General features: G+C 43.4%; 3 protein-coding genes across 5 annotated transcripts; all 3 read right to left on the bottom strand.

Moving 5' to 3' along the window:
• Nucleotides 1–3,704: 3,704 nt before the first annotated feature.
• On the bottom strand, nt 3,705–4,332 carry LOC124091502 (thymosin beta-4-like). The gene has a single exon (XM_058578716.1). It carries the CDS (start codon nt 4,330–4,332, stop codon nt 4,114–4,116), a length of 219 nt encoding a protein of 72 aa, XP_058434699.1. The 3' UTR covers nt 3,705–4,113.
• A 25,420-nt stretch (nt 4,333–29,752) lies between these two features.
• On the bottom strand, nt 29,753–44,035 carry Suv39h1 (SUV39H1 histone lysine methyltransferase). 2 transcript variants are annotated; one of them, XM_046442489.2, is made up of 6 exons: nt 43,826–44,032; nt 41,548–41,693; nt 39,401–40,063; nt 32,199–32,345; nt 31,984–32,113; nt 29,753–31,277 (listed from the first exon to the last, which is right to left on the bottom strand). In XM_046442489.2, the coding sequence occupies exons 1-6, from the start codon at nt 43,842–43,844 to the stop codon at nt 31,144–31,146; spliced, it is 1,239 nt and encodes a 412-aa protein (XP_046298445.1). In that variant the 5' UTR covers nt 43,845–44,032; the 3' UTR covers nt 29,753–31,143. The 2 variants fall into 2 exon arrangements, with proteins under 2 accessions (XP_046298445.1, XP_046298446.1); XM_046442490.2 differs by lacking the exon at nt 29,753–31,277 and adding an exon at nt 31,294–31,676 and having other exon boundaries at nt 43,826–44,035.
• Nucleotides 44,036–49,695: 5,660 nt separating this feature from the next.
• On the bottom strand, nt 49,696–56,966 carry Was (WASP actin nucleation promoting factor). 2 transcript variants are annotated; one of them, XM_046442486.2, is made up of 14 exons: nt 56,879–56,966; nt 56,591–56,727; nt 56,183–56,351; nt 55,702–55,842; nt 54,859–54,945; nt 54,657–54,759; nt 54,504–54,551; nt 54,358–54,411; nt 53,710–53,884; nt 52,843–52,885; nt 52,483–52,636; nt 51,863–52,272; nt 51,498–51,612; nt 49,696–49,978 (listed from the first exon to the last, which is right to left on the bottom strand). In XM_046442486.2, the coding sequence occupies exons 3-14, from the start codon at nt 56,312–56,314 to the stop codon at nt 49,923–49,925; spliced, it is 1,518 nt and encodes a 505-aa protein (XP_046298442.1). In that variant the 5' UTR covers nt 56,315–56,351; nt 56,591–56,727; nt 56,879–56,966; the 3' UTR covers nt 49,696–49,922. The 2 variants fall into 2 exon arrangements, with proteins under 2 accessions (XP_046298442.1, XP_046298443.1); XM_046442487.2 differs by lacking the exon at nt 56,591–56,727 and having other exon boundaries at nt 56,879–56,962.
• Nucleotides 56,967–70,979: the final 14,013 nt, after the last annotated feature.

Here is a 70,979-nt window from a genome sequence, read left to right as displayed (position 1 = left end):
AACTTAGAAATTCACATATCCCTTTCTTGGCATTGCTGACATTCCACTGGGGGGGTGTCAGTTTTTTTTATTTTGATAAATGCTGCCACACAAATGCACACTTTCATCAGTGGTCTCAGGGGCTCTGAGGCTAGGGGTTGGGATTCTGTTTTTTTTTTTTTTTTTCTTAAGGACAACATGGTCTGGGACTGGGACAGTCCATGGGGGATTATGGGAGGCAGGAATTAAACGTGGGTGGGGGCCGGCACACTGGCGGCTCAGGAAGCTAAGGCAGGAGGATGGCGGCTTCAAAGCCAGCTTCAGCAATGGTGGGGTGCTAAGTAACTCAGTGAGATCCTGTCTCTACAATAAAATACAGCATAGGGCTGGGGATATGGCTCAGGGGTGTAGTGCCCCTGAGTTCAATCCCCAGTAGAAACAGACAAACAAATAAATAAATAAACGTGGGCGGGGATGAGGAAGGCGTCAAAGAGTCTATTTAGTTGTGTTGAGATGAACTGAAAACTGAATGATTCATGCTGCACTGACATAACCGCCATCTCTAGGTCGGATACACAAGGAAGCGTGGGTGGGGGTAATCTTTTTAAAAATATATATATATATGATTATTTAATCATTCTTAGCTACTTTTATTATTAGTTAAGAACCTGGAATTTATCAGGCACTCAATAATTGCTGGTGCTGTTCCTTTAGGGAATAGAAGTGTTAAAAACGAGCCAGTGCAGCTCAGGAACACACTACGGTGAGACACGGAAATGGAACAGTCCACTCTGGGAGGTACCACAGGAGAGGGGTCGCGTATTTTGGAAGATACCATTGTATGTGTGGAGACATGAAAGGGCTCCACATTCCCCCAATGAAACGACCCAAGACGAGGAGAAAATGGCGCTTCGTAGACCCGTTCTGGTCCCGAACAAACCTCACCTTCGACCTAAAGCTTCAACCTGACTGACAGCTACTACCGCCACGGTTTTACAACCACCCCTCCCACCCTCTGCCCCCGGTTGGCTCTACAGAGATTTGAATCAAAATTGCGGTTGGGGGGAACCGGAAGGGTGCACAGAGGTGATTGGCTCCAGGAGGAGTAAGGCGGGATCAGAGCCCTCCTGAGCTTCAATTGGTATCCGCGAGATTCCTACACAAAGCTCTCCCAGGGTCCCGAGGTTTACCGGAATCACTTAGGGGAAGCTCCCCCACCCCACCCCCTGCTCAGTTGCTTCCTTTCAGCGCAGGCGCTCTGGCGCCTGTTGGTATTCAAATTGCCAAGGCAGGGGTTTGGTTATTGGAGACATAGGTTCGAATCCCGACTAAGAACTTCAGATTGCAAACCTATAAAAGAAGCTGGCATTATTGGCTTGTACTCAAGGCCTGGTACAGTGTGTTTCGGGCAATACTTTTTATTCTCTTATTTTTTTATGTTTTATGTTTAGTTTTTATTTATTGATTTTTTTTTTTTTTTGCAGTCCTGGGGATTGAACCCAGGAGCACTCTACCACTGATTCACACCCCTATCCCTTTTTATTTTTTATTTTGAGACAGGGTCTCACTAAGTTGTCCAAGCTAGCCTCGAACTTGAGATCCTTCTACCTCAGCCTCCCCAGTAGCTGGGATTACAGTTCTTTTTTTAAAACAACACTTAACTGCATCTTCTTATAGTGATTTTAGGACCCACTCACTTTTTTAAAAAAATGTAATTTCCATTGTGGGACAACTTTATTGGCAAGTCTTTTTTTTTTTTCCTTTACTTTTTTTAGTTGTAGTTGGATACAATATCTTTATTTATTTTTATGTGGTGCTGAGGATCAAACCCAGTGCCTCACACATGCAAGGCAGGCACTCCACCACTGAGCTACAGCCCCAGCCCCAGAACCTACTCAATTTTCACAGCAGCATTAAGAAGTACTCTTCTTCAGCCCCTGGCATCTGCTTTTAGGCTACTTATAGGTCTGAGTCCAGCAAATAAGGTTCAAGGTGACTTCATGCTCCTCCTCTGGGCCAGCCCCTCTCCCCTAGGAGAGGAGGATGTGTAGGTTTCTTGATCCCCTCTGAACCAGGCCAGACTAGGGTGTGTGGAGTTTTGTGTGGAGGAAGGAGGAGTATGGTGATTGGGTGGGTCATAAATTGTTGAAAGCCACAGCCAAGTCAGGATGGTGCCTGGCATTTTGCCAGAAGGAGTGGTTGAGAAGTAACGTCAGCGAGCCATTAAGATGATGATAATTAAGTTAAGCTGTGTATAATTATTAAGATAATGACTGATAGCTGTAACTGGATGATGCTAAATTGAAACAAGCTGTGTATTCAGTTGTGTATGTGGACCTCTGCTGTCTGGCAGTGGGGCGGTTCCTGCTGCCTCGGGTGCCCACTACTTTTGAGTTCTCGCGGAGTTCCCGTTGGTTCTCGCAGAGTTTCCGTGGAGTTCTAGAGAGTTCCCGCGGGGTTCTGGCAATAAAGTAGTTCCTGTTTGAACCTACAAGTGGCTTGTGACCTCCCGGTTATTTTGTGCCCAGCCAGACTGTGGCAATAAATGACTTTTTTTTTTCTTTGTGGTACTGGGGATTGAACCCAGAGGCACTTTACCACTGAGCTATATCCCCAGCCCTTTCTATTTTTTTCTTTTGAGATAAGGTCACACTAATTTGTCTAGGGACTTACTTAGTTGCCTAGGCTGGCCTCAAACTTGTGATCTTCCTGTGACAGCCTTTCGAGTTGCTGGGATTATGTGCATGCACCACAGCACCTGGCTGGAGCTTGCTTATTTATTTATTTAGTTAGTTATTTTGAGACAGAATCTTGCTAAATTTTCAAGGCTGGCCTTGAACTTGAAATCCTCCTGCTTCAGTTTCCTGAGCAGCTGGAATTACAGGCCTGCACTACTGGGCCTGGCTATAACTGCACCGCTTATTCCCCAAGATGCTAAGGGTCAAACCCAGGGCCTTGTGCATGTCAGGCAAGCATTCTATCACTGACCTACATCACCAGCCCAACTTCACTGAGCTATATCTGCAGCATTTTTTATATATTTTTTAAAAGGCTTTTTCTGACATTCTTGGTGGTCAGGGTGTTTCCAGGCAGCAAGGTCCCTGAGTTGTATCAATGTCTCTTCTCCGAGTTGTGAGATATCCATGTTTTTTTTTCCTGGTAATGGGGACTGAACCCAGGGGTGCAAAGACACTGAGCCACATCCCCAGCCTTTTTTTTTTTTAAATTTTGAGACATGGTCTCACTGAGTTGTTCAGGGCCTCACTAAATTGCTGAGGCTGACTTTGAATTTGTGATCCTTCTGCCTTATCCTCAAAAGCTGCTGAGATTATAGGCATGCACCACTAACACCACCAGCCCAACTTTTTAATGAAGGGATTGTGGGCATCAGGCAGGGGAGGTGTTTGGCTGAGTGTAGGTAAGTAAGAGGAAAGTGACGCTCAAGTCAGCTCAATATAAGGTAGTTGTATGGCTGTGTGTAATTTGGTGGAGTGTTTCTAGGATGTGAATTCTCAGATTTGTTTTAGAATCTCACTTCAGAATATAACATCTGTAAACAGACTGTGAAGTCTGTTAGCTGTTTAGAGATCCTATGTCTCAGGATTTTAGGTGTTTGAGAAGTTTGTGGGCCTCTGCCCTGGGATGTGAAATTTCTAAGCCATTTGGAAGCTATTTGCCCCAAGATGTGCAAACATTTTTTTCTTAAAATTAATTTTCTTTTTTTTTTTTCAAGTTTTAAAACTTTTATTTGCATATTTAAAAAATTGTGCATTCCAATAAATAAAATCATTTGAACAAAAAAATGACACTCTGATTAAATTGCATTTTACAGCCTGCAGGACACCTTGAAACAGCTTGGATCTTACTCTAGATTTCACCATCCTCCCACCCAATATCTTCCTTCACCAACATGCAAGTTCTTTTCTTTCTCTGCCAGCCAGACAGGTAGATGGGAAAGGCAGGCCTGGCCTTCCTTGTCAGTAGTTCTCGATTTTTTGATGTTAAAAGGGGCAGCACAGTCATTTCAACTTGATCCAACCTCTTTGCATCTTTCAAAGTTAAACAGCTAAAAGAAATAAAATGAGGAGGCAATGCTTGTGGAATGTACAGTGCATATTGGCGGTGCACGCCTCATTAAGATTCGCCTGCTTGCTTCTCCTGTTCAATCGTTTCTTTTGAAGGCAGAGGATTTTTCTCTTGGGTTTCTGTCTTCTTCAATTTCGACTTATTGAATTTCTCGATCTCAGCCATATCGGGTTTGTCAGACAGGGTTTCTGAGGAAGCGGAGCAAGACGCGTGAACGAGAGAAGTCTGGTCTGCGAAGTGACTGCCACCGAGTGTCTTAAAATTCATTTTCATTTTTGTTTTATTGGCATGTTTATGACTGCTAGAGATGTTTTTTTAAAAATATTTTTTAGTTATCCATGGGCACGATATCTTTATTTTATTTTTTTGTGGTGCTGAGGATTAAACCCAGTGCCTGACATATTCGAGGCAAGCACTCTGTCACTGAGCCACAACCCCAGCCCTGCTAGAGATATTTAGCATCTGTGCTGGCAGGCAAAATTTATTTAAGTTTCATAAATTCTCTTTTCTGTCCTCTGATTATTTTTCCATTTTCAGTTGTTTTTTTTTTTTAATTTTGGGTTGGGGATATAGCTCACCTGCTCATGTGCTTGCTTAGCATGCACAAGGCCCTGAGTTCAATCCCCAGTACCCCGAAAAAAAATCAATTTAAAAAAAATTTAAAATTATTCTAGACGTAAAGAAAGATTACAAAAACAGAGTACAAAGAATTGTTGTATAGCCTTGACCCAGTAACTGTAACAAAATACAGTTGGAGTTGGGGGGTACTTAAACAATAGAAATGTATAGTCTCATAGTTCTGGAGCTGGAAGTCCAAAATCAGGGTGTTGGCAGGGCTGGTTCCTTAGACAGGCTAAAAAGGAGGATCTGTTCCAGGCCTTTCTCTCATCTTTTAGTGGTTTGCTGGAAATCCTTGGCATTCATTCCTTGCCTTCAGGTGTGTCACCCCATCTCTGCCTTCCTCTTCACGTGGTATGGTATTCTCCTGTGTGTGTTTGAACTTTCCTTTTCTATAAAGTTACCAATCACATTGGACTACTCCAGTATAGTAGTGTTTTTAAAAAATATAATTAACACATAATAATTGTACAAATTAGTGGGATTCACCGTGATATTTCCATACATGTATGCAGCATGCAATGATCGTGCATGACTTTATTCAAACATAACTGACTATCCACAAAGACCTTGTTCCAAGTAAGGGTACATTCTGAGGTAGTGGGAGTTAGGATTTACACAGGCATTTTTAGAGGACACAGTTCCATACCTAACATGTTTAGCATGAGAAAAAAAAGGGAAAGAAGGGAGCAAAGGAGCAGGCTGTGACATCCAGAAGCTGGCATGGCACCTGTAGCCTGGCCATGTCATTCTATTAGCCATAAATAATCTCATAGAGGGGCTGAGGCTGTAGCTTAGTGGTTGAGCATTTGCCTCAAATGTGTAAGGCACTGGGTTTGATCCTCAGCACCACATAAAAACAAATAAATAAAATAAAGATATTGTGTCCATGTATAACTAAAAAAATATTTAAAAAATAATTTCACAGAATACCTGCCTCAGAAGAGATTACTCTGAAGCCATTATAAAATGACACAAACAAAACCTCCTTTATTTATTTATTTATTTGTTTGTTTATTTATTTATTTATTTATTTATTTTGGTACTAGGAATTGGACCCAGGGGCACTTGGGTCTCACCAAGTTGCTATGACCTCACTAAATTGCCAAGGTTGGCCTCAAACTTACATCCTCCTGCCTCAGCCTCTCAAGTTGCTAGGATTATAGGCATGCACCACCACATTTGGCTTACAAAGCTCCTTTATAATGTCTAAGCATAGACACAAACAAGGACATTCTGTCACCCACAGGATACCAAACACTACCCCTACCTCAGTTAAAACAAGTGACTATTACTTCTTTGGCAGTTGTAGCTCTAGGCTCGATCTAGTCGTCCCCCTTCTATAGGTTTTTATTTTTAATTTATTGTAGATGGACACAATACCTTTATTTTATTTATTATTATGCAGTGCTAAGAATCAAACCCAGAACCTCACACATGCTAGGCAAGCACCCTACCCACCCAGCTACAACACCAGCCCTCCTAAAGATATTTATTAGCATGCCTGCTGTGGCTGAATATGGTGTCTCCTGGAGTCTTCATTCCCAGTGTGATCTTATTGAGGTACTGGAATTTTTAAGAGGTTAAGCTTAGTGAAAGGTAATCAGGTTATGGGGGTGCCACCCTTGGAAGAGATTAATGCAGGTCTATGGCCTGGATTAGTTCCCTCAAGAGGGCTTTTATAGGGCTGGTGGTATAGCTCAGTGGTAGAGTACTTAGTTTACACAGGGTCCTGGGTTCCATTCCCAGAACTGCGAGAGAGAGAGAGAGAGAGAGAGAGAGAGAGAGAGAGAGAGAGAGAGAGAGAAACTATTATAGGGAGCTTGGCATCTCCATTGAATCTCTTCAGTGTTCATTGCTTGCCATTCTCATATATATTCTCAGCAAATGAAGCTATTTTCCATGAGACTCACTTGAGAACACAGGAGAGACTGGCGTCAGGTTTTTGAATATCCAGAATTGTAAACTAAATAAAACTCTTTTCTTTGTTTTTATTTTATTTTATTTTATTTTTTGTGGTAGCTCAATCACTGAACGATATCCCTAGTCCAACCTTTTTTCTTTATAAAATATCCAACCTCAGGTATTTTGTTGTAGAATACAAAATAGGCTAAGATAATACCCAATCATAAATTGGCCTCATGTTATCATCCAATCTACAGAAAGGCCCTACTTTCTTAGATAACCCGCCCCCCCGCCCGCAAACTACTACACCAAAGTCCAGATCCTGTAATCAGTTCTAACACACTTGTACTGTGCCATTTCATGGTTTCCCCATGGCGTGCATCCTTCTTCGCTATAATGAGTATAATGATCATACCCAACATGTTCAACATGTTCTTGGGCGATTTTTGTCTAAAGGGGAGTGACAAGCAACATCCTTGGGTTTCTACCCACTAGATGGCGGTAGCACTGCCCCCTTACATTTGTGATATCCAAAATGCCCCAGATATTACCAAATGTTCCCTGAATGGGAAAAAAAAAAATTGCCTGTGGTCGAGAGTCACTGGTCTAGAATACCAAGGGTTACAACAGTTTAAGGGGTATTGTCTGAGGTTTGTGTTCTCTAAAAGGTATTTGAGTCTGTGTCTCAGTGTGTGGGGTCTCTAATCTGTCTCAGGGATTCTCTCCCACAGTTTGAAAGCTCTTGGGGGGGATACTGTACTAGGAGTAAGTGAAATCCAAACATGACGTACACATGGCACCCCCCCACTCATCCATGATATATGCCAGTTTAGAAAGATAGTGTGGGGATTCTGGGCTATTTCTCTATTCATGTCCAAAATGTGATGGTGACTGTTTGTTATCCTTAATTCCAGGGTGTGATGTCTCCAAGATACTTGGTGTTTTGGGGACCTGGATTTGAAGTTTCTGAGCTCTTTGGCAGTCTGTGTTCTGGATGTAAGATCACTGAGGTGTGTGGGAGTTTGTGTCTCAGGTTTTGCATCCCTGAACTCTTTGGAACACTGTGTACTGGTTTTATGTGTTCTCTTGAGTTATATAGATTTTTTAATCACAGGAAGAGACATCACCAAGGTAACTGGAATCTGCATCCAGGACAATAGGTATCAGAACAATTTGGAACACTGAGTTCCTGGATACAATGTCTCTGATACATTTTAGGATCTGTGTCCAGATATTGATATTTCTATTTGAGGACAGGAATCTGTGTCCTAAGGTATCAGCTCTCTGAATTGTTTATGAATTTATATCCCAGAATAAGTGTTTTGGGGGCTGTCCATGGGTATCCCTGACATGATTATAGTTGAATATTGCAGTACATGATGTCTTTGTTCATGGGCTGTATGTCATCCTATGGGTTAGCTAAGCTCTCTCTCTCTCTCTCTCTCTCTCTCTCTCTCTCTCTCTCTGTGTGTGTGTGTGTGTGTGTGTGTCCAAGGTTGTGAAGTCTCTGATCTGTTTGGGTCTGTATTTCTCAGGACAAAAGATACCTGACAGATACCTGACTCATTTGTGGGTATATATTCCAAACTGGGAATTCTTGGGTCTGTTAGGGGGTATACATGAGGTTTCTTCTCTGTTTGTAGGAATGTGCTCCACAATGTGAGGTCTCTGATTATCCTTCATTGTATGTCCTGGGACGTGAGGTCTTCTCATGGGTATATTTCAGGGGTATGAGGTCTCCAACGTGCTTTTATGTCCTTGGGTGTTAGATCTCTGAGCTATTTGTTGGTATATGTCCTAAGGTGACAGGCTTCTAAGCCCTTTGTGGATTATACTCCTTGGTGCTATATTTCTGAGCTTTGGGGATTGTATTTTCTAGGCATGTGAGTACTCTGATCTGTTTGGTGTGTGTGTGTGTTTCATAACATGATTGCTATTCTGTCTAAGGGTGTATGTTCCAGGGTATCAGGTGCCTTCTCTGGCTTTGAGTATATATCTCTGGTTGTAGGTTATCTGAGACATTTGTGGTTGTACTTCCCATGATATGAGTTCCCCAAGCTCTTCTTTAATATATGTCCCAGAATGTGAGGTCTCAGACTTATTCCCAGCTGTCACTATATATGTCCCAATATGTGACTTATCTTTTCATGGATGTTTATCAAAAGTATGAGGTCTCTGGTATTTTTGTGGCTACAGGTACCAGGATATGAGGTCTCTGACCTGTTTGGGGGTAGATTTTACAGAGTGAGTTCTTAAGTCTGTTTGTGGCCATATGACCTCAGATGAAGGTCTCTGATCTCTTTGGGTGCATATGTCCCATGGTATGAAGTCCTGAGCTCTTGGTTGATATGTATGTAGAATCTGTTTAGTGATATATTTCTCAGAATCTGAGGTCTAAGATCCTTTCACCGATGTATACTAATATGTGAATCTGTCTTCAATGGTTAATGTCAAGGTCAGATTGTGGGTATATTTCCTAGGGTGTGAGGTCTCTGATCTGTTTCTGAGTGTTTGTCCCAGACTGAGAAATATGATCTGTTTGTCTACATATGACTCTATATGTAAGGTCTTTGATCTGTTTTTTGATATACTGAGAGTTTGAGGTCTTCCCTCTCTTTATGGTTATAATCCTCAGGTATGCTGACTATGTTGTGTTTGTGGCTTTATGTCCCAGAATTTTAGGATTTGGGGCTGTTCCTGTAAGTTTGTCCAAGGATGTGAGATCTTTAATCTGTTGGTGAGTGTATATCCCAGGATTTGAGGATAAGATCTCTGATCTGATTTATTTTGGATATGTTTAATAGAATGGGTTCTGATATGTTTGTGGGTGTATGCCCCAGAGTGTGAGGTCACTGATCTGCTTGTGCAGGTATGTCCCAGGATTTAAGGTCTGATATGCCTGTCACTATAATTACCAGTGTGTGATATGTCTTTCATGAGTATATGCCAAGAATAGAAGTTCTCCGATATGGTTATGATAGTATGAACCTGTGTTTGAGGTCTCTTATCTGTAAGCAGGTATGTGTCTCAGTGTGTGAAGTCTATTTTGGGTACATACCCCACAGAATGTGAAGTCTTGGATCTCTTAGGGTGTATATGTCTAGAGTGTAAGGTCTGTGACTTCTTTATGATTTTATGCTTCTTGGTATAAAGTCTCTGTTCATTGCTATATGTTTCAGTATGTGATGTCTCTGTGAATTTTGTCAAGGATGTGAGATCTCTTATCTATTTTATGGAAGTCAAAAACTTTGGTGTTGACTGTCCTACCATGTGATGTTTCTGAGCTCTATGTTAATTTATTATATGTCCCGGGGAATAAGGGTTGTGATGGGTTTGGGAGTGAATATCCTAGGCTTTCAGGTCTCTGATCTGTTTTGAGGTGGATTACAGCAAGTGACATATATTAACTTTTTTTTTCTTTTTGCAGTGCTTGAATCAAACCCAGGACCTCATACATGCTAAGCAAGCACTCTATTTCTAAGCTTAATACCCAACCCTATCTGAACTATTTATGGGTATATGTACCAGACTTTGATACATGACATGATAAATGACACATGATACGTATGTCCCAGGTGTACATATGCATAACTTCATCTGTTTAGTTGTGAATGTCTAGTTCAAAGAGCTTATTGTGAGTGTATATCCTTTAGGTCAAATCTTCTGATCTCTTTGTGGTACACATCCCTAGATATTAGCTCTATGATCTCTTCGTGGTTGTATGTTACAGGATATTAGGTCTACAATCTATTTCTAGCTCTTTTTCATAGCATGTCTGGTTTCTGATGTGCTATGTTGTAGCATTTGAGATTTCTGTTCTATTAGTGTGTGTCTGTGTTTGTATGTGGTCTCTGATGTGTTTTGGAGTATATCTCATGATGTGAGCTTCCCTGTCTGTTTGTGGTATATGTCTCTGATCTCTTCGTGGATATATGTTGTTGGGTTTGAGGTCTGTGATCTCTTTGTGGCCACATGTCTAGCGTATGAGGTCCAGCTGATCTGTTTGTGAAGGTATATCCCAAGATAGGAACTCCCTGATCTTTTTTGGTGAGTATTTAGCTAGTGGTATGAAGATTCTGATGTTTTCTAGAAAGTTGACCAGTTTCAGAGGACTGTGTTTGAGGGTGTTTTCCCAGGATATGAGTGTGAGTTCTGTGCTCTGTTTCTGAATACATATACTAGGATATGAGATCTCAAAGCTGTGGGTATATCTCTCAGGTATGAGTGTTCAGAGGTTTGTGAATGCCAATCCCAGGTTGTCAGATTTGTGATGCTTTTAGCATTTTTTTGCAAGAATATGAGATTTCTGATTTGTATGCTTGCATATATAACAGGCAGTGAAGTTTGTTATTCATTAAGGTATATATATATTCAAAGTACAAGTTTTCTGAGTTCTTTGGGGTGTATATCTCAGAATCAAGGCCTCTGATCTGTTTGCAGATATATGTCTCAGGATTGGAATATTCTCATCTTCTTGTGGCTATATATCCCAAGATGTCAAATATCTTTAATTATTCTGAGTGTATTTCTCAGAACTTGAGGTCTCCAACATGTTGTGGATCCTTGCTGCAGGATATAATGTCTGCAGTTTGTACATGTAAATCATAGTTTGTAAGATTTTTTAAAAATGCCTTTTGGATCCCAGCACAGGAGTACACATCTGTAGTCACAAGACCAGTTTGAACTGTATCAAAATAAAACATAAAAAGGGCTGGGGAGGGGCTGGGACTATGGCTCAGTGGTAAAGCGCTTGCCTAGCATGTGTGAGGCAGTAGGTTCAATTCTCAGCACCACGTATAAATAAATGAATAAAATAAAGGTCCATCAACATCTAAAAAATAATTTTTTTAAAAAAAGGGCTGGGGATGTTGCTCAATGCCCCCAGGCTTCAATTCCTAGTACCAAAACTAAATAGATAAATAATAAAAAGAGGGTTGGATATGTAGTTCAGTGATAGGGCACTTGCTTAACAGGTGTGAAGTTCTGGGTTCCATCTCTAGCACTGCAAACAAAACAAAACAAAGCAAAACTCTTTTGATGACTTGTTGAGGGTGTGAGGTCTATTCTGTTTGTGGGTATATGTTCCAATTTGTGAGGTCCCAGAGCTGATTTTGAGTATATGTCTCAGAATGTAGGGGTATCTGCTCTCTTTAGATGTGTGTTTCAGGTTGGAGGTCTCTGATTAGTTTCTAGATGTATGATCCACGATGGGGTCTGTGAGTTGTTTGTGGTGTCCACAAACATGTCCAGCATTTTAGGCCTCTGAGATTTCTGGAAGTGTATGTTTTGGAAGTTCTCTAATGGTTTGTGTCTGTATTTCTGTGCTGTCCTGATTTTTGGCCACCTAAAGATGCTCATGTCCTAACTTGGAAGCTGAATATATGACTTTACTTGTTAAAATGATACTTTGTGGATACGATTAAATAAAACATCTTGAGATTGGGAGATTTTCTAGGTAGATCCAATATAATCACAAGAATCTTTTTTTGTTTTTTAAAGAATCTTTATTATTATTTTTTTTATTGGGATGCTAAGTTTCAAACCCAGGGCTTGGCACTTTCTAGGCAAGCCACACCCCCAGCCTTTTAAAAAAAATTTTTATTTTGAGAAAGTATCTCACTAAATTGTCCAGACTGGTCTTGAACTTGTGATTCTCCTGTCTCAACCCCCAGGGTAGCTGGGATTATAGGAATGCACCACAGCACCTAACCACAAGAGTCCTTAAACAGGGCGGAAAGGATGGTTATTGTCACTGAACATAATATAATGATATAAGCTGAGTTAGAGACAGTAATATGATGATAGAAAAGTTTGTGGATGTGAGTCCTTGTGCTCTTCATGAGAATATATACAAAGATGTGAAATCTCTAATACTTTGTGCACATGTCTTTGGTTGATGAAATAAAGGTTCTCCAAAGATGACCAGTGAAGGACATGTGGCCAGTAAGCTGGAGCGAGAGAAGGAGATGTGTTGACTGATTAGGTTAGAGAAGGAGATGTAATAACAGAGTTATCACATCTAGATAGAGAAACTAGTAGATCAGAGAAACTCAATGATGAAATGCTATCAGTTTTGAAGATGGAGGAAGGGGAAAGTAATGAAGGGCTGCAGGCATCTCTAGAAATTGGAAATACATTCATCACTAGAGTCTCCATAAGGAATTCACCTACATTGACACCTGATTTTAGACCCACTTTCAGGTTTCTATCCTATACAAATATGAGAAATAAATTTGTGTTTTTACAACAATGAAATTACGGCAATTTGTTATAACAGTGATAGGAAAGGAACATGGTGTCCCATGTCTCTAACTGATTGTTAGTGGACATCCCAAAATGGTAGCCACCTGACCTGTTTGTGTGTGTCCTTTGAGGGAGGCCTCTGATCTACATGTGGGTGTATGAACCAGGATGAGAGGTCTCTGATATGTTTGAGAATGTGTGTCCCTAAATTTGTGACCTTTGAGGTTTTTGTGGGTGTGCATCTCAGAGTACAAGGTCTGTGATCTCTGTGTGTGTGGTGTCCTTAGGATATAAGGAGCCCTGGCTAATTTAGGATATATGTTCTAGTATGTAAGGTCTATGAGGTATTTATATTATGTTTAGGTTATTGGGTCTCTGATATTTTGTGAATATTTGTGAAATATGAGATTTTTTATTCATTTGGGAATAAATATAACAAAATGTGTCTCTGATCTGTTTAGGTGTGTGTATTCCTAGTTTGAGGTGTGAAGCACTTTGTGCATATTTTATGTAGGGTTGAGGTCTCAGCCTACAAACTCTGATTTTTGGGGGTATACATTCTGAAGATGTCTCTAATTGTTTTTCCTAGAATTTGAGATATCTTATTTGATACGAGTATATGTTATAGAACTTGAGATCACTGACCTGTTTGTGGGTGAGTGTCTTGAGTGTGAATTTTCTGATCTGTGGATAGATTTCTCAGATGAGGTTTCCAATTTGCTTTTGGCTTTATATCACAGTGTTTGAGTTTCTAGTCTTTTTATGTGCTGTGGTTTGGATATGGTTTGTTTCCTAAAAATTCATGTGCTGGAGGCTGGTCCCCATTGTGATGATGTTGAGGTGATAGATCCTTAAGAGGTGAAGCCTAGTGGAAAGTAATTAGGTCATGGGGACACCATCCTCATGAAGGGATTAATGTTGTCTTGCAGGGATGGGTCAGGTCTTCTGTGACTGGATTAATTCTTTTGAGAGCCAGTTATTACAAAGCAAAACTACCCTATAACTAGGCCTTTTCTGCATGTGAATGGTTCACCCTCCACTTCTCTGCCATGTTGTGATGCAGCCAGGGGGTCCTTGCCAGGACACCGGTGTTATGCTGTCAGGACCCACCAGCCACCAGAATCTGAGCCAAATAAGCTTTTCTTTTTTAAAAAATTATATTAGGGGCTAGGATTGTGGCTCAGCAATAGAGCACTTGCCTAGCATGTGTGAGGCCTTGGGTTCGATCCTCAGCACCACATAAAGATAAATAAATAAAGGTATTGTGTCCAGCTACTTCTAAAAAATAAATATTTAAAAAATTATATTAACACATACTTATTAAACAAATCAATGGGTTTCATTGTGACATTTCTGAACATTCATGCATCATGTTTTGATCATATCTACCCTTCCTTCCATCCTCTCTTGTCCTCTCCCCTTCTTACCTCCCTCAGTCCCCTTCCCCTACCTAATAGTCCCTCTTGTACTTTCTTTTTAAAAAATGTTTTTGTAGTTGTAGATGGACAGAATGCCTTTATTTTGTTTGTTTATTTTTATGTGGTTGAGGATCGAACCCAGTGCCTCACACCTGCTAGGCAAGAGCTCTGCCACTGAGCCACAACCCCAGCCCCTGCCTCTTGTACTTTCAGGTTATCCTTTTTCTTTTCTTTGTTTTAGTTTCTATATGTGAGAGAAATCATGTGATACTTGTCTTTCTGTGTCTTATTTCATTTAACAGGACATCCTCCAGGTGTATTCATTTTTGTGCAAATGATAAGATTTCATTCTGTTTTATAAGTGAATATGGGGTGTGTATATGCCATATTTTCTTTATTTTTAAAAATTTGTTCTAATTAGATATAAATGATAGTAGAATGCATGTTGACACATCATACATAAATGGAGTATAACTTCTCATTCTTCTGGTCATATTTTGGCCCAGGGGATTGAACCCAGGGGCACTTAACCACTTAGCCACAAATCTAGCCCTTTTAAATATTTTATTTAGAGACAGGGTCTTGCTAAGTTGCTTAGGGCCTCACTAAGTTGCTGAGTCTGGCATCAAACTTGTGTTCCTCCTGTTTCAGCCTCCCAAGTTGCTGGGATTATAGGAGTATGCCACCGTGCCTGGCTTGTTTGTTCAATAATGGACATTCTGACTGGAATAAGATGGAATCTCGGTATACGTTTGATTTGTATTTCCCTGATGGCTAAAAATATTGAGCAATTTTTATATATTTATTGACCATTTATACTTCTTTTGAAATGGTATATTCGGACCATTTGCCCATTTTTTTTATTGAATTACATCAATTCAATCAAAATTTTGTGGTTGGTTCCATATAAATTTTAGGGTTGTTTTTTCATGTTCTTGTGTTACTTTTGAGTTTTTTTTTATATGTCCTGGATATTAATTCTCTGTCAGATAAATAGCTTGCAAAAATTTTCTCCCATTCTGTGGAGTGTCTCTTCACTCTGTTAATTATTTCCTTTGCTGTTCAGAAGCTTTTTAATTTGGTGTAATTCTATTTGTCAGTTCTTGCTTTTGTTTTCTGCGCTATTTGAATCCCATTCTGGAAATTTTTGCCTGTGCCAATACCTGGAAGTATTGCCCCTACGTTATCCTCTAGGAGTTTCAAGTTTTATATTAATGTCTTTGATCCACTTTGAGTTTATTTTTGTACAGGGTGAGATAGGAGTCTAGTTTCAGACTTCTACATGTGGATTTCCAGTTTTCCTAGCACCATTTGTTAATGAGGCTGTCTTTTCTACAATGTATGTTTTTGACACTGCTGTTGAGAATCAGATAGCTGTAGATGCGTGGGTTTATTTCTGGGTCCTCTATTCTATTCCATTGTTTTGTGTCAATTTGTTACCATGGCTCTGTAGCATATTTTGAAATAAGGTATTGTGGTGCCTCCAGCATTCTCTTTTTTGTTCAGGGTTGCTTTGGCTATTCAGGGTCTTTTGTGGTTCCATATAAATTTTAGGGTTGTTTTTTCTAGTTCTGTGAAGAATGACATCGGTATTCTGATATTCTGATGGGGACTGAATTGAATCTGTAGATCACTTTCAGTAGTATAGCCATTTTAATAATATTCATTCGCTGACTCCATGAACATAGAGTCAATTTCTTTCTTCAGTGTTTTATATTATTCATTGTAGAGGTCTTTTGCCTCCTTGGTTAGGTTTACTCCTAGTTTTTTTTTTTTTTTTTTGGTGCTTGAGGATTTGAACCCACGACCTCATGCATGCCAGGGAAGCACTTTACCACTGAGCCATATCCCCAGCTCACTCCTAGGTATTTTTTGAGACTATTGTGCATGGGATTATTATTTTCTGATTTCTTTCTCAGCAAGTTCATTAGTGGTATATAAGAAAAGCTACTGTTTAGCCAGGTACGGTGCACACGCCTGTAATCCCAGCAGATCAGGAGGCTGAGGCAAGAAGATGGTGAGTTGAAAGCTAGCCTCATCAACAAGGCACTAAGCAATTTACCAAGACCCTGTCTCTAAATTTAAAAAAAAAAAAAAAAATTAAAGGGCTGAGGATGCGCCTCAGTGGTTAAGTGCCCCTGTGTTCAATTCCCAGTACCAAAAAGACAAAAAAGAAAAGCTACTGTTTTTGAATGTTGATTTTGGATCCTACTGCTTTGCTGAATTTGTTTATCAGTTCCCAGAGTCTTTTGGTGGAGTCTTTTATTTTTATTTTTGTACTGGGAATTGAAGCCAGTGCCACTTTACCACCAAGCTACATGACTGTCCTTTTTATTTGAGACAGAGTCTTGCAAAGTTGCTGAGGCTAGCTTGGGACTTAGAATCCTTCTGCCTCAGCCTACTGATCCACTGGGATTACTGTTATGCCCCAACACATCTGACTGGTGGAATCTTTGGGACTAAGTATAGAATCCTATAATCTGCAAGCAGGGATAATTTGATTTACTCCTTTCCTATATATATCCCTTTTCTTCCTTTCTCTTTACTAATTTCTCTGGATAAAATTTCAAGTACTATATTGAATAAGAGTGGTGAAAGGGCTGGGGTTGTGGCTCAGTGGTAGAGCACTTGCCTAACATGTGTGAGGTACTGGGATCTATTCTCAGCACAATGCATAAGCAAATAAATAAATAAATAAAGGCCCATTGATAACTAATAAAAATATTTTTTATAAAACAGTGGTGATAGTGGATACACTTGTTCTTAATTTCAAGAGGAAATGATTTCAGGTTTTCACCATTCATTATGATGTTGGATATGGGCTTGTTGAGTATATCCCTTATTATGTTGAGGTATGATTCTTCTCTACCTAGTTTATTCAGGGATTTTATCATGAAACAATGCTGAATTTTGTCAAGGGCTTATTCTGCATCTATTGAGATGATCATGTGATTTTCATTTTTTATTGTATTTATTTTTTAATTTATTTTGGTTCTGGGGATTGAACCCAGAACCACCTACTTGGTACTGGGTTCAATCCTATTCCAATAGGTGAGATGTTGAGATGTTTGTGGATTGTGTTCTATGTTGTTAGGTCTGTCTTCTGTTTAGGATATTTATGTTTTGGGGATATTTTTTTCTAACAAGCTACATCTCCAACCCTTTTAGATTTTTTATTTTGAGATAGGGTCTCACTAGATTGCTAAGGCTGGACTTGAACTTGTGATTCTCCTGCCTCAGCCTTCTGAGTTACTGGGATTATAGGTCTGTTCCACCACACCCAGCTATCATTTTCTTTTATTGATATATTTTTATCAGGTCTTGGTAGCAGGGTAATACTGGCTTCATAGATTGACTTTTAAAGTGTTCCTTCCCTTTCAATTTTATAGAATAGTTTTAGGAGCATTGTTATTAGTTCTTTTTAAAAAAATCTGATAAAATTCAACATTGAATCCATCCAGTCCTGGACTTTTCTTTGCTGAGAGACTTTTTAGTATTGCTTGAATATCACTGCTTGTTTTCATAGTTTAGGTGTTTTTTTTATCCTCTGGATTCAATTTTGTTAGGCCATGTTTATACAGAATTTTTCCATTATTCTAGATTTTTCTGATTTGTTGGCATATGGTTTTATAAAATATTCCCTGTGGGCTGGGGTTGTGGCTCAGTGGTAGAGAGCTTGCCTAGCACTTGTGAGGCACTGGGTTCTAGCTTCAGCACCACATAAAAATAAATAAATAAAATAAAGGTATTGTGTCCATCTACAAGTAAAAAATGTATAATTTTTAAAAAATTCTCTATTTTCTGGATTTCAGAGGTATCTGTTGTAATATCTCCCTTTTCATCTCTAATTTTATTTATTTTAGCTTTCTGTCTCTTTCTTTTAGTTTAGCTAAGAGTTTATTGATTTTGTTTATCTTTTCCAAGAACCAACTATTTGTTTCATTGATCCTTTGTATTATTCTTTTTTAAATTTTTTTTAGTTTTCTGTGGACACAACATTTTTATTTTTATGTGGTGCTGAGGATCGAACCCAGTGCCCCACGCATGCCAGGCGAGTTCGCTACCACTTGAGCCACATCCCCAGCCCTATTCTTTTAGTCTCTATTTCATTTATTTCTGCTCTAAATTTTATTATTTCTTTCTTTCTACTGATTGGGAATTTTGTTTGTTCTTGTTTTTCTAAGACCTTGAGATGCATCATTAGGTTATTTATTTGAGATATCTCTTCTCTCTCTCTCTCCCCTCTCTCATTAGGTTCTTAATTTGAGATTTCTCTCTCTCTCTCTCTCTCTCTCTCTCTCTCTCTCTCTCTCTCTCTCCTCTATGTTTTGGGGGCATAGTGGGGATTGAACCCAGGAGTGATCTACCATTGAGCTACATCCCCAGCCCTTCTTTTCCTTTCTTTCTTTCTTTTTGAGACAGGATCTCATGAAGTTTCTAAGGATGACCTGGGACTTGTGGTCCTCCTACCTCAGACTCCCAAGATACTAGGATTATAGGTATGTGCTATCATCCCTGATTCTGTTCTTTTGATGTAGGAACTCAGCTATGAACTTCTCTCTTGGTACTGCTTTTTCTGTACCTCACAGGTTTGGGTATGTTGTATTTCTATTTTCATTTGACTCTAGGGATTTTAAAATTTGGATTTAAAAAATTTTTAAAATCCCTGATTTTTTTCTTTTCTTTTTCTTTTTTTGGCAGTGCTGGGGATTGAACCCAGGGCCTTATGCATACGTGGGAAGCACTCTACCAACAGTTATATCACCAGCCCCTCTCCCTGAATTTTTTCAAAGACACACTATTTGTTCAAAAGTGTTTTGCTCATTCTCCATGTGTTTATATAATGTCTTTTTTTTGGCAGGAGTGAATACTGGGCCCAGGGGCACTTTACCACTTAGCTATATTACTGGCCATTTTTAAAATTTTGAGACAGGGTTTCACTAAGTTGCTTAGAGCTTTGTTAATTTACTGAGATTGGCCTTGAACTTGCAATCTTTCTGCCTCAGCCTGCTGAGTCATTGGGATTACAGATGGACACCACTGCACCTGGCTTGTTTATAATATAATTTCTGTAGTTTCTCTTGCTATTGATTTCTGGTTTCATTCCATTATGATCTGATTATATGCAAAAAAATTATTTCAGTTTTTTTCATTTTTCAAGACTTGCTTTATGGCCTAATATATGACCTATTTTGGGAAAAGTTTCATGTTCTGATAAAAGAATGTATATTCTGCAGCTGTGGGATTGATTATCCAATTGCTAAGCACTGGAACCTGTGGTTATGCTAATTTACATGGTAAAAGGGGATGTTGCAGTTGTGATTAAACTTAAATAACCCAAGCGCATTGGTGCATGCCTGTAATTCCAGCAACTAGGGAGGTTAAGGCAGGAGGATCACAAGTTCGAGGTCAACCTGGGCAATTTAGCAGACCCTGTCTCAAAATAAAACATAAAAAATAAGGACTGTCAATGTAACTCAGTGGTAGAGTGCCCCTGGTTTTAATCCCCGCCTCTCTCTCTCTCTCTCTCTCTCTCTCTCTCTCTCTCTCTCTCTCACACACACACACACACACACACACACACACACACACACGGCTAAGAGAAGCACCCTGAGATGTAGGAATTATCCTAGGTTATCTGGGTGGGACCACCAATGTAATCATAAGCAATTACGAGGGAGATATATAGGTGACTCAGAGAAGGTGATTTAGTGACAGAATGAAATGATGATGGAATGGAAAGATGATATAACAACACAAGCAGAGATCACAGGGAAAGTGAGAGAGATATGCATGGGAGAGGAGGGGGGGGAGAGAGAGAGAGAGAGAGAGAGAGAGAGAGAGAGAGAGAGAGATTGAGAGAGAGAGATTTGAAGGTAAAACATTGCTGGATTTGAAGATGGAGGAACTGGGGAATGCAGTCATCCTACAAGAATTGGATTCCCCCCTAGGAGCTCCACAGGGAAGTCAGCTCAGCCATCACCTTGACTTTGACCCATAAACCGTCTCTTTGGTTTTCTGATCTATGGAAATGTAAGGTAATAAATTTGTGTTGTTTCTGACCAAAAAATGTAATTTGTTTCCATAGCAATAGAAAACTGATACAGTATCCCAGATTGTGCTGTATCTATCTCAATGTTGGTGTACACCCCAGGATGGGAACTCCATAATCTGTCTGAGTGTGTGTTTGATGGTAGATTCTCTTATCTCTGTGCAGGTGTATACACTGGGGAATTCTGTCTCTCACCTGTTGATCTGTTTGGTGGTATGTGTCCCAGAGTTTGTGCTCTCAGCTTTTTGTGGGTGTATGTCCTAGAACTGGAGGTCTCCAGTCTGATTTTGTGTATATGACCCAGTATTTGAGTTCCCTAATCTGTTGAGGTATATATACCCAGGTTGTAAGGATTCTGACTTCTCTGTAGGTGTATTTTTTCAGAATGTGAGATTCCTTGTTCCTGTGTCATGGTGTGAAATCCAGTGGAATCCCGAAGGTCCTTATAGGAGAGAGGCAGAGCAGTCAGAAGCAGAGAAACTGATGTGATGTCAGAGGCAGATGTGTGTGCATATATGTGTGTATGTGTGTGCATGTGTGTGTGTGTGTATGTGTGTGTAAGAGAGAGAGATTTGAAAGTGAAATGTTGATGACTTTGAGGGTGAAGGAAGGGATCACTTGCCAAGGAATACAAGCAGCTCTAGAAGTGGAAAGGCCAGGGAAAACATCTTCCCAAGAGCCTCCGGCAATGATGCTGCTCTGCTGATACCTTGATTTTAGCCCATTAAAACCAATTTTTGGCTTCTGACCTGCATTAAGGTAAGATAATAAATTTGTGGGGTTTTTTTAAACTTTTTTTTTAGTTGTTGATATTCCTTTATTTATTTTACGTGGTGCTGAGAATCGAACCCAGTGCCTCACATATGCCAGGCAAGTGCACTACCGCTGAGCCCCAGCCCCAGCCCATGTGTTTTATGATATTAAGATTATGACTTGTTACCGAAGCAATAGGAAAAGAAGTATATTGTCCTAGGTTGTAATGTTTCTACATGATCATTAGCACACATTCCAGGATGTGACTCCAAGATGTGTTTGTGTATGACCAAAGGTAGATAGATGCCTCTGACATCTGTGCAGGTGTCTGTACCAGAGTGAGAAGTCTCTGAATGTTTGGTGGTATGTGTCCTAGACTTTGTGGTCTCTGGACTGTGTGTGCATGTCATAGGATGTGACATCTCTGAGCTGGATTTGAGGGGGTAATATTCCAATAGGTGAGATGTTGAGATGTTTGTGGGTTGTGTTCCAGGTTGTTAGGTCTGTCATCTGTTTGGGGGATATTTCCAATGACATAAGGTTTCTGATTTGTTTGGTTATATGTATACAAGAATTAGGCGTCTGATCTTTTTAAGTTTGTATGGCTAGTGTGTGAGGTTTGTGAGCTCTTTGTGGGTGTATATCTTAGTATTGAGGTCTCTGATCTATTTGCTGGTAGATGTCCCAGGACATGACCTTTCTGATCTAGATTACATGATGTCAGGTCTAGAATCTGTTTCTGGTGTTTTCCTGGCCTGTAAGGTTTCTGACTTGGATTATGTGTACATTGTCAGATATGAGGTCTCTGATCTGTTTGTGGGTGGGTGTGTCAGGTGCACATGGTGGGTCTGCACTGATTGTGGAGTATATCTCAGGATGTGAACTATCTGGTCAGATTGTTATATATGACTCAGTTTGTACATATATACTGCAGAGTTTGAAGTCTATGGTCTCTGTGGGTTCATGTGCAGGCCTCTAATCTGTGGGTGCATATCCTAGGAATTCAGCTCTCTGAACCATTTGATACTGTATGTCACATAATGTTAGGGCTCTTGAACTTCGTGGCATTTGAGGTCCCTGATGTGTTGTGGCTACTTGTCTAGGTTGTGGTGTCAGTAGTCATTTTTGTTGGTGTATGTCCCAGGATTTAAACTCCCTGATATACTTATAGGAGTGTGTCTGATGTTGTGAATTCTCTGATTTGTTTGCAGGTGAATGAAGTAGGATATGAGGTCTGTCCCCTCCTTGAGGTTATATGTCTTAGGATATGAAGTCTCTCGTTAGTTTCTGGGTCCAGGATGTGTGGTTTCTGATCTATTTTAGTATGTATATTAAGGGTGTGGAGTTCATGGCTTAATCCCATGGATTAAAGCCTCGATGTTTTTGAGTATATGTCCAGGTTTTGATGACTCTGATCTGTCTGTTGGTGTGTGTTCTGGGATGAGAATTCTCTGATCTATTTGTGGGCAATATCCTATGTTATAAAATACTTGGTTTTCACTGGTAAATGAACCAGGTTGTGAAGTCTCTGATCTGTGTTGAGGGTATCCTCCCAGGATCTGAGGGTTCCTGGTCTATTTGTGAAAGTATGCCCTAAGACATGTTTGGTCTCTGAGCTTTTTTTCCAAGCTTTAAAATGATTTTTTTTTGATGATGCTGCTGATAATTGAACCCAAGGCCTCATGTGTGTGAGGCAATTGCTTTACCACTGAGGTACACCCTCAGCCTGGTCTCTTGAGACCTTTGTGGATGTACATCCTAGGATGCGAGTTTACTAAACTGTTGGGGGATCTATGTTCTATATTGTCAGGTCTCTGAGATTTGGAGGTATATTTCTAAGCAGATGTAACTTTTTTGCTGACATATCTGCATCTGATATGTTGAGGTGTGTATGTGTTGAGGCTGCAAAGTCATTGAAATTGTTGTGGTTTACAGCCCTTGTTTTGAAAACCTCTGACTGGTTTGGGAGTATGTCTCAGTATAAACTCTCTAAGCTCTTTATGGCTATATGTTGCAAGATCTTGGATCTGTTGTCTGTTCATGGCATTTTTTTCTCCTAGCACGAGAGAATTCTTACTTGATTGAGGGTATTTATTATAGGATTTGGAATCTCTGACTTGTGTGTGGCTGTGAGGTCTGTCTTTATTCTGGGTTTACAAATCCTGCCTGTAAAGCCTCTAACCTGTTTGTAGTTTCATGTTGTAGATTTGAGGTTTCTGATCACTTTTTGGTCATTTTTCTTACATGAGATCTCTGGTCCATTTGTGAGTATATGTCACAGTATGAGTGTCTGATCTCTTTGTGTGCATTTTTCAAAGGCATGAGTTCTATTCAGTTGTTGATACACATCCTAGTTTGTGAGGTACCTGACTTCTTATGGGTTAATGTCTAATAACACGTTTCTCTTTGCAGTGTGTGTGTGTGTGTGTGTATGAGTGTGTGTATGTGTGTGTGTCCCAGTTCTGAATGCCTGATATCTTCAAGTACATATGTCCTGGAATGTGGGGTCCCTAATCTCTTAGTGTATCCTAACATGTCAGGTCTCTTGTTCTCTTTCAGTGTATACATCCCAGATGGTAGATTCTCTTATGTGTTTGTGAGTTTAATTCCAAGTAATTGATAACTCTGAACATTTTTTGGTATATGTCCCAGAATGTGTGTCTCTCTGCTCTTTTTGGATGTCTGTTAGAGAGTGGGAGGTGTCTCATCAATTTGGAAGTGCACTACTCAAATGAGATCTGAGAGCTGTTTGTTGTGCACTTGTCTCTAGTGGTTGGGTAATAGCACTCTGAAGATGTCCACTTCTTAATCCTAGGAACCTATGATTATGCTAATTTAAATGGAAAGGGGGACTTTGCAGTTGTGATTAAACTAAGCATTTGAGAGGGGGAAATTATCCTAGATTATCTGGGTAGGCCCAATGTAATCACAAGTGTCCTTATATGAGGGAGACATGAAGGCAAGAGTCAGAGAAGGTGATGTGGTGATGGAAGCAGAGTGATAAAAGATAATATGAGAGACATACAGAGAGAGGAAGGGGGGAGAGATTTGAAGGTGAAATGCTGCTAGCTTTGAAGTTGGAGGAAGGGCAATGAGCTGGGGAATATGGGCATTATACAGGAACTGGATTCTGCTCTAATAACTTCACAGGGATGTCAGCCCTAGCAATACATTGACTTAAAAAAAATATTTGTTGTGTTTTTTTAGGGGGGTACTGGGGATTGAACTCTGGGGCACTAGACCACTGAGCCTCATCCTCAGCCCTATTTTGTATTTTATTTATAGACAGAGCCTCACTGAGTTCCTTAGCACCTCGCTTTTTGCTGAGGCTGGCTTTGAATTCGTGGTCTTCCTGCTTCCCAAACCACTGGGATTATAGGCATGCACCACTGCACATGGTTTATTGTGGTTTTTAATGTTTACATTTAGGTCATTTGTACATAAAGAAGATCATGTAACATGTTCTGCTCTCAACTCACTTTTTTTTTTTTTTATGGACAGGGTCTCGCTGTGTTGCCCAGGCTGGCCCTGGGCTCAAGTGATCTCCTGCTTCAACCTCCTGAGTAGCTGGGACTACAGCCACATGCCACTACATCTAGCCAATGCCTTGACCCTGTAAAACTCCTCATCAGTCTTCTGATCTGCAGAAATGGAAAAGAATAAATTTGTGTTGTTTTACAACAAAAAGATTGTGTTGCTTTGTTTCTGCAACAATATAAAATTAATGTGATATGGTAAGTTTGTCTGGGTGTTGGCGCACATTCCAGGATGAGAACTCTATCATCTATCTGTGTGTGTCTGATGGTGGAGGTCTCTCTTCTCTGTTGCAATGGATCAACAAGCACATGAGCTCTCTGTTCTCTTTGTGGTTCTGCATTGCAGGGTGTCAGGTCTAGGATCTGTTTCTGGTGTTTTCCTGGCCCATGAAGTCTCAGACTTGATTGTGATTATGATGTAGGATTTGAAATTTCTGATCTGCTTGTGGGTGTGTGTCCCTATGTATGAGCTCCCTGATCTATGTAAGAGTATGTGTCCCAGGGTGTGAGTTCTCTGATATGTTTCCAAGCATACATCAGAGTTGTGAGATCCACTGTCTTTTTCTGGGTGTGTTTTTCAGCATGTGACTCTTTTACATGGTTGTGAGAGTACTGTGAAGGGCTCGAGGGTTCTACTCCATTTATGGATGCACTTCCAGTTAGTACTGTTGTCACTTGTGTGTGTGCATTATAATCATCAGGTGTGTGGTCTGCTTTTGTGTGCTTTCTTTGTGGGTGTGTGTCCCAATATGTGAAGTCTCTGGGGCATTCTATAGTTTATTTCCCAGAGTGTAAGTGGGTGTTTATCCTGTCATGTGAAGTGTCTGGTGTATTTGTGTGCATGTGTCCCAGGGATTGAAGTCCATTGTCTTTTTATCTGTATATGTCCCTGAATGTTATTTCTCTGAAATGTTTGTGGGTGTATATCTCAGTGTGAGTGGTCTTTGATCTATTTGTATGTCACAGGATGTGAAGTCTCTGTACTTTATGGGCATGTGCTTCCTAGAATTTGAATTCTCTGAGCTGTTTTTTCATTTGTATATCACAGGGAGTGAGGTCCCTGGTCTGTTTGTTGGTGTATGTCCAGGATGTGAAGTCTCTGATCTGTTTGGCTGTGTCCCACAATTTGAGGTCTGAATTATTTGATATTCTGCATCCAGCATATTAATTTTTTGAATTATATTTTGAGGTCTATATCTTAGGTCTCAGAAGGATTTCTGATCCTGAATTTGAGGGTTCTGAGCATATTCTGGTCTGCATTCATGGGGGTGAGTTTACTGAGCTACTTGAGTAATTGTATTTACATTGTAAGATCTCTGAGATGTTTAGCCACCCGTGTCCTAGGACACATGGCCCCTGATCTGTTTGGTTCCAGAGTTCCTTAACCTGTTTGGGATATATTTTAAGGTGGGACATCTCTGTTCCTTTTGGGAGGGTATGATATCTCTGATTCATTAGGGTTTTTTTTTTTTCCCCAAGGTCAAGGTCTCTGAACATTTAATGGGTGTGTGTGTGTATACCAGTGAGTCTTTTGGGCTTTTGCAAGGTTTGCAGGTGTGCATTTGTGAAATCTCTTAGTTCAAGGACATGTTATCTATGCGTTATTTAACCATCTCTTTTTTTCAGGTATAAAGTGTCTGTGACCCTCATATGAAGACTGTGATGTGTTTGGATGTCTGAGCCCAGGATATTACCCCTCTAAACTTTTTTTGTACCAGGGACACTTACGCACTTAGCCACATCCCAAGCCTTTTTAATTTTTATTTTTTAAATTTTGTGACAGGGTCTCGCTGAGTTGCTTAGGGCCTAAGCTTTGTAGAGGGTTTGTATCCAGATTTTCAAGTCTCTAATCTCTTCTATGAATCAGAGTGTGAGGTCTCCAAGCTGTTGGTCTCCAAAGTTGCTGAGGCTGACTTTGAACTTGTGATCCTCCTACCTTAGCCTCCTGAGTCACTGGGATTACAGATGTGTGCCACCATGCCCAGTTCTGAACTGTTTTGAAACCACATCCCAATGAATAATCCTCTACGATGCTCTGGGTTTTATCCTAGTGTTGTTTCTGAACAGTTTCAGGATCTGTTCTTGAAGTCTGATGTCTTTCTACTGATATCATTTTACTGTCTCAAGCCTCTCAGGTGCTTTACCCTTCATGTCCCAAAGTGTAAGATCTTGGATCTCTGTACTCCTTAGGTTCTTCAACTAATTCTTTCCAAGTGTGAAGTCCTTCCTGTCGGGGGTGTCTTGGTCACAGGCTATGAGGTCTCTGACTTACTAGGGGTCTGTTTCTAGACTTTGAGGTCTCTGAGCAGTTTGAGGTTATATTACCAGTTTCTGGTGTCTCTTGTGTGTTTGGGGGTATATGTGTCCTGGGGTCTGTAAAGTTTGTCAACCTGAGCATTTTGGCACTGTATATCTGCTGTGTGAAGGTGTAATCTTCAGGTTGGGAGTTAGTGTCCTATCATGTGAGTCACCATGTGGGCATAAGTAGTTTGGATGTGATACCTCTGAAATGTTTTCACATCAGTCTTCCAGGTTAGAAGTTCTCTGAACTGGTTGGGAGTCCATGTCTATGATTTGAGATCATTAAGCTGTTTGGGGTCTGTGTCCCATTTATGAGATCTCTGCTATTTGTGGCCATCTTTGCATAGAATGTGATGTTTCCCTGTAGCCATCAGGGATCTGAAATCCTTCTGGATAGAGTACAAAGTGCAAATTCCATGAATGGTGTGGAGCTGAGTCCAGAGTATGATATTTTGGAATCATTTGGAGGTCTGAGTTAAGAGTAGAGCCAGGCACAGTGGTACACACCTGTAATCCCAGCTACTTGGGAAGCTGGGGAAGGAGAATTGCATCTTTGAGGTCCACCTGGGCAACTTGGTGAGTCCCTGTCTCAAAATCAAATAAAAAGGGAGGCTGGGGATGTAGCTCAATGATGGAATGCTTGCCTAACATGTGCAAAGCCCTGGGTTCCAGCTCCAATATTCCCAAAAAAGTGGGGAAGATTCTGATCTGTTGGACATCTGAGCCAAGGATATGAAGTTTCTAAGCTGTTTGGAAACTGTGCCCAGGCTATGTGACCTCAGAGTTATTTGGGGGCTGCATCACAGAATGTGAGGAGTCTAAGCTATGTAGAGGGTTTGTATCCAGATCTTCAAGTCTCTGATCTTATCTATAAATCAGAGTGTGAGGTCTCCAAGCTGTTGGTGATGTCTCAGTGTCTAACACTTGTGAGCATTTTTTATTAATTGTGTCTAGCAGTTGACGTCTCAGAATCGGAGTGTATCCAGGGTTATAAGGTATCTGGATTGGTATAGGGCCAGTAGTATATGTGATTTCAGAGTGCTCTATGGTCACATTCGGGATATTAGGTCTCTGGTTGTCTGAGGAGAGGGTGTGATATCTCTGAACTGTTTCACCATCTTTGTCCTGGTTTGTGAGTTCTCTGAGAAATTAGTAGGTCTCTATTCCCAATTGTGAGGTATCTGAGCTTTTTTGGGTTTTGTAATATGTGGGTTACAAAGTACAAGGTCTCAGAAGTTTTGATAGTCTATCTTTAGGGTGTCCTGTGAACTGTTCAGGGTCTGTCAGAAGGTCTCTGAGCTGCATATACACATTTGTCTCCAAGGTATGAATTCTGAACAGGGTCTGTATCCAGGCTACAAGATCTTGAGATCTCTAAGCTCTTGAGATCTGTCTCTGAATTGTTCAAGGCACTATATTCTAGGGAGCAAGGTCTCTGGAATGTTTAATGATGATTTTTAGAGTATCTCTGAGTGATTTGGAACTTTGTGTCCAAGGTATTTCAGAACCATTTAAGTAGCCAGGCATGGTGGCACACAAGGATCACTCAAACCTTGAACCTAGGAGTTTGAAGCCAGTCTGGGCAACACAGTAAGATCTTGGGTCTAGGTTGTGACACCTCAGTCATTTGGGGGTCTGTCCCAGGAAGTGAAAACTGAGCAGTTTGGAAGACAGTGATCGGGTGTGAAGGTCCTAGGCTGTAAGGTCTTTTGAGGTGCTTACATAACTCTATCACAGAAGACAGAAGGAAAGTTCCTGGGTGTGTTTTGGGTCTGAATCCCAGGGTGAAAGACTTCATGTGAGGGTTTAGAGCCATAAACTCTGTTCCAGTGAAGCCTGAGTTAACTGAGGTCTTTGTCCCAGATGGAGCACTCTGCTCCATATATGTATGGAGGTGTATATTCCAGGGTGTGAGGTCTCTGAGGTCTGGGGTGAATACCCAAGACCTAAGGTCTAGGAGGCTCACGTCCAGGGTATGAAGTTTCTGGGCTGTTTGGGACTATTACCTATGTGTACTTTTGAAAATGTTTGAGTCTCATGTCACAGCATCAGAGTCTCAGAGCAAAACCAGAGACTCACACTCAGGTTGAGGAATGATGAAAATGATGATTTGAAACACTGCATCTTTGTTCTCTGCTTTATATCCTGGCACATGTAGGTGTTCAATAAATATTCGTAGAGAAAGCTTCTCTAGGGCACAAGAAGTTTTCTTTTTGAATGCAGTACACAGGCTTTGGATTCAAAGCCTTTAAGAGCAGGGAGGGTCCAGTTCAAATTTTAGTACATTTCTTTATTGCCATTGTATTGGCTTTAAAAAATATATATGTATTTTTTAGTTGTTGATGGACCTTTATTCATTTATATGTGGTGCCGAGAATCGAACCCAGTGCCTCACACATGCCAGGCAAGTGCTCTATCACTGAGCCGCAACCCTATCTCCTGTATTGGCTTTTAAAAAAAAGATGGACACAATATCTTTATTTATTTTTATGTGGTGCTGAGAATTGAACCCAATACCTCACATGTGCGAGGCAAGTGCTCTACCACTGAGCCACAACCCCAGCCCTGTATTGGCTTTTTTGGCTAGTTATTTTTTGCTTATGGCAAGTGATAATGGCTTATCCATTTAGACAGCACTGCCTCTGGTTTGCTTTTTAAATGCATCTTAAAAAGGAAGTATGAAGCAAGCTTATTTTATGTCAAGCTATTTTGTAAACGATGGTGCAAGTACTACACTATAGAGGCCCAAAGTAGGGTTCAAGTCAGACAGTTAAGGTTTGAGGATCACATTCCTGGGCAAACCCAACTCCCAACCTCTCAAACCCCAAATCCCACCAGACCCTCAATCTCCACATCTTAGCTTATTCAGTCAACAATGTATTTTATTGATGCCCACTCCAGGCTGGGTAGAGCTGAGGGGTGTACAAGAGGAGAACCACATTCAGTCCATGCCTGAAGGTCAGCCTTGGGGGCAAGGGCAGGACAGACACATAGACAGACACATAGATCTGGTAGCAGGGTGCACAGTCTCACACAGGGGCACTCTGGGCACAGGTAGTCAGTAAAGGTTTCCTAGAGAAGACCTCACAAGGGTGGGGGAGCAGGGCGAGGCAGCCATCAGAACTTTCACCTTTTGTACATTTGTAGGCAATTTGGGAGACCAGTGGACCCAAGGTGAGCACAAAGGGCTGGAGGCTGAGGCTGGTGGGAAGTAGATTTCCTCTTGCCTTACTGTATCTTAGTGGGTAAGCTTTCCCCCATTCTTGGCCTGTACTTTGCCTTCTACCACACAGGCCCTTTCCTGGGATCCACCTCTGTGGTTTTCAAGGCTTCCCTGAGACAATCCACGTGGACCAGATGCACCTCATCAGCTTTCCATCAATGCATGTTATTCTCCTAAGTGCTATCTAGGACTATCTAGGTCTTGATTCCAGCTCTGAATAGTCCTAGCAATCATCACACTCCATGGCAGGAGTCCTAACACTCAGTGTTCCTGAAAGCCTGGGACATCTTCTCTGTGTTTCCTGAAGGTAGAACTCAGTCCTGGCCACCTCCAGGGCTAGCAAAGTATAGATCACCTTCCTCTCATTGGCCAGTGGGCCATGGGCATCCACTTCTCAGATGTAAAGCCCTGGCAGATATCCTATGACTCTTAAGGCCAACATCATAAGCATCATAAGCACAATGGGCAAAAACCAGCCTTAGCACCCTGCCCTGGAAACCCCCTTTTCTTTCACTAGTATAAAGGTTCTGTGGTTGGAGAACCAGCTTCAAGTCATGCTGGAAACTCTGGGCTCTGATGTCTGCCTGCCCCGGGTGTAGCTTCCCCACACCCCGAGGCAATAGGGAGGAGACCTGCAGCAGACCCCTCAGGCTCCAGGCAGAAACAAGCATCTTTCTGTTCTGGGGCTGGGCTCACCCCTTGGACCTCCTTCATAGGTCATAAATCCCAACTGCAGAAAATCCTGATGGGAAAAAGGTACTTCTGAAGGTGGGCAGGGGTTTGTAAGTGCAACCAACAGATGGAGCTGGGACAGAGAAAGGGGACTCCTGGAGTTGGTCCTCACTGCAGCCCTGACCCTGGAGCAGGTGGAGCAGGTGGGGGGGGGAGAGGGGGGTAGAGGGGACAAGTGGGAGCAGGTGGAGGCAGGCGAGGCCCTGGCAGTCATTCCCCCATAGGAGGGAAGGAGTGGGGGAGGGGGAGGTGGCTTCAGACCCCCCTCAGTCAAGTCTGGCCTCAAACTTCTCAGGGCTAGAAGAGGTATTTGCGGCAGGATTCAGTCCCACACTTGCATTCAATACGGACCCGCTTCTTGGGGGAGCCGGGGAGCCCAGCCAGGCCAAAGTTGGAGTCCATACGGGTACTCTCCATGTCCACGGGGTCCACTGTGGAATCACAGCCGGGAGAAGGGGGAGGGAGGGGATTTGTTAGAAGGCCTGGATGAAGCATCCTGCTACCCTTCACACCAGGAGACCCAAGGATCTTGGGAGCTGGAAGCAGGTTGGGATTTGAGTTAGGAGGGGATCTTAGGGATGATGGTTTGGGGCTAGAGCCTGAGCACAGCACCAAAGGGGTATTCAGGCCAGCGGGTAAGGGCTATTGGGAGAAGTGGGTAGTTGTCAGGGAACCAGGAGGATTATGTCAGCTGGGGTCAGGAATGGAGGGCCACCTGGGTATCCATAGAAGCATCCTGTCCCAGATCCACACTGAGTCTCAGAGATGGCTAGTCTATCAAGGAAGGGACTGGTTTTCCAAAGGCCTGGACTGAGGAAAGTCACAGGGGGCTAGAGTAGAGAGGGGAAGGGGCAATTCAGTACAGATGGGAGCCAGAAGTGCCTAACTCTCCAGCCACATACATGTCCTCTCCCAGGAGGCCTGAGAGAAAATGGGACAAGTAACTCTGGGTTGGGGCCCCATGAGGGAGGCAGGGGTCTAAGAAACTTGACAGGAGACTGGGAGTCAGGAGGAGCATCTTAAAGCTCCAGCTAAAGAACTTCCCTTGCTTCCTTGAGTGACTGGTATGCCTTAGGTGGGGTCCTCACCATCCCACATCACCATGTACCCCTGCCCCTGGGCCCTTGCCACCCCCACCTTGCATGTTGTAATCAAAGGTGAGCTCCTCGCCTGCCCGGATGGTTCTTGTGGCAAAGAAAGCAATGCGGGGCAGCCGCTCATCAAGGTTGTCTATGAAGACGTTGTACACCTGTAGGTTGGGGTCACACTGGGCGAGAAAGAATAGTGGGAGGGTGAGGAGGGGCCCTGGCCTGCCCCTCCCAACCCCCTCCCCACGTGCCGGGAGCACCCACACTATGGTTAACAAAGTGGGAGATGTTGCCATAATAGGCCGCATCCACAGTATACACGTCCTCCACGTAGTCCAGGTCGAAGAGGTAGGTGGCACCCTGACGGTCATAGATCTGGCCCCGCCGCTCCGCCTCCTCTGAGGTAATGATCTGCGGAAACGGTGGGGGAGATGGTAATCAAGGTTCAGGATAGCCAGCCCTGCTCTTGACCCCAGTGGCCTGGCCTCCTGGGAAGAGAAGAACAGTGAGCACCCACCCCATAGACACTTGGGGGACTATGATGTAATGCATCTGTCAGCCCTATCAGGGGCTTCCCACTTGCCCACCACCCCCCTTAGGCATCTGGATGGCAGGAAGAGTCTCTCAATGATGGGGGATTAGAGTGAAACAAAACCCCACCTTCTGTTGCCCAGTGAGACTGTATGAGATGTCCCAGAGCCTATCGAACCCTTGGGATAGAGCAATACAGGGACAAAGACACACAGAGAAACCCAGAGCAAGGGCAAGAAAGAATGAGATCCAGGGTACCATAGGGAGACAGGGGGAAAAACTGATCCAAGTCAAGAGGTTAGGAGCCAGTGCAAGTCCCAGCACAAGGGAAAGCCAGGTGGCTAGACAGACACAGGAGTGAGGGGAAGAAAGAGATCTGTGATGGTAGAGAAAAGGCCTGAGTGAACGGGAAAAAGACCCATACAAGAGCACTAGAAGCAGAGACAGAGTGAGAAACACATATGAAGCCCAGAGTGAAAACCAAGGTTCCTAGAGAAAGTCCAAGGCCAAGACCTCTGAGAGTCTGAAATGGCCAGCGAGAAGCTGTTGCCCCAAACTTAAGATATAGAATGACAAGACAATGAGAGCAAGCAGGAGAGGGTGGGAAAGAAAGGAAAACCAAAGTGCAGATGACAGAAGCCCTCCTACAGCAGTGTCAATAATTGGGGCTGAGAGAGCAGTAGGCACCTCCTACCACTTTAACTTCCCAGATGGGTCCCCTGCTATCCTAGTAAACAGAAAGGTGCTCCACCATCCCAGCTCCACCTGTACTTGTCTCTTAAAGCTGTTGATGGATCCTATTTCATATTCAAACAGATCTCTCCTCTCTGGCCCCAGGTCACCTCTCCCCCCACTCTGGGGCCAGTAACTGCCTCCAGCAGTGCCCAACTGTGGCTGACTGACTATGCCCTTCTCCAGGTGGAGGTCCCACTGTACCCAAGTCTGCCTCCTCTTCAGTCTGGGGTGCCCCCACTTCTGGGTTTCCTACTATCTTTTCCCCAAACCTTAGAGACAAGTGCCAGAACTGTGTACAACCCATAGTCAGATCTGCAATAACTGTTTTCTTTTCCTTCTGCACTCTATCACAGTGACCTGTGCTCTGTCCAAGTGGTGTACTTCAGGCAACTCCAATGTTTTCTTCCTCCAAACCTCTTATTCCTTTCCCCTTCCTTCCTAAGAGATCCATTGCCCACTCCTTAGCCACATGCCAACAGTAGATACAAACCCAAGACCCTTCCTTACCCTGCCACCTATGGCCTGGGGACCATACTTTTCCAGCTTTCACATCTGTCCTTTCTTGTGTGACCACCCTACCATTCTCTAGTAATAGCCACACTGGTGTACTTAGTCTCCAATCTGCCTCTTATGCCATCACCTTCAGCCTATTCTATATGCCAATTGCTTATCAACTTTGCTTTTATGAAACCCAGATTTGCACAGGAGCCTCACTGCTCAATGCTCCCAGCTCCTGCTCCTTTCCTAGAGGAACTTAGCTCCCTCACACCCAATTTATGTTTTATTAAAAATATTTTTTAGTTGTCAATGGATCTTTATTTTATTTATTTATTTGTGGTACTGAGAATCGAACCCAGTGTCTCACACATGCTAGGCAAGCGCTCTACCACTGAGCCACAACCCAGCCCCAATCTGTTTTTTTGTTTACTCATTCATTCAGTGATTTTTTTTAATTTGTGGTTTTGGAGATGGAACCCAGGGACTGCACATGCTAATAAGCATGTGTTCTCCTGCTGAGCCATACCCCCAGCCATTCAGTGGATTTGTGTTGAGGATTGAGGCCTACACTGTGCTTACTCCCAGCTGGCAGGGGTCAGAGTCTGGTGGGGCAGATACAGAGTACAGGCCTCATCCCTACCCTCAGGTGTCACAGAGATAACAGAAATGGAGTCAAGACAACCAGAGTGCAAGAGGTTGAAAAGGAAACAGTGCCGAGGGGGAAATCAAGGGGCAATGCAAGATATACATCCTTTAAAGCAAGCTGCAGCTCATAAAAGGGCATTACCACCAGGTTGAAGAGGGGGACTCTCTCCTGAGGGATGCAACAAAAGCCACAGGAAGCTGGGCAAGGTGGCACACACCTGTAACCCCAGTGACTCAGGAGGCTAAGGCAGGAGGATTGCAAGTTCAAATCCAGCCTCAGCAATAGATAGATAGATAGATAGATAGATAGATAGATAGATAGGGCTAGGAATGTGGCTCAGTGCTTAAGCATCCCTGGGTTCAATCCTTGGTACAAAAAAAAAAAAAAAAAGAAAGCCACAGGAACATGGTGAGGTGAAGTTTGCAGAGGTCAGTCTCCCTCTACCTCCTGGAGAATGTGTTCTACTCTGTGGTGTTGGTTCAGATGGGACTTCTTTGGGTTTCTAGCTTCCCAGCCCACCTCAGAAGTCAGCAGCCTCTCATTAAACCCTGATATCAAAAGGGCAGCCTCTTCAGCTCACCAACACACTGGCTACTATCTGAACCATCTTTGTAATTATAGCCCCTCCCCAAGCCAGGGGTAATGCCTACATCCTCCCTGGGTTCCATCTTTCTGCCTGTTCTGCCCCTACCTGCTCCCGGAGTCTCACCAAAAGTGAATCATACTATCAAGCCCTCCAGGGCACAAACGGTTGCTTCTCTCTTAACTTTTTTTCAGTCCTACTCTGTAGTGGGTGGTTCACCCTAAAAACCTGGGAATAAATTTATCCCCATCTCTGCCCCCTAGTAGCTCTACACACTGTTGGGGAAGACAGACTAGGAGCTGGCAGCTTAGACAGGCTGCCAATGTGAATGAGAATTAGAGTACTTGGAGTGAGCTGCCTCTCTTCCCCTCCTGGATGTGGGATCCTAAATGTTCTGTCTGAGCCTGTGTCCTCAGCCAAAAAAAAAAAAAAAAGCCAGCAGGCCTGGCAGAGCACCAGTTATAGATACGTGGGCCCTTTTTTAACGTTTATTTTTTAACTTATTTTTATGTGGTGCTGAGGATCAAACCCAGTGCCTCTCACATGCTAGGCAAGCACTCTACCACTGAGCTAAAACTACACGCAGCCCTGGGGCCCCCTTTTATTTATTTTGCTCACTTTACTAGCTTTGAGACTCTGAGTAAGTTACTAAACCTCATTGGGCCTCCATTTTCTCATCTGTAGAATGGGAATGACAATGACAAAATCCCAACCTGACAGGCCCTGTGTAAAGACCAAACAAGATCATGGAAGGGCCAGGGATGTGGCTCAGTAGTAGAATGCTACCTCAGCATGCTCCAAGACCTGGGTTCCATCTCCAGCACGGTTAAAAAAAAAAAAAAAAAAGAAAACTAGACCATGGATCATAGATACAAAGTGTTTCTGTTAGGAACAAAGCAACATAAAGAGTAATTGAGTGCTGTACCTTATTGGGATCTAAGATGCACCTTTATTTTATGTACCCTTTACCAAGAGAGGGAAAAGTGCTGCTAATTAAATGATATGGTATCATTTAATTAAACCAATTAAGACTCATCTTCATTTCAGAGATATTAAACTATGAAGAGAGTACATGTTTAAGAATGAATAAAATGTGCTAACATCCTCTGTAGGATGTGGATGAAAATGCTCTGCAAAAATGTCAAAGTTTGGGGGCTGGGGTTTTAGCTCAGCGGTAGAGCACTTGCCTAGCACCCCTGGGTTCAATCCTCAGTACCACATAGAAATACAACTAAACTACAACTAAAAAATATATTTTTTTAAAAAAAATGTCAAAGTTTGGACCAAACAAGGAAGGGTGCAAAGGAGTAAAGGGCTGCCCATGTGGCAGAAACTGTCAGTACAGATTGTTGGTGTCCCTAGAGGGGAAGAAGAGCATGGCATCCAGGTTTCATAGCACCTAGGAAGTATCTGGAACCACATAATACAGTAATGTCTCTGTGATAAAATACAGAATATTCACCCCAAATAGGATAACAAAGACTATAAATAAGCCCTTTTGAGGTCAGGTTGGGGTTTGCAGCCAGATGGGTTACAAAAAACCCTTTCACTTTCTGAGCATTTTGGATTTACTGACTTTTGGACTCTACCAGCTAACACCTGAGTCTCACTGTGTACTGAGCACTGTTTCACATAGAATAACTAGTTAAGCCGAGCATGGTGGCACATGCCTGTAATCCCTGTGGCTCGGGAGGCTTAGGCAGGAGGATTGTAAGTTCAAAGTCAGCCTCTCAGCAACTTAGCGAGACCCTAAGCAACTGAGCAAGACACTGTCTCTAAATTTAAAAATATATAAAAAGACTGGGGATGTGGCTAAGTGGTAAAGCACCCTTGGGTTTAATCCCTGGTACCAAAACAAACAAACAAACAAAAAACACTAGTTAAATGTTTCTAACAAGAGAGACCAGTAATGTAGAGGAAGGAGATCAGGGGAAAGGAGAGAAAAGGGGAGATACTACTGGGGAATGAGACTGAGTAAATTATGCTATGTACAGATATGAATGTAGAACAATGAATTCCTCTTTTATATATAACTATAATGTACCAATTAATTTTTTTTAAATAAATACCTCTAACAAGCATATAAAGTGGGTGTTGTTATCATTCCCATTTTCCAGATTAGGAAACTGAGAGGTGAAGAGGGATGCAATCTCAGGCAGGCTGGCTTCAGGGCTCACCCTCCTACCCACTTGCTGCGCTGCCTCTTCCAAAGCCATGTGGGAAGATAAATTTGGTTCTGGCAGGGTTTGGAGACCTGTTGCCTCACTGAGAGGATTCATAGGTCTTAGGGTGCCAGAGGGGGCCTGAAAGTCACTGAATGTAGCAAAGTGGGAGATCAAGGAACCATGGAGAGGGCTGGGGTCGTGGCTCAGCGGTAGAGCACTCACCTCACATGTACGAGACCCTGGGTTCAATCCTCAGCACCACATAAAAATAAATGAATAAAATAAAGGTATCCTGTCCAACTACAACTAAAGAATAAATATTTGGGAAAAAAGGAACTGTGGAGAGAATGTGTGGAGAGTGGGAAGAGTGAGGAAAGAGTGAGAAGGCCCCTGAAAACCTTGCTGTTTCTGTATAGAGGAGTGAAGACATTAAGCTCAGAGAACTCAGGCTGCCTGTGGACTATAGGCTCTTCCTCCTGTATGTCCCTGTGTGTTTTTTCTTCCATTCAGCATGGTTAGGCCAAAATGCTTCCAGCTCAGGACAGCATCTAAGACTGTCCAGGGCCAATGGGATCTGGATAACTCCCCCTCTGGACCTGTCAGGGGCCACCCACAGTAAGCATACACCCTCCTCAAGATCCAGAGTATCAGGTCCCTGAGAATGTACAAACTTCCTTCAGCTTGTCAGAGTGACTACAGGTATAGACCTAAGTCCCAGGCTATCCAGATCCATTGGGGATGAGGATACTTCTTTTTTCTGACTCAGGACAGCATGAGTGTGGAAACTTTCTAAGTCAGGGCCCTCTGTAGTGTGGAGAGCTTGAGCCCTTCCTCCAGGTCATTGGGTCACTCTAAGATGTGGATCCCTATTCCTGCTGCTGACAGGAACCCTCTGGGTGTGGACGCCTCCTCCTTCCTCAGACTGTCTGGCCCTCCAGCATGTGGCTATTTCCTCCAGCAGATCATCTCGGGTGTGGCAGTCCCTTTGTCCAGACTGTTAGGTCCTTCTGTGTTGTAGACGGTTCTGCCTCTTGGATCTGATTTCTCTACTCTCTGGTTCCTCAAAATGGGAGCCTCTCCTCACTATCAGTGTCATTACTACAGTGTAGACACCCTTAGGTATGTGTCCCTCAGGCCACTTTCTGTCATTTCTCAACCATATCACACCCCTGATATATATATTATGGAAGTATATGGAGGTATTTGGGGTTGTCCTGACTCTATGGCACACTTATAGATTTAGATGGTCAAGGTTCAGAGATGCTAAATATCTCCCAATGTATGATACAGGTATACATGAAAAAGAATTGCTCCCCGACAAATGCTCATCATGTTCTATGTTAGGAGGTGACACGTTCTGTTGTAGTCCCTTGCAGATTACTCACCTAGACCCCTTCTGTTTTGCACCTGAGCACACAGCTAAAGCACACATACCCACACCCACCCCCCGCCTCCCTTACACTGAGGTAAGGCCAGTGGCTCAGTTCCAGTCAATAAAGTGTGGGCAGAAGTGACATGCACTGCATCCAGACCTGAGCCATTAGAACCCTAACTATCTATCCCCAACTGGGCCCACCCGCCAAGCAATGCTGACAAACTAGCAACGACTTAGATATTCAAAAGCACAGGAAAGTCACAAGAGGGAAAGAACCTAAATGTTAGAGTCACTGTGAAATGATGCCCACCCAAACACCCACACTGGACCATTCGTGAGCAAACCAGCTCCTGATGTGCAGAACCACTAAGATTTGGGGGTTGTACATTATAGCAGCTGGCCTGTCTAATGTACCCTGTCTTTCCCCAGGGTGACCTGAAAGTCTACAGAAGGTAGCCAACCTCTGTCCAAGATGTGTCTCTGTCCTATTCTAGAATTTTCACCTTCCTTTTGTGTAGTATAGTGAAAGGTGTTTCTTTGGGTAGATGATGCTTGTGATAAGATGGCCCCTTGTGAGATAAGAAGGGGACAGGCCTTTTCAGGTGACACAACCCTGTGCTTTTAGACCACATAACCTCTGAAAGAATTAACCTTACTTCCCACTTTCCTTCTTTGCTAGGTACCCTTATGAAGCCACCCCTGTCCAGAAGTACTTCAATCTTCTTTTCATTACAAGCATGGTCATGCTGATGTGTACCAGCTTGGAATACTAGCCCCTACCAGGATGCTGCTATGACACTCAGAACCACCTCTCAGGCCTTTCCCACAAGGAAAGCAGGGGAGTTTCAAATACACACTGCAGAAGCTGGATGCATACATAGCAAGACACATAATAGGAAAAGCTGCACACGCATGCCAATCCCATCTCCCTACCTCTCCCACATACTCCATGACGAAGCTGTTCTTGCGAATCTTCTCTAGAGTGCGTACACCCCAGCCACGCCCATCATCTGTGCGGAAGATGCAGAGATCATAGCGGATGCCCTTCTGTACTACGCGGTTGGGGCAGTCATAGCCGCAGCGGCAGCGGGAGTTGCACTCATAGATGGGCAGACCGGCTCGCAGCCGCACCTGGCCTTGGTCATTGTAGGCAAACTTATGCAGGGATGCCCCAGGGCAGCAGCCTCCAGCTGGTGCCCATAGACAGTCCTGACACTCGCAGCCTACGGCCACCTGGTTGAGGGTGATACCCTCACCAACACGGTACTCATTGATATACACAAAGGCCCGTGGGGGGCCATCCAGGTCCACCTCATTCTCCACAGTAATGCGTCCTAGGTGGCTGCGCTTGGCATTGAGCTCCTGCTCCCAGCGCTGAAGTGCCCGCCTCTGCTTGGCCTTCTGCACGAGGTAGTTGGCCAAACTTGGGTCCAGATGCCGGGGTGGCTTCAACCTGTGATGCCGGCGGAGCAGCTCCTTTTCTAAGTCCTTGTGGAACTGCTTGAGAATGCGCACACACTTGAGATTCTGCCTTGGTTCCCAGGTGCTCTCTGAGTCAGGGTATCCACGCCACTTTACCAGGTAATATTCCTGTTCCTATTGAAGGGGGGCAGAGGTTTGAGGTCACCGGAAGTGGTGAGACCTGTGGGACAACGGAGACCATTCACCCCTTCCCACTCCTCTTCTGGAACGATTCTGTGCAATGGCTGGAAAGCATGGAGCTCTGGAATGAGGATTATTAGGTTCAACTCCCACTCTTCCTCCTTACTATCTGTCCAAATTCCTACTTTTTTTTTGGTACCAGGGATTGAACTCAGGGGTGTTTAACCACTGGGCAACATCACCAGTCCTTTTTATTTATTATTTTGAGACAGGGTCTCGCTAAGTTACTTAGGGCCTCACTAAGTTATAAGGCTGGCTTTGAACTTGCAATTCTCCTGTCTCAGTCTCCCAAGCCACTGGGATTACAGGTGTGCACCAACATGCCCAGCTCCTACTTTTCATGTAATCTTCCAAACCTACTCCTTCCTCTGTCTTCTCCATCATTTCTTCCTTCCTTCTAGCTATTCTGGCCCAAACTCCTGGAGTCATCCTTGACTAGTCATTTGCTCCCACACCCTACATCTACCCTCAGCACATCCTGTTAGCCCCATCTTCTAAATACATCTGGAATCTGACCCCTTCAAACCATCAAATAACCATATGGCTTGCCAAGCCCCAGGAGTCCAGGAGCTATCTCACTGGTTCCCATTTCTGCCCTTGTCCCTATATGTTATTCTCTACACAGCAGCCAGAGAAAGCTTTTATTGCTGGGAGGCAGCTAGAGGACAGAGTTTAATAGCACATATTCTAAAGTTAGACATTTGGGTACAAATCATCCATCTGTAGCTCCCTGGCTTTAACTCTGCTGGGCCTTAGTTTCCTTGTATTCAACAAAGAAAATAGCTAACATTTTTATGCCATCTATAAAGTAACAGGTACTGTGCTAAGCAACTGACATGTCCTAGTAACAAACTTAATCCTCACAACTCTGTATGAGGTAGATACTAGTAGTCCTCCCCATTTTACAGACAAGGAAAATAAAGTCCAAAGAGTTTGGGTAATTACTCAGCCAGAGTTTGAACCCAAGCACACTGGCTCTAGTCTGCTCACCTAACTATCCTGGCTTACTTCCTCTGGCAATCATTAACTGTTGCCACTTACACAGTGCAGTGGGAGGATTAAATAAGTTTCTGAGAGGAAGTGCCTGGCAGGCTGAAAGTGCTCAATAACCATTTGCTATCATCAAATCCCCTCTTGGGCTCAGCATCTCATCTCTGCAATTGTTTTGTATTTCTAGGGTGGTAGAAGAAAGACTTATTTGGGGATTTGTTCTGGCTCCTGTCCCCCTCAAAAAGCCACTTAAGTTTCTCCACCTGTAAAATGAGAATAAGTGGATTTCTTCATCTTTTATTTTTCAGGAAGGAACAGAAAAGAAAATTCTCTTTGGAAACCAAGGAGGGCAGTGAGGGGCAAAGGGGTTAGAGGGTCAAGTTCCTTGAAACCTGCTCTCTCCCAGGACATCTTGGGCCCAGACTCACTCGGATCTTCTTGTAATCACACAGGTACTCGACTTCAAAATCATAGAGGTTCCTCTTAGAGATGCCAAGGGAAGGGCAGGACAGCTTGGCCAGGCGGCACAGATCCTGCAACTGATTCCAAGAAGACTTGCAACACACACTGCAGCCTGGAACAAGGTGGGTGAAAATAGCTGTTATTGGACAGCCTGACCAATTCAGGGATCTATGAGGACCCCAAATCCTATCTGGGACATCCTAAGGACTGCCTAGGAGTCAGATAAATTTAATATACAGGCTTTGCCCAATACTGAGACCCTTAAATGTGTCTTTCCCTTGAATCTCAATGCTCAATGTCAAAGGGTATCCCTGGAGCCAACAGCACTCAGAATAAGGTTTGTTACAATCATAGTCCCAAAGGAATCTATTCCCAGAGCTTCTAACTCCTTCTACACTATTCTTAAAACTCCCTGCTTACACTATTCTTAAAACTCCCTGCTTACACTATTCTGATAAACTCACCTTCAAGACCAGCTCATCCTTCCCCCTACTTAGCAAAAGAAAGAGACCAACCCCCCATCTCAGTAGGGTGTATTGCCCTAAGGCAGGTGGGGTGGGGATGGGATTAAAACCTCATGGGCACCAAACAAAGGTGTAACTGGAAAGACTGGTCTTCAATCTATAACTCCTGGGCCAGATGTTTTTTGGAATTCAAATTTTGAGGGATTTTACAAGTGTAATTTAATAAATATATCCCATTTATTAATCCCTGGCCTAGTGTGTTCAAGGTCCTCAAGCCATAATTAAACACTTCTGCAGCAAAAGTATGAGTTTTCCACATTAAACAGGAAAAATAAAGATGTAGAAAACTTCATTGAATAGTCCAACTTTTAAAAATCTCCTTTTACCATGAATGGTACCAAATTTAAGAAAAAGATACATTTTCAGGGCTTTTTAGATTTTTTAATTATAAATAAAGAGTATGGAATAATACTACATTTCAGGAAGCTTCCTTTAATGATTGTCTGTGGCACCTTAAATACACAAAGTAAAATTTTCCATACTGCTACATACTTTGTCTCATTCCTATTTAGGTGACAGATGTAGAGCTCAAGCAAAGGGCTGTGCTCTGAATTCAGAAACACAAAACACTATAGGTTAGTGACATCCATTCTTTTAAATATACACGAAATATTCCTGGGGGGGGGGGTTGCCAAATTTTTTCAAAATATGGGGGTGTAAGGATACAGATATTTCTTATTCAAGGCACATCCTTCATTAATGTGCTTAAGAAGCCATTTTATGAAATAATGTTACAAAACATTTGATTCAGAATAACCAGTTCATCCTATTCCACTCTTAAAAAATGTTTCTTATTTCTATCTCCTGTGACAAGCATGAAACATTTAATTTCATGATGAAATACTCTAGATGTCAACCTAAAAACTCAGAAGAGCCATTGAAAAATATATATATATTTTTTTGTCCGATTCCCCTACACTTAGCAGGGCCTAGTGGAGACTGAACCTGTGCCCATGCTACTCTCTCCCCATGATGCCTCCCTTCCAAAGCCCTTAACTTGCATTTGAAACCCCACTGAAGTGGTCCCAACTAACATCTCCAGCTGCTGGCTCTGCAATGACCACAGCTTTATTCCCCTACCCCTCAGAGGTTCCGCTCCCACTTGTGGAATCCATCCTTCCTCACAGCTTCATTCACGTAGTGGAACCCCCACAACACACAATCACCCCTCTTTCACCACACATGGGGGAGTCCAGCGCTACTATTAGGGAGGCCCCATTCCCTTCTTTGGGGGGGAATCCTCTACTCCAAACCCTTTCCACATCACGCTGAGGTGATACCCCCTCAGCGAAAAATTCGCCAGTTCCCCAACTCTAATGGAGTGATCTGTCCCCTTTCTCTTCCCTCCCCTTCGGGCGTCTCGCGTGGACACCGAAAGGGTAACGGTCACCGGGGGCCAATTTTCCCGCGCGCGGGCGCGGCCTCCCCGGCAAGACCCCGCGCGTGTGCGCGCCGGTTCTGTCGCGATCTGCGGCACGCAACCCTCCCGGGTCCCCTCACAGCCCTGTGCCCGACTCGTTCTGAAGCGCGCGCCCCCTCCTCTCAGCCCCGCCCAGCCCCGCGCGCCAGGCCCGCGCTCCTTGAGCCCTATCCTTTCCGCGCTGGGCTTCCGGCTCTCGGCTCCGTGGCCTCGGACGCCGGGATCCCGAGCCCGCTACACCACCCCTCCAGCCCACCCGGCCCGGCCAACGGGCCCGTGCCTCCACCGCCACTGCTTCACCTTTTAAATTTTCCGCCATCTTTCCCCACGGCTAACGACATTCGGGCCTAGCCGGCCTCGCGAGAAGAGAGCTCGCGCGGGCGTGGCCGGGTACGCGCAGCCTATTGGCCGTGCCTCCCCGCCAGCAGCGCCCGCGCGGACCAACCGGCGAGCCGTGACGGGACCCCTCCCCACCACCGGCTCGGTCCCGGAGGCGGGTGCTCGCCGTGCTTTCCCAGAGTGCGTCTGGGCTGCGGCGACGACGGTGACGGCGGCGGCGGAGGTTGCTCCAGGCCCTATCCGTACGCCGGTCTGTCTGTCACGCTGATAGCCAATCACGTCGTCAGCCAGTCATACGGGGGATTCTCAGTTCTGTCAGACCCCCAATTACCTCAGTCTGTCAGTCCATCCTCTTATTTTAACCCCAAGCAGCCCGTGATTCCTGAGGTGGACTAGTGCCACTTATAGCTGCTCAGTCTGTCACGGGATTCAAACCAGACCATGGGTCAGTCACCCTAAATAGGTGTCCATTCAGAACTGCCTCCCCATTCATTCTATCAAGAGCAGCATCTATTTGTGCCCTCTGGCGCTGTTAGGGAGCCTGCCTGTCATTACCTCAAACAGTCCCCATCATTTTTTCAGCCAGATAAGCAGCCCTCCTCCCCATCCTGCCCTGGGACCACCTGTGGTTCCCTCAAGAGCAAATCTCATAAACTACAACATTCAGCCCTGCCTCAGGAAGGTTGGGATTAAGTTAGGACAAACCGTCTTTGTTAGGCTCTAATATACCCCTGTCTAACAGTCACCCTGTCAATTGGTCCCTGCAGTTCCCTCAGGTTATTCCTTATTTGCATCATAATCAGCCACAACACCCAGCTAGCCCTTAAAGCAAATAGTCACAGCAACTAGAGGTGTGATGAAATCTCCGGGCTATCTGTTAGTAGGTCACTTGGTGTGTAAGGAAAACCTGGTGTAGGAGAACTGGCTGCTGAATGTGGAAGGTGCAGAGAGATTAAAGAGCTAGACAGATCCAGGATTACACTAAATGCAATTTATTAGGGATTTACAGACAGAAGCATATGTTAGGTGACAGCAAGACAGGAGAATCTCCATACTCTGAGACGGGAGGAAGGGGTTTATATGCTAAGCTGGGTGAGGCCAACCAGAATGTACCTGGGTTTTCTCAAAACAAACTACAGCAACAACAAAACTACAAATACATTCAATGTCAGTTAAGAAAAATCTGGAGCATCCAGTATCCAGCATGAATGCACACTTGACTTATCTTAATGATTTTGTTTATCCTATAGGGTTTAAATAAGTGCTTAGGTTACCTGGTAGGCAAGATGGCTATTACAACCAAGATGGCTGTAGTCAGGTCAAGCTGGATTCCTACAGCCAGTCTGCCATTTCTCAACCTGTCGTAAGTCATTCCCACCACAGGTCAGTCAGTTGGTATCTTCTAATGTGTTGGACCCCTCAGAGAGGCTGAGATTTTTTCAGGGCAGACAGTCCATAACCACATACAGTCAAGGAATCAGGAAGCTATATTGATCAATAAGCTGGCTTGTGATTTGACTCATTCAGTCTTCTCCTCACCATATTGTCAATCAGCTAGGTAGTCATTCACAGCATCTCACTGATCACACCACCTGTGGGGTGATCAGTAGGTCAGATGACACAGCCAGGCCTTCAAGCATGTGATGCAGTCAGGGTGGACAACTGTTTACCAGATACAACTGCCTAGCGCAGGCAACCTCAAACCTATTGACCAGTCATCCTGAAATCCCCTCAGGTTAGCCCTCCCTTACACAAAGGCCAGAAAGTACAATATCCAGACATTTCCTCAGGCCAGGTGTGATTCCTAGCAGTAGTTAGCCAGTTATAACTCCCAGAAATGACACCCAGGCCAGCAGAAGAACCATGTGTCATCAGTCAGCCAGCCTCAGGAGGCCCTTAGGCTTTTTCCAGTGTCAGGCCACTAGCCCCAGCCAATCCTAGGTGGGCTGTCATTCAGTTGCATGTTTATTGCCTTACAGCATCTGGAAATCTCACTGTCAGTTTCTCAAACTGTCCTTCTCTCTGTTACACCATGAGCTTACAGGAGAAATGGCTGGTCTGTCTGAGGTTCTATCAGCCTCTGCTTGCCATGAGTAGAACAGTAAACAGTGTTAAGATCCAGCATGCAACCCTTTCTGTCCCTTAATCCTTCTAGAAAAGTCTGATGCTAGTCCTCACATGCTCCCTGTATCCCTGGCAGGCAAGGCCCTCCAACTCCCACTAGTCCAGGAAACCTGTCGTAAGTCATGACCTCTGCCTGCCTGGATCTGGAGGGAAGATCTAGGGGTCTGTGGGTGGTGGGGAGCAGCCCTGGGCTCTACCCAAACAGTATAATAATAAAATAACAGTGAAGTTCTGAAATATTTAAAATCCTGGCTCCACCATTTACTATACTCTGTGACCTTGGGCAGTTTCTTCCTCTCATGAATGACCTTGTGGTGGATGTCTCCCACTTCTGGAAAATGAATCTTTCTGGACTAGCATTTTCCAGGAGACATCAGAAGCAATATGTCACCTTTTTATGACTATGTCACATCCCCTATCATTTGTCTGTACATTCAACATAAATGAAGTGCCTATTGTGTATACTACCTTGCTCAATGCTGAGGCCAAGGCAAGGTTTTATCCATTTCATGCTGCAATAGGTTTGACCTATTTTAATTTGGGAGTGTAACATACATGCAGAAGGGTACACAGACCATGGGACACATGTAATGAGTTTCTACAAGGGAACCAAAGCACAGGGTATGAAACTATCACCAGACAGGGCTCAACAAATGTTTAATTTTTTAACATCTCTGAAGTCAGCCTGCATCTCACAAGTCCTGGTGAGTCATAATTTAAATGACAGTACTTTTTTCTCTTTCTTGGTGATACATAAAATAATGATGCATTGAACAATCAATGATGATTCAGAGTCAGTGAATCCAGTACTAACAATAACAACACAACAATGATAATAACAGCTACCATTTATAGGTGGCTACAAGGAGCCAGGCACTTTGCAGACATCATTTACTTTGATTCTCTCTGCAGCCCAGGAAGTAAGCTTTTTTGTCTTCATTTTAAAGAGTGAGGAAATAGCACCAAAGAGGTCAGGCAACTTGCTCAGATGATATTTTGTGTGTGTGGTTGTTGGGGGGGGCGGTTAGGTAAGTGTTCTACCACTGAACTGCATCCCCAGGCCCTTAGTCAATTCTTTTACCCCAAGCCTGTGCCTGCTGTAGCCAGTGTTCAAAGGCATTGAGAGGTTGTTTGTTGGAAGGTCTTTTCCAGGACAAAGCCTGAGGAGGAAGGGGTTCCAGAATGCCAGATTTCCAGGGTTTCTCTGGGAAACTGGAAGGGGGAATAGGTGATGTTGACAGGCCCTTCCTAGACTCAGTGCCTACCACCCCAGACATGGGACCTGGCCAGGATAGGAAGTGGATTAGGGGATGAAGGCTCATGTAAGAATTCAGGGAAACCTGAGACTCTCTCCTTCTCTAGCTCTAGGGGATTCTCCCTTCTACCAGGAATTCCTAAGGGGCAAAGTTAGTAGCTAGCTACCCTCTCCTCCTGCTGCTCCATCTCCTTATTAGGTTTGATTTCCTCTCTACCTCCCCATTCCACCCCTACCCCACCTTAATGATTCAGAAATTATTCTACTGATCTTGTAGACTGAGGAAGCCTATCCTCTATGGACTCCATCTCACAGACTGGGGTAAAATAATTTTTTTTTAATATTTTTTATTTTTTAGTTATCGGCGGACACAACATCTTTGTTTGTATGTGGTGCTGAGGATCGAACCCGGGCCGTACGCATGCCAAGCGAGCGCGCTACCGCTTGAGCCACATCCCCAGCCCCTAAAATAATTGATTATGAGGGGATGAAGGTATAACTCAGCGATAGAGTGCTCAAGTGCAAGGCCTTGGTAAGATCCCAATCACTGCAAGAAAAAGAAAAGAAATGAAAAATAATTGACTGTGAACGAGTTCCTTGACCTCTCTGGGCCTTAGTTTCTTCAGTCTTTATTATTTTTTCTTTTTTCTTCTTCTTTTTTTTTTTTTTTTTTTTTTTGGTACTGGGGATTGAACCCAAGGGCACTCGACCACTGAGTCACATCCTGAGCCCTATTTTGTATTTTATTTAGAGACAGGGTCTCACTAAGTTGCTTAGCACCTCACTTTTGCTGAGGCTGGCTTTGAATTCAAGATCCTCCTGCCTCAGCCTCCTGAGCCACTGGAATTACAGACATGTGCCACCACACCCTGCTCAGTCTTTATTTTTCTTCCCTCTCCCCTCCTCCTCCTCAGGTAGCATATCTAAGATCTCGAATCCATCAGATTTCAGAAATGAGGAGTAGGAATCTCAATTCTAGGCTTTGATGCACAAGTTTCCAGTTATTCCCTTGGAAATCACCTTAAATACCAGAGACAGTTGTATATTACTCCATTTTTTTCCTGAAAAAAAAAAAGTCTTGGTGGAAGAGGAGGGCTGACTCAGTGGGAAATCTGTCATATAATGTTATTACCATTCATAGATAAGGAAACTGAGGCTGAATGGGGTGTCTTGCCTGGGTCTCAGAGCAGATCTGTCTGGTTATTAAGTCTTTGCCTCTTCCATTGCAATTGTCCAGTTCTTGGTTTGTACTGGGAACTGGGTAGAGCTGAATTTTAAAATTGAGAAGGGGATCCTGTTCCTCAGGATCCTGGTGTATAAGTTGTATGTATAGAGAGTGGGGAGATCTGATCATCAAATATGCTCTTGATCTTGATCTCATATTGTGTAGATGGAAAAAATAATTAACAACTTAGTGAGACCCCCAGCAACTTAGAGAGGCCGTGTCTCAAAAGATAAAGGACTGGGGTTTTAGCTCATGGGTAAAGCACCCTTGGGTTCAATTCCCTTTACTGCCCCCCCCAAAAAAAAGAAGAAAGAAAGAAAATATAATTAAATATAATGAATAAATGACTCACGTTGATTCACCACACCTATCTTCATGCCAAGTTTTTTCTCATCTTGGGTCTTTGCTCTGGCTGTTCCCCTGGACCTGGAATGCTTTTCCCAAAAATATTTACCCAACCTACCCTTCTCTCTGTTTAGGTCTAGCACAACTGTCACCTCCCCAAGTTGCTTTCCTTCATTGCTCCATTGGAATGTTGTTTCCCCTTTACCTCTTCCTCAGTACTTCATAATAGTTACCATGACCTGTAACTATATTTAATTTTGATTTAATTTCTTGTTCTTTTCCTCCTCCCCCTAATTTATCCATTCCATTCTAGCCCCGAAAATAGTACCTGGCAGGCGGGGCAGGGTAGCACACACCTATAATCCCAGCAGCTCGGGAGGCTAAGGCAGGAGGATCGTGAGTTCAAAGCCAGCCTCAGCAACTTAGCGAAGCCCTAAGTAACTCAGTGAAGCCCTAAGTAACTCAGTGAGATCCTGTCTCTAAATAAAATACAAAAAAAAAAAAATAGTACCTGGCAGTAAATATTTGTGGAAAGACAGAAGGGTAGAAGGAAACAATAAAATATAGGCTAAAACCAGGAGTTTGGGCTTAGTCCAGGTATCCCAGCTGCTCTGGAGCTGGGACAAGACGATCACTTGAGCCCATTTTTTGAGACCAGCTTTGGCAACATAGCAAGACTCCCTCTCAAAAAAGAAAAGAAAATTTAAAAAGAAAAGTAAAGTAAAAAGAAATACAGGCTAAATGACTGAGGGCATAACAGAATGAATGAATTAATATGAATATATACATGTTAGGCTAAATAAATAAAATGGGATAAATGAAGAAAATGGACATGGTGAGGAGGACCCCAATTTTCACATTTGGAATGTAAACAAACTGAGGTTTAGCAAGACAAAGAGACATTTATTTTATTTTTGTTTTAAAATCCTTGGGTGAAGAAAAGTGAGAAATTACATATAAAAAGGGCCCAGGTGTCTCTAGGGCAAGTGTGGGGCCCAGTCAAGGATGACAGCATTGGAGACAGGAAGCTGACTATGGAGGGACCTGGGGGTGAGCACAGAGCAGGTAGAGTGGGAGAGCCACTGGGTTGCAGAAGTTCTGAGGGCAATTCAGTCATCCCATTCGTCATCTTCAAATTCATCCCCGGCTTGGTCCTCTCCTTCATCTGGACAGAGAGAAAGACGTGAAGTAGGACTCCAAAAGGATAGGAGGATTCAAAAGCCCTGGCAGGATTAGGGGGTTCCTAGGGCCTAGGAGGTGAGGACATCTCTGAGGAACTGAAATCTCCTGCTAGAGGGAGAGTTGGGGCAAGATAGGGATTACAGCTGGGGTCTGGGTTCTAGTTAGAGTTGAAGTCAATATAGTATTGTAAAAAATGTGGTTAGTCAGAATATTATTGTCACACAAAGGGTTAATGGCAATCCCTCTGTCACTAGGAATTGAGCCCAGAGCCTCTATATAGCTGCATACTAAGCAAGTGCTCCACCTCTGAGCTTCATCCCCAGCCTTCCCTGTAACTTAAGGGGACAAACTTAAACATTATTAGCAAAGATGAGATTTATTATTAAATTTATTATTGTTTCATGGCACAAGGTTACTGCTAATATTGTTGACCCATAATGGGGTTCATGATAATATCATTGTGAAAAATGAGATTTGTTATACTAGTCACGTAATGGACTCACATTCATCTTGTGTGTGTGGGGGGGTATGATGGTGGGGATTGAACCCAGGGCCTTGTGCATGCAAGGCAATCACTCTACCAACTGAGCTATATCTCTAGCCCTCACATTCATTGTGTGGACACTTTCTGGGATTAATGTTAATATTATTGTCAAAGTCAGAGTTCATTATATTATTGCCACATAATAGGTAGAGATTGATATTACCTTCATATGATGGGTTAATGACAATACTGTTGACTCTGTTGGCTCATTAGGAAATTTATGTTAATATTATAAAAACTGGGCTAGTTAAATATTATTATCACATAGTGAGTTAATGTAAATCTATTGATATATGAAGTTAACATCAGTATTATTTTCTTTTTTTTTTTTTTTGGTAGTGCTGGGGATTGAACCCAGGGCCTTATGCATGTGAGGCAAGCACTTTACCAACTAAGCTATATCCCCAGACCCATCAGTATTATTTTCAAAGACAAGGTTCTTAGGCTGGGGATATAGCTCAGTGGTAGAGTGCTTCCCTAGCATCCATGAGTCCCTGGGTTTGATTCCAGAGTTGAAAAAAAATATGGGGTTCTTTATATCATTATCATTACACAGTGGGATAATGTTAATAGTACTGGATATATGGGGTTAATGCTAATATTGTGGATATACCCTGGCATTAATGCTATTATTTTTGTCAAATATAGACTTAATTATATTATTGTCACATAATGACTTAATGTTAACATTGTCAAGAAGGAGATCCATGTGAATACTGTAATTAATAGGACAAGTAATAATATATATATATATATATATATATATATATATATATTTTTTTTTTTTTTTCTTTATAGTGCTGGGAATGGGACCCAGGGACTCATGCATGCTAGGCAAGCACTCTACCACTGAACTATTCCCCCAACCCCTAGTGTCACTATTGATAGTGGCTTCTGGAATTTTCAGCCAATGCTAGCCCTGGGAACCAGGTTCATGGGCCTGGCAGGATAGGCTCACCTGAAGAGTGAATAGCTCTGCTTCTCTTCTGCATCACATGCATCAAGGCACCCACGAGCCCCTCTGAGCTCTGAGGTGGTGGCTGCAGTGCTGAGCTCTCTATGGCCCCAGGGGTCTGCAGCAAGCAAAGGTGGCATAGAGAGCTTAGACCTGTGAGATGAGCATTTTCCCTGGCCCTCTCTTCATTATTTCTTCTCCCACACATTCCAGTCCCCTTCAAGGATCCCTTCCAACCTTCCAACCCTATTACACAAACCCAAAAGCTTGGCACTACAGTCAGTCTCAGCCTTGGTCCCCTAACATCCTAACTTGCACAGAACACCTGGAGTTCCAGACCCCCAATTCTCCATCTTGCCAGTCCTCACCTTGTTCAGCTGAATTCCTTGCCGGATTTGATCCAAAAGTGCTCCTCGACCCCCACCAGGGGACAGCCCCCCACCAGGCACCAGAGTAGGAGGAGTTGGGGGAGTGACTGACCCAACCCCAGAGCTGGGTGGTGGTGGTGGTGGTGGTGGTGGTGGAGGTGGCACAGGAGGCCCCCCAATTCCAGGGGGAGGAGGGGGTGGTGGTCCAGAACGTCCAGTGGCTGGAGGAGGTGGTGGCGGAGGGCCCCCTCGGCCTGGGGGTAGGGGTCCTCGGGGGGTTGGTGGGGGTGGGGCACTCCCCAAAGGTACAGGGGGTAGTGGACCAGATCGACCCTTGTTACCCCCCACCATAGGGTGCCGCTGGGGCTGATTCCCTCCACGGCATGGCGGCGGGGGTGGTAGAAGCGGTTCTGTGGGCAGAAAATAATGCATAACTGTGATTATTATCATTTTCTTCTGAACTTCAGTTTTGCTCATCTGTAAAATGGGTACCTGAAGAAATCAACTCCCCATTCATGCAGCATAGAGATTTCCATCATAATGGAGTAACTTCAGTGTATTTCAGAGGTATCAACTGTCAAGGCTGGAGAAGAAGGGATGTATAGATAAACAGGGCTCACCCTGACGTCTCATCTCCTGCCGCACAGCCTCCAGCCCACCCTGGTCCTCAATGAAGTCATAAATAAGTTTGGAGGTCTCTGCATCAGTGAGCTGGGCCTCGCTGATTCCTGCCTTGGAGAACAGGCTCCGTAGATCTGGATCTAGGTTGTTCACCTGCCCAGATGGAAAAAGGCCGGAGCCGGGTGGATGAAGAAGGTGAGGAGGAATAGAGCACAGATTAGCATTGAGTCCATCCCAGGGAGGGATCCAAGAGGGACGTGGAGAGGGCAGGGCAGGCTCTAGGGGTGGGGTCTGAGCAGTGGTCCCTGGAAGGGTAGGTGGAAATTGAGTGTGGAGCAGGGGACTTTGGAATTACTCACGTCGAATCCATTCTGGGGGTCCCAGCCCACATGGCTGACATGTCTAGAGGAGGTGAGAAGACTCCAGTGAAGCCTTGCTGCCCTACCTTCCTAGTTGTGAAGCCCTCTTACCCTCTCCTTCCCAGAGGGACGTGGAGGGGACAGAATGAGTAAATGAGTCTAAATGAGTATGAGTAGGAGTTAGGGAATTAAAGTGTACATAGTTTGTGGTGCCAGTTTGTCCATCTATCCCTCTTTCTACCATCCATCTACCCATTTACATATCCACCTATTCATTCACATTCATCAGGCTACTGACCTGTTCATATATCTGTCCCCCCATCCATCTGCTCAAATGTTTGTTTACCCATTTGTCCACCAACCTGTTTTCACATACACTGTCCACCTAAACATGTGCCTATATTTCCTCCCATATAGTCATTTTTCTACCCATTCAACCATTTACTTCTATTCACTTATCCATTGAACTGTCCATTTGTCTATATATCTGTCTGCCTACTGATCTGCATCCACCTTGTCTGTGAACCAGTCAGCCTACATATCAATCTGTCTATATACTCATGTATCCATCCATCCATCTACCCATTTCACATCAGCCCTTCTACGTATCCATCTAATCATCCCTCTCTCCCTCCCTCCCTCTCTGCTTTCCTCCCTCCCCCTTCCTTCCTTCCTTCCTTCCTTCCTTCCTTTCTTTCTTTCTTTCTTTCTTTCTTTCTTTCTTTCTTTCTTTCTTTCTTTCTTTCTTTCTTTCTTTCATCTGTCCATTCACATATCCAGCCCATCCTACCATCCTCTCAGCTGTCCATCTATTTATATGCTCTCCACACCCAGGGATCTGTGGGCCCCTGTGACAGAGGATCTCACTTGAATCCACTGGGTGCACCAATATCAGCCTTGCTTATCTTCTTCTTCCCTGAGCGTTTCTTATCAGCTGGGCCAGGGCCAGGTGCTGGGAGTCCACGATAGCGTGAATTTGTGATATCAGGGTTCTGGATGTCCACTGTTACCAGCCCCAGAGACAGTGGGCCAGCTGGTGGACCTGTGTGGAAAAATAGGGTAAATGGACCATTGACCAACTTACCTACCAGCCAAAGCATAGGGACAAGAAATGGGAAGACTGTTCAGCCCCACTTGGCAGTTCTGCACATGTCTTGGGGTCAGTAGCCTTCCAGGCCCCCACAATGTATGTTAGATGATCATAAAAGGAGAGGGTGATAGATCTAAGTAGGGTCTATGGAGAAGTGGCTGGATCAAGAAAACCATTCATACATTCAGAGATTCAACCCAACTAATATATCCATACATTTATTTATATTGCAACCTCCCATCTTCCCCTACTTAGCCATCTGTCTGCCACCAATCCATACAACCATTCATCTGCTTATCCATCCATATATCCATCCATCCACTCACCTCTTTATACATTTATGTACCCAGCCAACTCTCCTCCATCTATGTACTCCCTACTCACCCATCCATCCAGAGACACAGAAAAGAATCATCATCACTTACCACCTTGGTCTCCACCAGGATGTGGGGGCAGGGGTGGGAGACCTCCTCTTCTCTCTGGAAAGATTGAATGAGTTGAGAACTGTCACAACCTTGCCACAGGTTCCTGGGATAGCCCTTATTACCCCTACTTGCACTAAAGGACTCACCTTCATTAGCTGGTGCTGGTGGTGTGGGTAGCTGGCGTCTGTCTGCAGCTAGACAGGTGGATTGGAAGTCAGAATCATGAGAAAGGTGTTTCCAGATCCCCACCTGTGCAATCACCTCTTCCCAATTTCTGTCCTACCCTAAGACCTCCTCACCTCCACTTTGCCTCTGACTCCTTTTTTGTATCTTCTCCTGCACCAGGGCCCGGAAGGCCAGGGCCTCACCCTCGTCTGCAAAGTTCAGCCCCACTTGGCAGTCCTGCACATGTCTTGGGGTCAGTAGCCTTTCAGGCCCCCACACCTTTCCCATCTTCTCCCCACACCCCAAATGATGCCCAAGGATCAATTGGCCACTTACATCTCCAGCAAATGTGTGAAAGAAGGGGGTGGGAGTGAAGTAGACCAGCTGCGAGTACAGTTCCTGTTCCCAGAGCAGCCGGCCAGCCTGGAGAGGAGCAGGGTGGGAGTCAGGCTAGTACTGAGGCAATTCTGGGTGTCAGGCCTTGGTTATCTAGCCAGAGAATATGGTGTCCTGATTTGGGGCCTTGGTCTCTGACTTGGAAATTTTTAGCTCAGGATCAGAGAGTTGGAGTTCTAGGTATCAGATATGAAGGGTTGGAATTCAGAGACTCAGACACTGCTGAGAATCAAACACTGCTGTGAGAAATTTAGATTGGGGGTTCAGGGCCCTAGATGTGAGATTGAGGGCTTGAGTTAAGAATTTAGAACTCTAGGCCTAGGAAAATTCAGAATATTGAATTCAGAACAAGTTTCAGGTAAAAATACAGTGCTCATTTTGGGGGGGAATTTGTGGAACAGATTAGGCTTAGGGAGTGTATGATATATTTGGGCTTAGAGATTTTGATATGAAGACCTTGGGGTCAATAATCCCAGATTTAGAAAGGCAAAACTGAGTGGCACATGCCTGTAATCCCAGCAATTTGGGAGACTGAGGCAGGAGGATCACAAGCTGAAGGCCAGCCTGGGCAACTTAGCAAGACCCTGTCTCAAAATAAAATAAAAATGGGTGGGAATGTAGCTCAGTAGCAAAGCATCCCTGGAAAACTGAGTTTAGTATCTGTATATTCTTTGGTTCTGGGGCTCAGGGGTTCATTATCTGTCAGAGGGCTCAGGCTATGGACACAAATCTGGTTTTGAGGATTAATAACTGGCTTGTATGTCCAGTGGGGCACAGGGTCACCTGAAGGCCATAAAGGCGAATGAAGTAGGACTTCTGGGGGTTATCCTTCACGAAGCACACAACCCCACAGTGTTCCATGGTCCAGTGCTCAGCTCCAGGGGGCAGCGCCAGGTACAGCTGAACAACTGCGGTGGCCAGTGTCTGGGAGGGGAGAGTAGGGGTCAGTGGAGTCTGTTCAGGGGTAGTCAAAGGGTTGTGGAGCCAAGCCTGGTCCTTTCTTGCCCATGGCTGTCATGGGCCCAGAGGAAGAGCTATAGCCAGAGGGAAGGCAAGTAGACATACATTGTTATCTTCCTGGGATGGATGAGTGGATCCTAGGAGATGAGATGGAGGAAAAGGAAAGGAGAAGGGGCAGTATGGGAAGAAAAAGGAGCATCAAGAAAGGATGTGGAAGAGAAGGACTTAGGAGGGAGAGGAAGAGGAGCTAGAGAGGAAGAGGAGGGAAGGGAGGGAGGAAGGGAGGGCCAGGAATTCAACTCACCCAGCATTTTCGGCCAAGCATCTCGAAGAGTCGCTGGTTCTCATGATCTTGGAGGAGAGTGGAAGGAATGTTCTGCTGAGCTGTTGGTCCTCCTCGGCCCCCAGACCTACTTCCCATAGGACCCCCACTCATGGTGACTTTCGCCCTTGTCCTCTCCGGTTGTTAGACTCTGGGTGTAGAGTAAGAAGAGGAACTTCCGCAGTGAGCAAGGGAACAGGAAGTGCAAAAAAACCACAAGGGAAACAAGTCCTCCAGGGGCCCCTCAATGGGCCTGGTCTCCTCCTCCTTGGACAGACTTGGGCCCTCCTCCATTTGACTGACTAGACCCATCTTTTTGACCAGTTCAGGTCCTCCTCCTTCTTTCTTACTCTCTTAAGGCCCAACTCCCTCTGGCTGGCTCACACCTACCTCCCTTTGGTTCGCAGCAAGAGCTGAACCATATGAGCACCTGTGCAGGGCTGGCTTTGTGGGGCGTAGTCACACAGCAGGGTGACCTCCTTCCTCTCCAGACCTCCCAGTTAGCTTGGGGTTGAGTCTCAAGGCCCCTAGTCATGAAGGGTTACTTCATTACAATTTTTTCCTTTTAATTATATAGTGAGCCCCTGTATTCCCATCCCTATCCCAAACCCCCATCTCTACCCTGGACATCACTAATAATGTATAAGCAAGCCCCTGACTCACTTTCCCATCACTTACCCCTGCCTCCTGTAGCTCCCAGATTACTGTCTGTGTGTGTATCATAACCCTTCTAAAAGGAAGGAGGGACTGGGAGTGTAGCTCAGTTGTAGAGTGCTTTCTGGGCATGCGTGAGATCCTAAATTCGATCCCATCACTGCACACACAAAAAGGAACTTTGTATCACATACAAATGCTGAAGCAACATCTTGTTTAGTTTTTGAACTTTGTTTTCCAGTGCTTGGCATTGAACCCAAGGCCTCACACATGCTGGGTAAGCACTCTGCCACTGAGCTACATCCCTGGCCCTTCAAAAATAGTTTTTCCCCCATTACTGGGGAATGAACCCAGGGGTGCTTTAGCACTTAAGTAGGTTCCAGTACCCGCCCCCTTTTTGAGACAGGATCTCACTAAGTTGCCCAGCTGGCCCCCAATTTGCAATTCTCCTGACTCAGCCTCCTGAATAGCTGGAATCACAGGTGTGTACCACCATACTCACTGAGTTTTTGAACTTTTTGAATATAATCTTTGGAGAATTTTTTCCCCATTTGATATTGTGCTTTGTGTTTTGTTTTGTTTACTTTTTAAAATTTTGGTGCTAAGGGTTGAACCTAGGGCCTTGCACATACGAAGCATATGCTCTATCTTTGAGCTACACCCCTGACTCTTCTAATTTTGTCATAACACTCATGTAGCACTTAATGTATGTACCAGGAACTGTTCTGATCCCTTTATATGAGAAATACTTTAAATCATTGAAATCCTCATAATAGCCTGTGGGATACACACTATTATGTCCATTTTACAGATGAAGAAACTGAGATTCAGAGTAGTTAAATGGTTTTCTCAATAGCACCCATCTAGCAAGTAGAGAGCCCAGACTACAAGCAGGGCAGTTGGGGTGTGTGGTGTACTTTTATACTTTTGCTCATGCCTTCTCTTCTGTGTATATTACAATTCATATTTACTTGTAAAGGTAGCTGTTCTTTGTCATTGCTATATAGTATTTTATGGTGTAAATGTGCAATCTGTTTATCCACAGACTGCTGTTAACAGATTTTGAAGCTGGGCGTGGTGGCACACACCTTTATTTCCAGTGACTCAGGAGGCTGAGGCAGAAGAATTGCAAGAGGCAGAAGGATTGCAAGTTTCAGAAGGATTGCCAGCCTCAGAAACTTAGTGAGAGCCTATCTAAAAAAAAAAATCTGGGGATGTAATTCTGGGGCAATTTTGAGATGTTTCTGGTTCTTACTGGTGGGAGTAATGCTGCATGGTCCACATTGACATGCAAACTCACACAAGGGTAATCAGTGGTTTCAGAGTTTGCACATCCCTAAATTTTCCAGATAATGTTAGATGGTTTCCTCAAGTAAATGCCAGTTCAGTCCCCTGCCTCCCTGGATGACAGTTTCCCCATCCATGAAGTAGAACATTTGGAGATATGAAATTCTTAGGCACAGGGACAGCACTTTGGGGAGCTGAGCAGGTCGAGGATATGACTGACACTCTCTCAAGCAACTGAAAGTGAAACAGCATATCTCTTGAATGGCCCACAGGCCTGCCTGGAAACCTCTTGGCTCCACACACCCACAGATTCAGAGGTTTTCTCCTGAACCTAGGCTCAAAGGTCCTTCTAGTGTGGCAAATCCAACCTCCCTCCCACCTCTTCCCTTCCCAGCTCAGCTTATGGTGCCCACACCTCACCAGGTCATCTCACACCTCCAGACCTGGAGCACCTTACAATCTGTTAATGGGAGCAAGCCCCTACTTGGGCATTAAAAATCCATTATGGCCAGGCACTGTAACGCACACCTGTAATCCCAGTGACTCAGAAGGCTGAGGTAGCCTTAGCAAAAGTGAGGCACTAAGCAACTCAGTGAGACCCTGTCTCTAAATCAAATACAAAATAGGGCTGGGGATATGGCTCAGTGGGCAAGTGCCCCTGAGTTCAATCCCTGGTACACCAAAAAAAAAAATGTAATTTTAAAAGTCATTGCATTCATTCCTCCACCCCCACCCCCAGTACTGGGAATAGAATCCAGGGGTGCTCTGCCACTGAGCTACATCCTCAGTTATTTTTTTTTACTTTTATTTTGAGGAAAGGTCTAGCTGAATTGCAGAAGCTGGCCTTGAACTTGGATTTCTCCTGCCTTGGCCTTACCAAGTCACTGGGATTATAGGCACGAGCCACCACAGCTGGCACAAAACCCATACTGGTTTTTGAAGATTGTTCTTGGTTCTCAAGAAAGATTCTCTGACATTCACATATGTGACCACTTTGGCACAGAAGCCTTACAGCATGGGGACAAAGCTTTGTGTCGTCTTCCCTAGTGCATCAGCATACACTTGTCTATGTTAAACTGGGAGTCATAATGTGGCCTTGGTACCCCAAAATAAACCATCAGGTAAGAGTATGTTGTGATATCAAGATGGTGTCACTCAAAAGAACCAATATAGCTGTTTTTAGTTTGTGGATCATCCTGTTAAGAATCCTGCATGTTTTAGTTCATTTCCTCAATGTCAGAGTTGGCCTTTGAAAAGCTCTTAAGTGCTTTGTGTGACATGTCCACCGCCTCTGTAAACTTTTCTTTTTTAGTACAGCAACAGGAGGCTCTGTTGACTTTTACAATGACCTTTAGGGAGGGGAGTTTGGAAGTTATAAAATGTTATAGGTTATTGCGCACATCCTACTGGAAGTAATTGTTTTTGAAAAGTATCTTATAAAGCTGGATACAAATTAGCTTGTGGGCCGGAAGGTCATTCCCTACCCAAAGACTGAAGTGAAGATATTCTTTACTGCCTTGTAAAAAAATTATAGTTCTGCTCTTCATATTTGTCTTTAGCCTGCCATGAACTGATTTTTATCAAAAGTATGAGGTAGAAATTCAATATAATATTTTTTTTTCTTTATGGATGGGTGGTAGTCCCAGTGCCATTTACTGAAAGGTTTATTTCCCCCACCAATCTTTAACACTGACTCTTTTGTAATTCCAGTTTCTGTGTAACTGTGGTCTGTTGATGTTTCTTTTTTTATCTGATTCATTGGTCAATTTGTCTAACCTTGTAGCAGTACTGTACAGTCCTAATTACTGCAACTTTGGAAAAATGTCTTAATAAAAATCAGGATGCCTCCACACTTTATCATGACATTGAATAACCCCACCGCCAACATCATTACCAAATTTTTCTGCCTTGGCTATTTTAGTCATTTGCTCATCCAAAGAGCTTCTAGAATTAGATTGACAAGTTCAGAATCAAATATAACATTTTGGAACTTTAAAAAAAAGTATCTGGAACAAGTGGATACTCAAATGGAAGGAATTGAAGGAATGAATGAGGGATTAATAATAATGTCTGATTTGGTGTTTCTTCAGATTTTTCTAAGTATCTTACATGTATGAACTAATTTAACATTCACAGATGACTGTCATTACTATTTTCCTGATGGGGATCCTGAGGCCCAGAGAAGCATAGATAATTTGCTCAAGTCACACAGCTTGTGAGTGGTGGAGCTGAGGCCAGTTATGTGAAAAATCTTTCCTAAACTGTTAGGTGTCACACAGGGACCAGGATAAAATTATTATGCTCCTTCTGTGTCTCCATCTTACTTCTTTCTCTGCCCTCAGATTTATCCCACTTAACTCTACTTCAGGGGATGCTAACCTCTGCTATATTTCCTGGTTGCTTTTTAAATTAACATTTAAAAGTTGTATATTTCTTTTCTTATTTTTAAATTGCAGATAGGTATAACCTGCATCAATAATTTAGAGCTGGTTTATGTGACTTTTCTGGGTCCCCATCAGCTCTTCTTTTCCACACTAGATGTCAGTACATATTGAGGTGATGCCTTCAAAGGCACTTTGCTCTCCTGGGCCTTCAGATAGACTTAAAAACAATAGAAACCTTAATGCAGCTTCTCTGGTCTAATGCAAGTCAGTCCACCCAGCTGGAAGCAGAAGTTCTAATTTAATTCTTAGTATAGTGAATGCCAGGAACCCTCAAGAACAAGGATACACCCAATAACTTACATGCGCCTTGTGCTCCCCTATCACCTACCCTTCCCCATCCTCCAGGGGTCACTAGATGGAGAATAAAACAAGCTTTTTCTTATTTTTTAATTTTTAGTTTTAGTTTTAGATGGAAACAATACCTTTATTTTGTTTGTTTGTTTGTTTATTTATTTATTTATTTATTGGGGTACTGGGAATTGAACTCAGGGGCACTCGACCACTGAGTAACATCCCCAGCCCTATTTTGTATTTTATTTAGAGACAGGGTATCACTGAGTTACTTAGTGAGGCTTAGTTACATTGTTGAGGCTGGCTTTGAACTCATGATCCTCCTGCCTCAGCCTCCCAAGACGATGGGATTACAGGCATGTGCTACCATACCCGGCTATTTATCTATTTTTATGTGGCACTGAGGATTGAACCCAGGGCCTCATATATGCTAAGCAAGTGCTCTACCACTGAGCTACAGCCCAGCCCAAGCTTTTGCTTATTTTGCTTTATGTTGGAAGATAATTTCCACAAGATCTTCATCACCATGTGTCAATCCCAACTTGGGGGTGTCTTCCATACTCCAGTCCTCACCACATGATTGGTCTATGGAGGGACTAGGCATAGGGAGTAGCCATCTGTCCTTTAGGACCAAACTGAAGTTGAGATGGCAACATTTACATGCCCACACCATTCTTCTCCCCTTACCTTCCTCCTCCTCATGGCTCTCTGTACCCATGACTAAGGAGTGCATCTTGGGGACACATTTGACCTCTGGAAGCATCATTTCCAACCCCCAGACCCAATGCTTCTTTTTAATAAGAAACATTTTGGGAGACCTCCTTTTACCACCCGAAGTGGTATTCATGTACTTTATAAATCTTGGTGGTATGAGGCTGCTGCCTGCATCAGGTTGTCCATTCAATGCAGAAATACACGTATCTGTCATGGAAACAATCAAAACATACCTACCAAGAATCCCCCAAATGCACCTCCAGAACTGAAAGGAGCAGACCTTTTTCTGTCTTTTCACTGCAGTATCCACATCACCTAGCACAGGTCCCTGCATGCAATTCATAGATAATTGTACAGTCTAGGTATCTGTGCTGTGATTTATTACCCTCTTTCTATAATGCTTCCCAGTCCTCTCTCTACTCCCCCTGCCTGGGGATAGAGGGAAGAAAAACAGTGCCCAGGGGCCAGGCCCCTTCCTATAAGTATCTACACTGTTCCCAAAGGCTATGGACAAATGGTGTTTTAGGAAGTCTTAGTAATGATGGAGATGGGTGAGGACTGGGTGAGCACAGGAAAAGAGACATCTATAAAAATAAGAGTGGCTCAGTGGTTAGTACCAGGATCTGGAGCCCTCCAGCCTGGCCCTGCCCTGGCTCTGGCCTTTCTCAGCTGCACACCTTCTGGTAAGCTTTGAATGCCTCAGTTCTCTCATCCACAAAGTGAAAATATAATAGTTAAGTTTGTTATGATGACTGAATGAGATCATACATGTAAAGTGATTAGGACAGAGTTTGACGTATGTTATAATTATGCAGCATATTTTTTTTTTTTTATGAAACAGCTCAGTAACAGACAAATGAAGTATCTTTCCTTCAGCCTAGCATTACCCTCAAACCCCTCCCCACACTTCTCGCTCATTTTCAGATCCCATCACCATTGGTGGATGGCCAGAGACCAGAATACATAACCACATTCACACTACCCCTTCTTTACTTTCCCCTCCTGCAAAGCCCATGTCAGAGGTTCATTCTGTCAGGCCCAGCCAGACTCCTCTAGGAGTGTGACATGCCCTCCCTGTCAACCTAAGGTTCCAAACATCACGTTTCACAACCTACAACCCCACCTGAACAGCCAAACACTAGCACGGACACGACAATAAAGTTCATTTTCTTGTCCCTACATTGCTCATATCCTCAGTCACCACCAACTCTTCCTGCCTCAGGAATATCCACACTCAGGTGTGAACCCACCACCTTCTAAACCCACGCGTGACACCAGGAGTGATAATTAAACTATGCCAGGTGTGGGGGAGGAAAGCTCAAATGGAACAATACACGGAGCATCGAACCGTGTAGAGAAGCGACCATTTTGCACGTACCATTTTGTGTTTGGGGGAGGAGTGCGGAATACAGAGAAGAAGTTCTCTGTCCCCACACCGGGACCGGCCTGTTAGTCCCGGGACCCGGTCCTGTCCTGTCTACTCCCACCCGCCGCAGGCGGATCTCACTCTTCAGTCAGCCCTCGACCTCTCTCACATCCTGCCATGTTAGCCTGGCTCACCCTGTATTTCTCAAATTCGAACCGGCTTGCAATGTACTTGAGCAGGCAATTGGCTCAGCGGGCTATCGGAGGCTCTGATTGGTTGATGACCGAATTATGGTCCCTATTATTCTCTGAAGCTGCACAGCTCAGGAAATTATATAGTTCAGATGCTGCGTCAGTGCGGTGGGCTCCCGTTGTCACTGCTTCGGGGCATACGCAGTGGTGTCAGCCCTTTACTCAGGCTCCAAGGAATCTGGAATTTAGGGATTTAAGATGATGGGTTCGAATATCAACTCGTGAGTGTAAAGTTCACCTAGAAAAAAGGCAAAATGGAATGTTTAGTGTCAGAAGTTAGTGAGATCACACACCAGGGCATGGCTCGTCCTTTGTAACCTCTGTAACAAACCCAATAGCGTGTTCTTGTCAGCATTCAGCTCTTCTTAAATTGTTTTATGCTCTAGTTTCTAAACCCGAAGGGTTGCTTTTTGTATGGAAATTCTGGAATGGGATCGACACAATGGGTGTTTGGTGAGCATCCTGTGGTATGTAGATACAGTGCACTAAGATTATAGTACCTTTACTCTTTCTGACAAAACGAATACAAAATTTGCAGCTGTTAAAAAAGCCGGCTTGGGCTGCGATATAGTTCAGTTTGTAGAGTGCTCACATGCACAAGGCCCTGAGTTCAATCTCCAGCACACACACACACACACACACACACAGCCAGCTTTACAAATAGTCAGCAATGTTTTCAGAGGAAATCAATTCACAGAGAGGTGGGGAAATCACGTAAAGTCACTTGTCAAACCCCATCAAACATAAACAGTGGAGAGGTTATGGGGAAAGAATTATTACTCGAACTAACGTTAAGCCCTTCCCCTAGATAGGACTGTTAAATATTTCAGAATTTGCCTGCTTCAGGAATAAGCATCTGACTCGTGTTCGAGTTCTGCACACCAATCTAGAGATGAACTACCAGCCAGATGGCATGGCACTCCTACTCCCTCAAGATTGAGGAATAAGCCAGGTGTGGTGTCACACACCTGCAATCCCAGAGACTCAGGAAGCTGAGGCAGGAGGATTTCAATTTCCAGGCCAGCTGCAGCAAATTAGTGAGGCAGGCAGGAAGGAATTAATTGACAAATGAACAGGGGGATTTGAAACAGAATTTAAGGATAACTTCACACTGAGAGTAAAGGTTGAAGGGCTGTCCCGGCTTCCTCTTCTTCCCCTCCTACTCTGCCCCCAGGGACACCAAGGAAACCTAAGATAGAGATCACTTTCTGCCCTGGCCTGTCTTCTAACTAAATTTACATATGTATATCACCTGGCTTTTGTTTCTATAAAGTATAACGGCTTCAGTAGGACCTGCAGAGAAGTAATCTAGCTGCTTCATGATCAAACTGGATAAAATTTATTTTTCTTCCTTTTACCTATTATGGTGGTAAGCAGCCAAATCTAGCCAGTTAGGATCCCCACAGGCTCCCCAGCTTGACTGCCAGTAACAATAAGATAGTACTGTGAAAAGAAAGCCAAAAACTGAAACCCGGAGAGCGAGAAATGAAAGAGGGAGACCAGGCAAAGATACACAAAGTTTATTTGTCAGAGCTGATAAATAAAGGCCATCTCTCCATAGATAGAGAGTGGCAACACAGGTTTGAGTTCTGGGACTTTTATCGGGGAGGCTCAGGAGTCAGAGCCCGTGGGGTCCTATCTGGGCAGTAAAATGTTGGGTTGGTATGAGGCAGTGGTGAGCCTTTCTCAGAAAGGCCCTTGGGCAGGAAAGCAAATTTTTTACCTTAAAATGGTGGCTGTGACTTAAGATGGCCATCTAGATGCTAAGCAAGGACCTTATAACTGGCATCATGAATCCCTTGGTAGGATGCACTAAAAAAAATGGCATCATTTCATTGACAAAAATGTATAACCTCCTGCAAATCACAAGAAAATATCAGAAAACCTAAATTAAGGACCCTTCTATGAAATAAACTCAGTATGTGTCAAAGGTGTGTCATGAGGAGGAGACAGAAAAGATTGAAGAATTGTCTCTGGAAGAAACTAAGGAGAAATAATAACTAATGCAATATGAAATCCTTAATAGGTACTAGAATAAAAATGGATATTAGCACAAAAAGCAATAATATTTAAATAAGGTTTGCTGTTTTGTTGGTACTGTACCTGTTAACTCCATAGCTCTGATTGTTTTACCACAGATACCCAAGGTGATATCATTAAGAGAAGATAGATGGTCCACAGCAAATCTCTGTACTATTTTTATAACTTCCTATAAGTGTAAAATTACCTCAAAATAAAAATTCAATAATGCCAGCAAAAAACACCTTCTTTAACAGTATCTTAAAGTGACCTATTCATTATTTGTTAATTTAAAAAGTATGCTTTTTTAAAAAGCCACCTTAAAGGGATAGGGATGTAGCTCAGTTGGTAGAGCACTTGTCTAGCATGCTTGAAATCCTGGACTCAGTCCTCATTACTACCACATTTCTTTTTTAAAAGCCATCTTTGATGAAGTGAGTTTAGAAGAATAAAAACTTTCCTCAGTTCTCCACATGCAGAGCACCATCAGCCTATCCCTCCTCCAGACCCACAGTAGATATTTCTTTAGTGTGTTCTTGCATACTTGAATTGATTTTTTTTTTTTTTTGGTACTGGGGATTGAACCCAGGGACGCTTAACCACTGAGTCACGTTCCCAGCTCACACCTCCCTTTTAATTTTTTTTATTTTGAAATAGGGTCTTGCCAAGTTGCTTAGGGCTTCAGTAAGTTGCTGAGGCTGGCTTTGAGCTCACGATCCTCTTGCCTCATCCTCCTGAGCCACTGAGATTACAAGGTGTGCACCACCATGCCTAGCTTGAATTGGAACTTTGAGGATCAATTTTCCTCTTGGTCTTCTACCTGGTTTGCAAAACAAAATTATTTGATGTCTGATGGACTGGCATTTATAGTGACTATTTGTTTGATCAGCTGTCATCAGTAGCTGAACATTGAAAGTCTTCTTAGCCCACTCTTGGTCTGTTCAGTTTAGAAAGCCAAAATAAATTCAATTTTAAACTGGATCTTTGCCAAAAATGAGAGATCTGCCTAGCTTTGATATGGGGGTGGGGAATTGCCCTCATAACTTGTTGAGAAACTTTTATCAGACATCTGTTGAACTTCTGCTGCACACCAGATGCTTTATAAACATTGTCTCATTTAACCCCAAGACAAATCTAGAAGTACCTGATTTATACTCATTTCATTCCTCAGTAATCTGAGATGGAGAGAATTTAGGTGACTTTATTGTTCAAGGTCACACAGCCTGCACAAAGCTGAGCTATATCCTCAGAAATCTGGGCCTTGACCTCTCCTGTCCTCTCATCCCATTCATCTATCAAACTCTTCTTCATAGGAAGGGGATGTGGGGAGGGGAGAGGGGAGTGTAAGGGAGAGCAGTGGGAATGGATATGATCAAAGTATGTTATATGCATGTATGCATATACCACAATAAAACCCATTATTCTGTATAATTAAAATCTACTAATATAAATAAAATAGACAAATATTTTTTAAAATTCCTTTTTCATCCTTCAGATCTTAGCTGAGACTTCAATTACCCTAGGACTCCTTCCTGAATGCTCAAGTTCAGGTTCTGGGCTTCTGTTGTGTGCTCCCATATTTCCTTGGACTTAGCCCATCATGTTTGCTATAAGCCCACACATTACTTCTCTGTAATCCCTAAGTGAGCAAGGGACTTTCTGGCTATATTTTCACAGTTTGAGGCATGTAGTAGGTAGTCCAGAATTAGTTTTTGGAGCTGGGCATGGTAACACACACCTGTAATCCCAGTGGCTTGGGAGGCTGAGGTAGGAGGATTGAGAGTTCAAAGCCAACCTCAGCAAAAGTAAGGTGCTAAGCAACTCAGCAAGTCCCTGTCTCAAAATAAAAATAAAAAAATAAAAATGGCTGGCAATGTGGCTCAGTAGTTAAGTATACCTGGGTTCATTTCCTTGTGCCAAAGAAAGGAGGAGGAGGAGGAGGAGGAGGAGGAGAAGAAGAATTGGCTGTTGGATGAGTGAATAAATAAATGTGTGAATGTGTCTGGGGGGTGTGGCTCAGGGAGGTACAGTACTTGCCCAACATGTACAAGTCCCTGCATTCCACCCCCAGAACACCCACAAAAAAATGTGTGAATGATGCACTCCAAAAGTTCCCACAAATCTCCATAGTCTCCTTTTGCCTCCTTTCATAGATCCAGGCCCATTATGAGCCCTCTGGGGAGGGACACAGGATACTACAATGAATGAGTATGATCTTGTGTGTCCAGTGGTAAAGAGGCAATGCAGAGAACAACTGATGGCCATGTAATGTGCAGTGGGCTGGAAGACAGGTGGGCAATGCTTTAGGAATCAGGAGAAGGCTGTGCAATAGTCTGAATGTATCCTCCCAAAAGTAAAATGCTAAAACACAATCCTCAATGTGATATAAGGAGGTGGAACTGTTGGGGTGTGAATACATCACCTCCCAAATGGGATTAATACTCTGATCAAAGAGAACCCAGAGAGCTACCTTGCTCCTTCAGCCATGTGAGAACACAAGGGGAAGGTGCCATCTATAAACCAATATGCAGCCCTCACTAGATAATAGTATTTGCCAGAATCTGCCAGCACCTGGACTTTCCCTCCTCTATATGTGAAAAACATATTTCTGCTGTGTATAAACCACCCCATCTGGTATTCTTATGGCAGCCCTAACAGACAGGCAGGTTAGAGAGGATGCTGAGGGAGGAAAATCAATTGGAAAAGAGGCAAATTTTTTTTTAAAGTGTTTATTTTGTTTTATTTATTTTTTATTTTTTTTGTGTGTGTATGTATGCGGTACTAGGGATCAAACCCATGGCCTCACACATGCTAGGCAAGTGATCTACTGCTAGCAAACAAAGTTTGTTTAGTCTAAATTAGTTTCTCAATTCCAATGTGAGAACAATCACAATAATACATATTTTTAACTGAAGAGTCTGGCCTGACACCTTGGATGTCAATGTTGATGAATGGGCTACATATAAACACTTCCACCTGAAAGCGACTCAGCATTTACAAGTGGTTATTACTATGAAGGATTGATCAAATTCCAGTAATTCCAGAACACCTGGACACCATTTGTCACCTTCTCCTGCTCTTTCTCCCAGACTTGGTTTCTCCAGGGAGCCTCCCTCAATCACACATTCCCTTTTCTAGGGATTCCAGTCTCAATCTCCACTGAACCAGATTCTTCAGTGGAAGGAATAGGTATAAGCTCCCCAAGGAGATAGGGAGCAGCCAGAGGACAGGAATAGCGACTTATATTTCTTTATTTTTTTCCTTTCCTTTCCTTTCCTTTTCTTTTCTTTTTTTTTTTTTTTTTTTTTTTTTTTTTTTTTTTGGTACTGGGGATTGAACTCAGGGGCACTCAACCACTGAGCCCCATCCCAGCCCTATTTTGTATTTTATTTAGAGACAGGGTCTCACTGAGTTGCTTAATGCCTCACCATTGCTGAGGCTGGCTTTGAACTCTTGATCCTCCTGCCTCAGCCTCCTGAGCCGCTGGGATTATAGGCATGAGCCACTGCGCCCAGTGTGACATATATTTCTGTGCTCCCTCCACATTGCCTGGGGTCAGACCAGACCATAAAATGGCAAAGAGTACATAATATGTGTGTGATAATGTATTGCTTCCTTATGTTTGCAGTGATCTATTTTTTTTTGCAGGGGGTAAGGGTGGGGATAAGCTCTGAAACAGCTGGCCTGAGCTCTTCACACCCAGTCAGGGAGGTACCCAATCACGTCTGCTTCTCACAGTGTGTGATAATGTATTGCTTCCTTATAAATGTTTGCAGTGATCTATTTTTTTTTTTTTTGCAGGGGGTGGGGTACCAGGGATTGAACCCAGGGACACTCTACCTTAAGCTACACCTGCAGCTCTTTTTTTTAATTTTGGGGACAGGGTCTCCCTAAAATGTCAAGGCTGCCCTTGAACTTTCAATTCTGCCTCAGCCTCCTGTAATCCTTAGCTGGAATTATAGGCATATGCTACCATGTTCAGCTATTCCAGAACCTAAACGCAGAGGCTTATTGTTTAATAGTTTAGGATTTTACTCCTGCAGGTATCAGCAGTTTGCCTGTGCCCATGGCACATTTTAATTTTGGCCTGAGCCCAAATAGCTCTGCTCTTTGTCTCCATTCTTGGACACTGCTCTCTGGCAGCCTGACAGCCATATAGATGAGCCAGGAGACCAATGTTTAGAGGGTAGAATTGGAACATTTTGGGGGGGGGGCAATGCTGGGGAATGAACCCAGGGATTTTGAACTTGGTAGACAAGTGGTCTGACACTGAGCTACATCCCCAGCACCAGAACATTTTTTTGAAGGATGTGTTTTTTAAAAATTTTTAATTGGCACATATAATTGAACGTTTATAGAGTACAGTGTATACATTATCCAACGTGTAATGATAGAATCAGGGTAATTAGCATTTCCATTTCCTTAAATATTTTATTGTTTCTTTGTATTGGGAGCTGTCAAACTCTACTCTTCTAGTTTTTTTTTTTAATAAAATATATAATCAGGGCTGAGTCTGTAGCTCAGTGGCAGAGTGCTTGCCTAGCATGTGTGAGATACTGGGTTTGATCCTCAGCACCACATAAAAAAATAAAACAGATAAAATAAAGACATTCTGTCCATCTACAGTTACAAAAAATTTAAATGTATATATTTAAATATATATATATTTAAATATATATATATATATATATATATATATATAATCAGTTATAAACTGTGATCACTTTACTGTGCTGCAAAACACTAAAACTTATTTCTCCTATCTGTTTTCTTTTGGGAGGGTTGTTTTGTTTTTTGGCACCAGGGATTGAACTCAGGGGCACTCAACCACTTAACTACATCCCAAGCCCTATTTTGTATTTTATTTAGAGACAAGGTCTCACTGAGTTGCTTAGGGCCTCACTAACTTGCTTTGAATTTGTCTGGCTTTGAACTTGTGATCCTCCTGCCTCAGCCTCCTGAGCCACTGGTATTATAGCTGTGCACCACCACTTTTGGCCTATTTGTATTTTTGTACCTGTTATTTACTTCCCTTTATTCCCCTTCTTCCTACCTTTCCAGCCTTTAGCGACCTCTATTCTACTCTCTTCTCCTATGAGATCAACTTTCTTAACTCCCATATTTGAGTCAGAACATGTGACATTTGTCTTTCTGTGCCTGGCTTATTTCACTCAATATAATGTCCTCCAGTTCCATCCATATTGTTGTAAAGGACAGTATTTTATTATTTTTTAAGGCTGAATAGAATTCCATGATGTATGTAGACCATATTTTCTTTATCCATTCGTCAGTTGGTGGACTCCTTGGTTGATTCCTTGTCTTGGCTATTGTGAATAGTGCTGCATTGACCATGGGCATGCAGGTCTCTCTCTCTCTCTCTCTCTCTCTCTCTCTCTCTCTCTCTCTCCACATGAGAGTTTATTTGTCAGAGCTGACAAATAAAGTCACATCCCTCTATAGTGGACGGAGTCCTGCAGATGTCTCTTTGACATTTCATTTCCTTTGGACATGAAAATTTCCAAGTTGAAATAACTGGATATATTTTATTTTATTTTTGGTGCTGGAGATTGAACCCAGGACCTTCTGCATGCTAGGCCAGTGCTCTACTACTGAGCTATACCCCCAGCTATTTTTCATTTCTTGAGGAACCTCCATACTGTTTTCCATAACAGCTACACTAATTTACATTTCCATTAATAGTGTATAAGATTTATCTTTGCCCCTCTAAAATTATAACTTTGATAAAAGATTCT

This window comes from Marmota monax, unplaced genomic scaffold (genome assembly GCF_021218885.2).
Source record: "Marmota monax isolate L192 unplaced genomic scaffold, Marmota_monax_Labrador192_F-V1.1 WCK01_AAM20220418_F8-fsc00170, whole genome shotgun sequence".
In the NCBI taxonomy this organism is placed as follows: Eukaryota; Metazoa; Chordata; class Mammalia; order Rodentia; family Sciuridae; genus Marmota; species Marmota monax.
This window is presented reverse-complemented; position numbering and strand designations above follow the sequence as displayed.

Coding starts and splice junctions, on each gene's coding strand:
- LOC124091502 (XM_058578716.1), bottom strand. CDS start 4,332: ATGAATTTTAAGACACTCGGTGGCAGTCACTTCGCAGACCAGACTTCT.
- Suv39h1 (XM_046442489.2), bottom strand. Junction 40,064..41,547: donor GTGATTACAAGAAGATCCGA/GTGAGTCTGGGC, acceptor CCCCTTCAATAG/GAACAGGAATATTACCTGGT. Junction 32,346..39,400: donor TCATGGAGTATGTGGGAGAG/GTAGGGAGATGG, acceptor CCGTTTCCGCAG/ATCATTACCTCAGAGGAGGC.
- Was (XM_046442486.2), bottom strand. CDS start 56,314: ATGAGTGGGGGTCCTATGGGAAGTAGGTCTGGGGGCCGAGGAGGACCA. Junction 52,886..53,709: donor GGTGCACCCAGTGGATTCAA/GTGAGATCCTCT, acceptor CACCTCCTCTAG/ACATGTCAGCCATGTGGGCT. Junction 52,273..52,482: donor GCAGGAGATGAGACGTCAGG/GTGAGCCCTGTT, acceptor TTCTGCCCACAG/AACCGCTTCTACCACCCCCG.